This window comes from Budorcas taxicolor, chromosome 2 (genome assembly GCF_023091745.1).
Source record: "Budorcas taxicolor isolate Tak-1 chromosome 2, Takin1.1, whole genome shotgun sequence".
In the NCBI taxonomy this organism is placed as follows: Eukaryota; Metazoa; Chordata; class Mammalia; order Artiodactyla; family Bovidae; genus Budorcas; species Budorcas taxicolor.
The window spans coordinates 166,260,131-166,325,296 of NC_068911.1; the positions used below are offsets into that span (position 1 = coordinate 166,260,131).

General features: G+C 46.3%; 1 protein-coding gene across 1 annotated transcript; it reads left to right on the top strand.

The window, feature by feature from the left end:
• Positions 1 to 27,040: 27,040 nt before the first annotated feature.
• On the top strand, positions 27,041 to 59,103 carry SPOCD1 (SPOC domain containing 1). Its single transcript, XM_052635678.1, has 15 exons — positions 27,041 to 28,210; positions 47,953 to 47,994; positions 48,969 to 49,145; positions 49,586 to 49,627; positions 49,792 to 49,852; positions 50,157 to 50,247; positions 51,028 to 51,187; positions 51,327 to 51,443; positions 53,003 to 53,128; positions 55,529 to 55,640; positions 55,856 to 56,006; positions 56,322 to 56,457; positions 56,977 to 57,066; positions 57,357 to 57,543; positions 58,436 to 59,103. The coding sequence occupies exons 1-15, from the start codon at positions 27,041 to 27,043 to the stop codon at positions 59,101 to 59,103; spliced, it is 3,330 nt and encodes a 1,109-aa protein (XP_052491638.1).
• The last annotated feature ends 6,063 nt before the right edge of the window (positions 59,104 to 65,166 follow it).

The window sequence follows — 65,166 nt, forward strand, 5'->3', positions numbered from 1 at the left end:
GGTGCTCAGAGTTTCTGTGCTGGGTGCAGCTCATTTCCTCCTCACAGACATGGGCTCTGTGAACGTTCAAGTTCAAACATGTCACTTTCCTGTTTAAGATCAGCCCAGCAGCCCTGGGGCACCTCCTGAGATGGTGAAAAGAGGCTGGAGGATGGGCTGCTGCTCAGCTGCCTGGGTCAGGCACCTGGAACTGTGGGGTTGACAGGGGTATTGAGGGCTTGGTGGGGTTATAGCGGGGCTGAGCCCCTCCATAGGTCCAGGCAGGTGCTTTGTCTCTGGTCCCTGGCCTGGATCCTGTTAAGACCCTGCCCCTGTTCTGGTCGCCATCTCTCATCTCTCAGGCTCTCTCAGCCTCACTCTTCCCCAGCTCTCCATCTGTCGCTGTCTCTTCCTTGCTTTCCCACCCCAATGCCTGGGTCCCGACCACAGGTCCCATTTCTGCCTCTGTCAGGCCTTGGGCCTCCACCTGGAACTCTCCATGGCTCTGTGTCCTTCCTCCTCCTTCAGGATAGTTTTCTGCTTTTCAAAGAGGAGCCACTTTAAAAAAAAAAAAACTCTTATAAAAATTTTAGATTGTAAACATACCGTAAAGATATTAAAAGTTAGAGAGAGGAAAAAATTAACAATCCCTTCATCTGACTCAACAGCTGTGGTCAATTTGGTTATTTCCTTTCAGTCTTTAAAAAATGAGTTTTTAAGCATATCTTCCTATTTTGTTGTTGTTGTTGTTTAGTCACTTCATTGTGTCTGACTCCCTTGCTACCCCACAGACTCTAGTCCGCCAGGCTCCTCTGTCCATGCGATTTTCCAGGCAAGAATATCGGAGTGGGTTGCCATTTCCTTCTCCAGGAGGATCTTCCCGATCCAGGAATCAACCCGCATCTCCTGCACTGGCAGGTGGATTCTTTAACCACTGAACCACCATGGAAGCCCCATATCATCCTATACTTTTAATGTAATATGTTGCTTTTTTATCTTAATAATAAATCTCTCCAGTGGTTTCCAATGTCACAGCAAAACCCACAATGCCTTTAAGATGGTCTATGAGGGGAACCCTGAAGGTTCCCACCTCCTGGACTCTGTCCCTCTTCTCCAAGCACAATGACAGTCTTGCTTTCCTGAACGTGCTAGGTGTGCTCCAGCCTCAGATCTTCACATTGGTTAACCCCACTGCCTGAAATGTTTTTTTTCCCCAAAAGTCTGCATGGATCAGTTCTCACCTCCTTTAAGGGTTTACTCAAGTGTCACTTTCTTGGCCAAACCTGCTGTGACCAACCCATCTAAACAGTGACAGCTGCCCTCCCAATTTGCTACCCAATTTTTCACTCTAACAACGATGTTGCAGAACAGCTCTACTGCACACATTTTATCGATGATTTTCTCAACCATCCTCTAGAGGAACATTTTGATTGAAGTGGAATTCCTGGATTTAAAGGTATACACATTTAAAATTTCTATGGAATTGCCAGATTATCCTTTACTAAACTTCGCCAGTGAATACCTCCATCAAGGGCACATGACTGTGCTCTGTCTCCTTATCTGACTTTTTAATTTTTGCCAATTTGCTAAGGAAAATGTATGTTAGTGCTGTTTTAATTTGCATTTCCCTAATTAGAACTGATACTGAACATCTTTTCATGTATCAATACTTATTGGATGTTTGTATTTCTCTGTGAATCTTATTTTTCATATCCATTGCCTGTTTTTCTATTGGATTACTAGTCTATTTTTTATTGGTTTATAGGAGATCTTTGTATATTGTGGATCTATTTAGCCAGGGTATTTCTTACCATTATTTGGTTCTAGTCACATATAGGTTGCAGGGAGTCTTCATTTTCCTACTACCACCTTTTCTATATGAATAGCAAGGAGAAATAAGAAAGCCTTACTCAGTGATCAATGCAAAGAAATAGAGGAAAACAATAGAATGGGAAATACTAGAGATCTCTTCAAGAAAGTTAGAGATACCAAGGGAACATTTCATGCAAAGATGGGCACACTAAAAGACAGAAATTATATGGACCTAACAGAAGCAGAAGATATTAAGAAGAGGTGGCAAGAATACACAGAACTATACAAAAACAGATCTTCATGACCCAGATAATCACGATGGTGTGATCACTCTCCTAGAGCCTGGAATGTGAAGTCAAGTGGGCCTTAGGAAGCATCACTATAAACAAAGCTAGTGGAGGTGATGGAATTCCAGTTGAGCTATTTCAAATCCTGAAAGATGATGCTGTGAAAGTGCTGTACTCAATATGCCAGCAAATTTGGAAAACTCAGCAGTGGCCACAGGACTGGAAAAGGTCAGTTTTCATTCCAATCCCAAAGAAAGGCAATGCCAAAGAATGCTCAAACTACCACACAATTGCACTCATCTCACATGCTAGTAAAGTAATGCTCAAAATTCTCCAAGGCAGGCTTCAGCAATATGTGAACCATGAACTTCCAGATGTTCAAGCTGGATTTAGAAAAGGCAGAGGAACCAGAGATCAAATTGCCAACATCCAATGAATCATTGAAAAGGCAGGAGAATTCCGGAATAACATCTACTTCTGTTTTATTGACTATGTCAAAGCCTTTGACTGTGTGGGTCACAACAAAGTCTGGAAGATTCTGAAAGAGATGGGAACACCAGACCACCTGACCTACCTCTTGAGAAATCTGTATGCAGGTCAAGAACCAACAGTTAGAACTGGACACAGACCAACAGACTAATTCCAAATAGGGAAAGGAGTACGTCAAGGTTGTATATTGTAATCCTGCTTATTTAACTTATATGCAGAGTACATCATGCGAAATCCCGGGCTGGGTGAAGCACAAGCTGGAACCAAGATTGCCAGGAGAAATATCAATAACCTCAGATATGCAGATGACACCACCCTTATGGCAGAAAGCGAAGAAGAGCTAAAGAGCCTCTTGATGAAAGTGAAAGAGGAGCATGAAAAAGTTGGCTTAAAACTCAACATTCAGAAAGCTAAGATCATGGCATCTGGTCCCATCACTTCATGGCAAATAGATGGGGAAACAGTGGAAAAAGTGACAGACTTTATTCCTTTGAGCTCCAAACTCACTGCAGATGGTGACTGCAGCCATGAATTAAAAGATGTTTGCTCCTTGGAAGAAAAGCTATGACCAACCTAGATAGCATATTAAAAAAGAGAGACATTATTTTGCCAACAAAAGTCCATCTAGTCAAAGTTATGGTTTTTCCAGTGGTCATGTATGGATGTGAGAGTTGGACCATAAAGAAGGCTGAATGCTGAAGAATTGATGCTTTTGAACTGCAATGTTGGAGAAAACTTTTGAGAGTCCCATGGACTGCAAGGGGATCCAACTAGTCCATCCTAAAGGAAATCAATCCTGAATGTTCATTGGAAGGACTGATGTTGAAGCTGAAACTCCAATACTTTGGCCACCTGATGCGAACAACTGACTCATCTGAAAAGACCCTGATGCTGGGAAAGATTGAAGGTGGGAGGAGAAGGGGATGACAGCAGATGAGATGGTTGGATGGCATCACTGACTCGATGGACATGAGTTTGAGTAAACTCCAGGAGTTGGTGATGCACAGGGAGGCCTGGAACGCTGCAGTCCATGGGGTCACAAAGAGTTGGACACGACTGAGCGATTGAACTGAACTGAACTGACTGACCTCTTCTATGCGAGCTGAAGATCCCATCCCCTGATTTGGGAGCCTGGTGAATGTCCTGAACTGTTTGAAAAAGGAATGCATTAATAAGGGTAAGTGTAGACGGGGCTGCTCAGCAAAGTTGAGCAGGACAAGGGTGCTACTCAGGACAAGGGTAGCCATCACTCCCGCTGAGCACTCCACACAGTGGCCAATGAAGGCCCAGGTTGGTCAGTGAAGAGTCAATGGCTAATGTGGCCCTTCGGCCAAGGTGGCCTCCGGTGCCCACTTAAGTGGCCACAGAAGATCTGCTGGTGATGGTCCAGTGCCCAGAAAGCCCCCTGGTAGTGGTGATGGAGAGGGCTTAGCAGTCTCTGGGCACTGACTCCCTTCCCCTCCTTGTGGTCCCACACGTCAAGTTCCCTCATCCCAGGCCCCTACCCACCGACCTCTTCCAAGGTCATGCCTCCTCCCGCTCCTTACCCCTCTCCCAGCTCAGTGACCCCATTTACTTCCCCAGATGGCACGTGATCTGGGTTGTCTCTGTTCTCTTTTCCATCTATAGTTAACGCATAAACTCTGCCTCCAGCTTCCTTCAGGACCTTCCCTTTCGATTTTCAAGAACATTTTCTTCTCTCGGCAAAAGCAGTCTCTTGCAAATCAAAGGCTCTGCCTTTCAAAAGTGTGGTTTCTGATGTGAGCTTCAGCAGACTATCTGGGAAGTTAAAAAACAATGACATCTGAACGTTGGCTGTTTCCTTCTCTTTGTATTCCTGCTATGAAAGCACTCATTCTCCTGGAGGTAAAGTGGGACCTCTGATTGACGTGAGGAAGTGGGGAAAATAAAAGAATAGTTATTTCGAGATGTGCTTGTGTTGCCTTCCTGCATGTCAATGACAGGTTTGTTTTCCAGGCTGTTACATGTCTTTTCACTTTGCTCCCATAGTCTTCTGTCATTCAGAAGTGAACTGTTTCTGTGTAGTCAACTCTATCCACCTTTTCTACTTTTCTTCCAGTGGTTTATGAGGTTTGTGTTTTACATGTAGTTCTTTAAATCAAAGGTACTTTGTACATGTGTCTGGTGTGAGGTGGAGTTCAAATTTTGTGTTTTTCAAATTGGACAGTCATTTGTCCTCATGCCATTGATTAAATAGTCTGAATTTCCCCTATGGATTTGAAATGTTACACTCGTGATAGATAGATAGGATTTCCCTTGTTTTATAAGTATTTTGATTTCTGGACTGGCAGTTGTCCCTTAGTTTTATTCATTAAATTTTTTTCTTGTGGGAGAAGGGAAGAGATGGGGAGTTATTGTTTAGTAGGTACAGAGTCTCAATTTGGGATGATAGAATAATTCCAGAGATGGATGGTGGTGATGGCTGTATAACAATGTGACTGTACTTAATGCCACTAAACTATACACTTAAAAATGATTAAAATGATAAGTTTTATGTTATGTATATGTTACCACAGTAAAAATTCTAAAATTGTTTTTTATTTGTGTGTATTTTCTATATATCTTTTCTTCCAGTTTAACCTAAGAATTAGCTTGTCAAATTCCATTTAAAAAAAACTTCGATATTTTGATTAAAATTAGATTAAATTTATAGGTGACTTAGGGGAGAAGTGACATCTTTATGATACCGAGTCTTTCCATCCAGGGACACGATGTGTCTCTCCACTTATTCAGATCTCCTTTTATGTCCTTCAGTAAAGTTTTATAATTTCATTCACAGCAGCTTTGTCCCAGATATATAGTGGCTTTAGTTCCCATTGTGAATGGAATCACGAGTGTAGCACAGGGCTGTCACTTAGCTCTATCCCCAGCCTAGCCCCTCAGATGAATGACGGGGTCCAAAAGACACATGAGGCAGGAAGTAAAAATTACACGATTCATTTCACCGAAAGCCTCTGCAATAGGCAACAGGCGAATTCAAGCGAGCTGAGCTGAAGAGATGGCAAGGGCAAGAGGATGGTCGACCTTCAGGATCAGAGAGACCCGAGTTTGTCATCAAAAGGCCAGGAAGAGGGAGAAATGCAGAGGCTGGAGGTCGGCACTGATGCTCATCATTAATGCTGATATAGCTAAAATGCCTCTTTCACTTTGCAGAGCAGACTGTGACTTTGAAACCAGGAGACCTGAGTTTGAACCCTGACTGCTCCTCACTAACTGAGTGGCCTTGGGCCAGTTGCTTAGCTTCTCAGAAGCCTAGAGTCTTCATGAGCAAAATAAGTGTGAATGCTTCCCTGATGGCTCAGGTGGTAAAAAGTCCACTTACAATGCAGGACACCCAGGTTTGATCCCTGGGTCGGGAAGATCCCCTGGAGAAAGGAACGGTCATCCACTGCAGTATTCTTAACTGGAGAATCCCATGGACAGAGAAGCCTGGCAGGCTACAGTCCATGGGGTCACAACAAGTCGGACACGACTGAGCGACTAGCACTTTCACTTTACTAATTATATATTCAGCTGTTTAATTATTTGTCTGTCTCCCACTGGACTGTAATTCCACATGGGTAGGCTCCATCTCGAACTGCACATTCATAAATGTGCAGGGTTGCTGCTAGCCCATCCAGTCCTCTCCAGGGAATTTGAAAAAGGCATCCTTTTGATGCCTGTGAGCTCACAGCTCTGTGAGCCCCTATCTTCGTGGCTGGGTGTATGTTGCATCTTGATCCCAACTTGTCCTTGTCCTGAGTGCTCTTGTGCAGTGAGTCACCCTCCCTGTGTGTCACAGGTCTGGAACGTGGGATGCTCTCAAGAAATTTATTAAATAAGTTGAAGATTAGATGTGGGGTTTAGAGAAGGAGATGAGGAAGCCCCTGAGGGGTTCTTGTTTGTGTTCAAAAGAAGTTCTCTGCTTGCAGGTGCCCAATAACAAGGAATTGGCGAAGTGCTTTATTTCCTGTTGCAAGGGCTCAGGATGGCATCTTCCAGCACCCAGCCTGGGACCTCTACAGGAATGGGCCAATCTGATGACCTGGTGAGAGAGACCACCCAGGGCTTCTTTGCGTGAGGCCTAGGGAGGCTTCTAGAGGCAGCCTCCCCAGGGAGGAGGGAGCCTGACTTGGTAACAAAACCGTGAGCAACCCAGGGAAATCGAGATGAAAAGTAAGCGGGGAAGCTCTCTGTGGAGGGGAACAAAGTGGTGCCCTGAAGGCTGAGGAGGAGCCAGACACATGAAGAGCAGGGGAAAGCATTCTAGACACAAGGACAGTGTGTGCAGAAGTTCTGAGGCTGGGGAGAGGTTGCTTGGCCCCTTTGGGGAACTGAATGTTGGCCAGGGTGGCTGGCCCTCCATCTGTCTTTTCTTTTTAAAAAATTTTAATTTATTTATGGCTGTGCTGGGTCTTCCTTGCTGTGCGCAGGCTTTCTCTAGTTGCGGTGAGTAGGCTTCTCGTTGCAGTGGTCTCTCTTGTTGTGGAGTAAGAGCTCTAGGTGAGTGGGCTTCAGTAGTTGCAGAGTGTTGGCTCGGTAGTTGTGGCACATGGGCTTATATGTGGGATCTTCCTGGATCAGGGATTGAACCTGTGTCCCCTGCATTGGCAGGAGCATTCTTTACCACTGAGCCACCAGGGAAGCTTTCCATCCATCTTTTCATAGAATCTTCACCAATCAGGTGCCTTTTGGAATGTCCTGCAACCATCCTCCTCTTTGTGAACTCTGTAAAGTTCAAATAACGGAGTCATACCCTGACTACACCACTGTCTCCCCAGCATGTCTTTTATCCCTGAGTACAGCCAGCCTAGGAGTTGATAGAGTCGTCCCACTAAGCTAGAGAGGAACCCTAGCTCCACTGTGTATCGACTGGACTTTGTCAACCCTTCCTTCTCTATCTCAAAAATGGGGATAAGAAGACCAATCTTACCTAGTTGTTGGGAAAATTCTTAATAATAAGGGCAAGAACAAAGGAAAGATATTTTAAAACTCCAGGGAAAAGATAAAGATGCAAAATAAGGAAATATACAAGCACATTCCTTGTGCTTGAACAGTATTCAGATGTTTACAGTAATCCTTAAGTTTTTATTTTTCTTCTTTCTGTGCTGGCCAGAACTTCCAATGCAACACGGAACAAAAGCAGTAATAGTGGGCAGTGTTGTCTTGTTCCTGACTTTAGAAGAGATAGTTAGAATGTGCTCCATCCAGTATGAACACTAGCTTAAGAAACTGTGGGAATGGTGAAATCTGAGTCCTCACAAAACTGATCTCTTTCTTCTTGCAACTAAACAATGGTTTTCATGTTTCAACCACCCCAGCACTCCACATTGCCTAAGGCAGTAAAGTTTTTTTTTTTCTCCCAAAAAAAGACCAGTGTTAAAGGCCTCTTACCCTTTCCCAATCTCAAATCTTCAGAGTTCACACATTCATTCTAAATGCCTGAACATCCTAGAACACCCCCTTGAAGGCATCTTGAATTATAACTTAGACTGTTTTTTCTGTGCCTTTATGCCTGCCTGCCTTTGCATAATGATCTTCCCTCTGTCTGGGACAGCCTCCCTTTCATGTACTCCCACTCATCTTTCCAAGGCCAGCTCACTTCTCCAAGGAGGCTCTCCTCCCACCCTCTCTAGCACTGAACATCAGACTCTTTTATGCACAAGGCTTACATGCATAAGACTCTGAGGCACAGGCCCCAACACATGCAAGAATCTTTAAGTATCTGTTGCACAAACACACGCGTGCTGAGTCACCTCAGTCGCATCCAACTCTTTGTGACCTGACCCCTGTGGACTGTAGCCCACCAGCCTCCTCTGTCCATGGAAGATTCTCCAGGCAAGAGTACTGGAGTGGGCTGCCTCCAGAGGATCTTCCCAACCCAGGGATCGAACCAGCGTCTCTTATGTCTCCTGCATGGGCAGGCAGGTTCTTTACCACTAGCGCCACCTGGGAAGCCTGTACAAACACATAAATGAACCCTAAGATTCTGGATCACCAAAAGGAAAAAAAAGTCCCCTTCTTCCAACAAATCTAGACGGCTTTGCTTCAGCCTCCAAACTCCCACATGTGTTCAAAAATGTTGTCTTCTGCCTTTATGCTGGCTCAACACTTCAGCTGAAAATAAAAGTCTTGAGTCACACTTTCTCTCCTTGCTGACATTGTAGGTGGTGCTCTATTGAATTCCAACACTGGATTCTGCCACCGAGTCAGAGGCCAGCCTTATTTCCCCACCCTGTAAGTGATTTGTTCCCTTTCATGGAGTTGCCCAAAGGATTCTTTCTGAACTTTGGAAATCCCACTGCTTTCTTAGAATATATTTGGTATGGATCATTTTGAGTCAGTTTTCATGGGTCTCATTAACTTTTCAATGTCTCTTTTCCCCCTAAAATATGTTCTTGAACTGTATCTTGCAATAATATTGTTTGATGCCATTATTTTGGTTTACTTCTTCTGTTATGTACATATGGCTTCTCTTTGTCATTTTATTTCATCAGTCAAACTTAAAAAACAAAAACAAAATCTTTTCATTTCAGGTTTCTCACTTTATAATTTCTCCTCCCTCTGTCCCTTACCATGTTTCAGCAAAGCCTGTTCTCTTTCGTGTTACTTTCAGCTTGACTTCCATTTCTGTGACATTGTATGGGGTTGGCCAAAAAGTTATTCATAAGCTATTATGAAAAAATTCGGATGAACTTTTTGGGCAATCCAATAGTTTCCCTGAACCCTGACAGCTTATTTCCTTTTGTTACCATCTCACTCTGAAAAATGAATTCTCTACTTCCCCCTGAAGCTCTGTTCCGAGCTTCCTTGCTTTTATCTGCTTCCATTTCTGATTTCTCCTGGTTTCCTCAAAGATGGCCTTTGCCTCATTTTTCTCCTTCTTGTTGCTTTATGGCAGGAGAAGTGGGGAAGGACTAACTTTTTCAAATAGGACATTCCAACTGCATCGTGAATAACCTCACTTCTCTCCTCTACAGTGATTGGCTGCTGAGCCTACAGGATTCACGGGATGAGCCTTTGTTAACCTCTCTGGCCTCATTTCCAATGTGCTCCACTCTGTCCACAGTGAACTCTTTGGTTTCATTTCCTTGAAAGCCCAGCATCTTTCCTTCTTCAAGACTTTGAATCATCTTTCTTTGCCTTTCCTCTGCCCTATCAAGTCTCCAGTGCTCAGCACATTTCCTCCTGGTGCTCGGAGTCAGGACACGCCGTTATCTTCCCCCATGTTGCCCTAATACCGTTCAAGCAGTGACACGGGACACTTCAGTAGCCCACGAGGCTTTGTTCAGGGTGAAAGCACAATTCCCATTTGGCCTTTTGAAATTCTGACATTAGTAATGGGATCCCCATTGCAGGGGTAGCCAGAGTTCCTGGGATACCTTGGGTGGGAAGGAAGGTCTTAGTGAGGAAAGGCCAGGTGCCTCCCAGGGGTTTTTAATCCAGTGAAGAGGGACAGAAGAGTCAGCAAGGTTTTTTTCCTGATATTGTTTGGGCAAAACCATGGGCATCAGCCAGTGGCAGGGTGGGGCACTGGTCCACAGAACTCTCGGAGGGACCAGGGCTAAGCTGCCTGAGACAGCTTCGGTTGTTCTTTTAATTGTGTTTTGATCGCACACATGACATTTAAACAGCACTAAAGGCAATGTTTAAAAAGAAAGAGAAGCCACTGGACCCCATCCATCTTACACATCTGATGTGCTGGAAAGAGGCCTGGGCTTGGAGTCCAGCACACCAGGCTTGGCAGCCTGCCGATTCCTGGCTGTGCCACCTTGGGCAGGATATTGGCCCTCTCTCTGCATTAGCTGCCTAAACTGTAAAGGGGAACAACACCTTCCTCATGGGGATTATTTGAGGACAATTGGGGAAGTAAGTGAGATCAGGTTTGTGGGATTCCTTAGGCATAGTGTCTGGGGTCTGGTGGATACTCACTAAATTTTTTTTTTTTCCTATGAAGGCAATGGTTTTCATTTTCTTTAAATTTTCAGAAAGCTTCTGCCAAGCTTTCATCAAGTCCATATGAACATTTTGCACTTGTGATCATGTTTGAAATTTAATTTTGCACTCTGCTTGTAAACTTACTGTTTCCTAAGCACTTGTTTCAACATGATCATGATTATTTCATGGTGGATGTGCCATTGAATCAATGTGTCATTATTTACGTAACCATTTTCCCACTTTTTTCAGTGGACATTTTTCAGTGTCTAAATAATTCCACCTCGAATTCTATATTCTGTATTATTGTTGCTTTCATTGGTATCTCATTTTTATTTCTCCTGCAGAAGGTTGACTATTCCTCCATGTTTACTTACTCCTCTATTTCCTCACCTGAATTGCCTGCTCGTGACCTTTGTCCAGATCTGTCTTAGCTACTCTGATATTTTTTATCGCTGTGTACGAAATCTTTACATAATGAAGGCACTAACTATTTGCCATTTTCCCTGCTCTCTGGGTTCATTTCATTTTAGTTGTTTTCTAATAGAAAAACTTAGTGTTTCATCTATCAGTTTTTGTGTTTTTTAAAAGATCTTTGTTTATTTTATTTCTGGCTGCACTGGGCCCTATTGCCGCTCCCAGGCTTCCTCTAGTTGTGGAGAATGGGGGCTACTCTCTAATTGCGGTGCTTGGGTTCTCATTCGATGGCTTCTCTCCTAGAGCATGGGCTCTGGGCGCCCTGGCTGCAGAGTCGGTGGCATACGGGCTCAGTAGTTGTGGCGCACGGACTTAGCTGCCCTGTGGCATGTGGGATCTTCTGGGACCAGGGATCAAATTGGCATCCCCTGCATTTCAAGGTGGATTCTTAACTACTGGATCACCAGGAAAGCCTCCTTTGTGCTTGTGATTTCTTTGGTTGAGTTCATCAGTTACCCAACAAACACCACATGGTAGATGAACCGCATGGAAAGGTATGGGGCAAGGGAGGAAAAGTTACCCCAGTTCTTGATTTCCAGAAGGTCTCAGTTAAGTTGATGTTACAGGCATGAACACAATCATGATGCTGCCTTATCATGAACAGAAGGGTTGCACTAGCTCCAGCATCAGCAGTGGTCTGAGTTGTTTCTCTGCAACAGGCCCTGTTCTGAGAATTTGCTTTTACTCTCTCACTGAAGCAGCACAACTCTGAGACTTAAAAACTATTATTACCCCTTTTTATAGATGAGGAAAATGATCCTCAGAATGATTACAAGACTTACCCGAGCTCCAGCAGCTAGAAAGAGCTGAAGCCAGTTTTTGAAATCAGCCACCTTGCCAGTTTTTGTACTGGCATTTCCAGTACTCTTGCCTGGAAAATCCCATGGACGGAGGAGCCTGGTGGGCTGTGGTCCACGGGTTCGCTAAGAGTCGGACACGACTGAGCGACTTCACTCTCACTTTTCACTTTCATGCACTGGAGAAGGAAATGGCAACCCACTCCAGTATTCTTGCCTGGAGAATCCCAGGGACGGGGGAGCCTGGTGGGCTGCCATCTATGGGGTCGCACAGAGTCGGACACGACTGAAGTGATATAGCAGCAGCAGCCAGGCTGTAAAGCTTGCCTTCTTAACCACTACCCCAGGGCATCCCCAGGGTGGTGACAGTGGTGATAATGGCAGTGGTAAGGGATGGGGCTGTAAATCAAAGAAGGCCTCCAGGAGGAGGTGAGATAAGACTGAGAAATGAGAGATGAAGACACCTTCACCATCAGGTAAGGGGCTGGGGAGGAATGCTGCTAAGCTGCTATGGAGAAGGCAATGGCAATCCACTCCAGTACTCTAGCCTGGAGAATCCCATGGATGGGAGGAACGGGTATTCCACAAAGAAGGAGCAGCTCTGGGGCTTCCCTGGTGGCTCAGCGGTGAAGAATCTGTCTGGAGGCCGCAACTACTGAAGCCTGCGCACCCTAGAGCCCATGCTTCACAACAAGAGAAGCCACAGCAATGAGAAACCTTTGCACTGTAACTAGAGAAAAACCTGTGCAGCAACGAAGACATGGCACAGTCAAAATTTAAATTATTTTTTAAAAAAGAAAAGGAGTAGCTTTCCCAAAAGCATGAAGCTGTACCCCTCCCCAACCAGAGACTGTAATTTGGCCAGTAGCCTCAAAGTACAGGTGTTCTTTCATTGCCCATACTTTATTTAATCTGTGTATTCTTCACAGGCTCCATGTTAGGTGTTAGAGATACAGAGGTGAATAAGACATTCAAGGAACTCAAACTGGGGCTCGGTAACAACCCAGAGGGAGGGGAGGTGGAAGGGATGTTCGAGTGAGAGGGGACATGGGTAAACGTATGGCTGATTCATGTTGATGTTTGCTAGAAATCAATGCAATACTGCAAAGCAATTATCCTTCAATTAAAAATAAATACATTAAATAATAAAAAAAGCAAGATGTTCAAGATAATACCTGCTTCACGGAGCTTTTGTTCAAGGTAGGGGGAAGCAGATAAAACGGATATACTGAAAGTTTATCATTCATTACTGACTAACAGTTAAAAACAATTCCTTTCTACATATTGACTAGCCTTTATATCTTAAGTTTCTCCTTCCCAAAGCAGAAGTCATCTCCCCTTGTAGGGTATAGGCATGTGATCTACTTTCCTCCAATCACACTCATCCTCCTGAGATATCAACCAGAAGATAGGCTGTGTGGGAGCAGCTGTGTGTGGGGCACACCTTTTGCTGGCCTGGATGGTGGCCAAGGCAGGACTGGTCTCGGGGTTTGCGATGGCAACAACAGTTCCCCCATCAGCTCAGTTCTGCTGTGTGCTTCTTGGAGATGCTCTTGAGCTGGATCTAGAGCTGAGTTCTCCATCGTCCAATGAGCCTAACATCCCTAATTAAATTCCCTTTCTACTTAAATTGGCCAGAGTGTACCCCATTGTCTGCAGGCAAGAGTTCTGTGAATATGCAGACAAACAAATAATACACACACTAGGAAAACCAAGGGGTTTGCCCAGAGTTCCCCAGTGGTGGAGCTGAGATCTGAACCCAGGAGATGAGGATTCAGAGGCAGCATCTCATCCTAGAAGCCGCTGGGTCAGTGCCCCTGCCTCGTGGTACCAGTCCTCCAGGTTTTCTGGCCTGAGAAGGCCATCTAGTCTTCCCTCTTTTGTGCCGAAGAACACGATTTCCTTTCCTTTCAGGTGCACAGATTGCAGGTGGCTGGGAGGAAAACCTTTGCTTGTGGTGCCCTGGCACCGGGCTCTTGATCTCTTGCAGCAATCTCTGCACTATCCTCCTGCCCCAAGGACTGCTAGGTGATGGGATTGTGTATTTTTGTTAATGTTATCGTAATTCAATTCTGTATCTATCCCAAGGTCATAAATAAGGGAGGGGTTACAGCCTGACTGGACTGTCCCAGAAAGGGAAGAAGGGGAGAAACAACCCAGGGTGTATGGCCTGGGGGTTGTGGGCCATCCAAGTCCCGTATGTCCGTGTCTTTGTGAAGAAGGGGGGCTCACGCACGCCACAACTAAAGAAAGCCTGTGAGCAAAAACGAAGACCTAGCACAGCCAAAAATAATAAATCAATCAATCAAAGAAGGCAGGCTCAGTGCCCCTGGAAGCCGGAGGCATGTCCTTGACCTCACTACTAAGAGGACCACTGCAGGGACTTCCCTGGTGGTCCAGCGGCTAAGATTCTGCTCTCCCAATGCAGGGGTCCCAGGTTAGAACCTTGGTCAGGGCACTAGATCCCACATGTCACAACGAAGGAGCCTGTATGCCGAAATGAAGATTGAAGATGCTGTGTGCCTCAATGAAGACTTGGCGCAGCCAAAAAAAAAAAAAACGAATAAACAAAACAATACCAAAACAAGACTACTACTACAGAAGGGAAAATGGGGGCTCCTGTCTGCAGTGCAGGATCTGCTTTTGTTAAGTCAGCATCTTGTTCTGGGACACAAGACAACTCACCCGGAGCATAAACTGACAGCAGGGGAAGTCGATCACACACAAGTGGTCCCTTCACTGGCAGGACTTGCCTGTTAGCAGCAAAAGACAGGTGTTTTTCTGTTGGATGCATTTCTTTACATTTTCCAAGGCTGGTGGATCAATAGCTACAAATAGCTCAAATAAATTTCTGTCTCAGCTCCTTGCAACTCTCAGGTGGGAAAATGCACCATTGGATAACTCAGGTTCCCATCAGGTGCCGCTGCTGTCAGCGGCTGCTGTCCCTGGCTTCTCTAGACCCACATGACAAGCCTTGTAGGGTCAAAACTACTGTGCCTATCTCAGAGATATGGAAACTGAGTCTCAGACAGGGGAGTCATTACCCAAAGTCCTAGAGCTGGCAGTCATTGGCTTCAAGGCCTCTGTGTGTGGTAAGCTGTGTTTTTACAGACCCCATGGACTGTAGCCTGCCAGGCTCCTCTCCAGGCAAGAATACTAGAGTGGGTTGCCATGCCCTCCTCCACTGATCTTCCCAAACCAGGGATTGAACCCAGGTCTCCCACATTGCAGGCAGATTCTTTACCATGTGAGCCCCCAGGGAAGCCCATTTGTTTTTACGAACTAGGTTATTACCATTGTCAGTTTCCCAGGCTAGCACTAACAATGATTCTCAGAGACAGCAAGTTGTCATCCCAAGGTCACAGAGCCAGTAAATGGCAAGGCAGGAATTAGAAGCCAGCTTGTGGGACCGCAGAGCTCGCTACTAGGAGAGCTTGTCAGCCTGGGCTGGTCCAGCCTCCACAGGCCTGCCCTGGAAATCATGGAGAAAGGCCGGAGGCACTAAGATTTGTGTTTCTCTGAGCAGCCCCCAGAGGGAAAGGCAAGCTCCTTCTCCATCCGTGGTATCAAGGGCATCAATTCCCAGTTCTGGAAGGACCTACTCCCCAAGGCTGCAGTTCTATTTTTAGCCTTGAATCCATCAATAAGCAGAGCAGGCAACTCCTGGCTGCCTGATTTTAGTTAGAGAGAGACAGGGAGCATTTATTAAGCATTTTCTGTGTGCTGGCCATTATGCGAAATGCCTCATGTAGATCATCTACTGAAATCTTTACAACGTTCCTATGAAATGACTATATTATTATCATCATTTTATGAGTAAGGAAAATGAGACTCAAGGAGGTTAGAGAATTTGCTCGAGGCTACACGGCTGATAAGCTGCAGAGCCAGGGTCCAAATGAAGATCACACGCAGTTCTGTGGGACTCTAAGTCCACACTCTTTCCAACCTGGCAGTCTCCAGATAAGACAGCCTGGAAGAGCATTTTGGGCAGACGGAACAACACAGGCAAAGGCAAGGACATTCGAAGTGCAAGGCCTGTTTGGGGAACAGTCAAGAGTCTGGTGGGATTTAGGTTGACAAGGAAGATGAGGCCAGGTCCTTAAGCAACGCAGATTCTGTAAGACTGTCAATCCCAGGATGCGGAGTGGTTCTGGAATTCTGGTTTCTGGAAAGATTGTGAGCGGAAGAGTGATACTACCATGTCTGAGCTGTAGAGTAGACGATGGATTTGAAGGAGAGACTGTGGAGAGGAAGACAAAGGAAGATTCCCACTAGTAACAGTAGTAATAGCTTCCATTTATTGAGCACCTACTATGTATGTTAGGAGTATTAAATGCATTTAGTAAGTTACCACCTAATTCATGGATCAGGGGCTCATTCAGTGGTAGCTATTTGGAGGCTATTATTATCTGTCTTTTACAAATGAGAATACTGAGGCATTGAGAGGTCAAGTGACTGCCCAGGGCCACTTGGATTGAAATCCGAGTCTGGTTGATTCCAAAGACCTTGATGGCTACCGTGACCAGATGGGAGGGCAGGTCATAAAAACAGTTTCCAGCGAAAGAACATTTATCTGACATTCAGGAATGAAGACGATAAGGTAGGTTGCAAAGATCATAGGGAAGCAGAATTTTTATTTTGTTTTGTTCTTTAAATATGTTTATTCACGCACACTGAGGAAAGCAATTACGTCACTATGGTCACCAAGCTTTTCTGGGGCCGAAACTGGCAGACAGACTCAGCCAGGGGAAAGGGCATTGTTTCTGCAGGGCAATGACTGGGGAGGCAGGAAAGGGCAGGGTCCCAAGTTCAGTTTGTCCAGCTACTCCGAGGTCTCTCATAGTCAGAGGCGTAGTAGCAAGTGGCTGGGGCGAGTGAAAAAGCGGGGTGAGATCATTCTGAGTCTCAGCCGCATCTGATAACTGACATCAAAAGTCTCCAAGGAGGTAGAAAATATACCTGCCCCCTGACACACACACACACACACACACACACACACACACACAATAATGGGGGTGTGTCAAATGTCAAAGGGACACGGGAGCCAATTGAAAGAGCTCCCAGTGACCAAAACTGGAACAGTTTGAGCAACAAAAGAAAATAAAGTAGCATTGGATTACAACCCATAGCACACAATAAATACCCATGAGTTCTTACTGATTACAAATACATGATTGAATAAATGATATAAATAAATGATTAAGGAGAGAAAAACCTCCCATGCAGAATTCCAAATAATTTATGTAGACATTCTGCCCTCAAGGAGTAGAGCATAACTCCCCACTGTTTACGTGTGGGTTGCACACAGTGGCTGCCTTCTTAAGAGTACTGGGGGTGGGAGGTGGGTAGGGGAGGTGCGGAGAAGCCTTGCCAGTGGAGAAACTTGACAAATGCGACCTCAGCCAGGTGACGAAGGTCGGCAATGATAAGCAGTCACGTTGATATGATGTGTGTGTGCATCAGCAGCCTTGGGCAAGGTGCCAGTAGCTTTGCATAAACACAAGCATGTCCACCTGCAGCGGCCATGGCCCTGGTTTATCGTTGGCTGTGTCTGTCCACGACCCTGCAGGCTGAGGATCAGGAGCCTTGGAGCGTCTGACCAGCGATTGCCTCTGTTGCTAGGAGCTCAGAGGCACAGGAAATCCAGAACCTTCGGCCTCAGCCCGGAACTTAGAGGGGCAGCCAGGTTCAGGAACATCTTAGGAGGGCTCAGTCAGAGGTCCAGCAGTGCCCAGCAACCTTGGCCAGGATTGCAGAGTTCACAGTGTACAGGGCATGACCTTGAGTCAGAGAGGAGGTCCCAGGGGCTGGGGTCCCAGCAGCTGGCAGCCTCAGCAAAGTCCCATGGTGCCTGTCCTCAAATGAGTCCGTGCCTTGGGACACAGAGCTGACGCCTTGTGTTCCAGAGTCTCTTGCCTGGGGCCCAGAGGGTTTGCTTCTGGTTTCCAGTTCTTAACTCAACAACTTGTCCTTCAGCAAATCGAGGAAGCTGGGAGGAGGTAGTGCGATGGTGAGCCAGAGGCCTGTGCAGGCCAGGTTCAATGGAGGGGGACGGCACGGTGACCTCTGAGCGAGCCGCCCCACTGACTTCTGCTGCTGCTGGCTGGTGGAAGCCAGCCTGGGACTGACTGTGCAGGGGGTGCCTCTGGGGAAGGTTAGTTCCCAGGGACATCTGTTCTGCCGTCACGAGTTTACCTCCCTTCTTTCCCTGGGTCCCACAGATTGAGAAGCCAGAATTGAAGAAAATGCACAAAGGTATCCATGGAAAAGAAACTTTGTCCTCTCTGCCCCTCCCCAGCAGCTGGAGAAGCTGACTGACAAAAATCAGCCCATCTCAGGGAGTCAAGACTGAGACCTTCCCGCTAGTTGAATTTGTAATAGCCTCTGGTGTGGTGGCCAGAGGGGTATGGGACAGTCAAAGCCCAGCCTGTCGAGTAATTGACTGGAGGGAATCCTGCCAGCGGAGAGCTGCCTGGTGCCTGGGGAAGGTCCCCAGCCCTGGAACTGCTAGGAGAAGCAGAGGGAGAGGTGGGGCTGGTAGACCTTATGGCTGATGAGAGGTAGGGTTGACTTCTAGGTTTCTGCCTGGGAGGACTTGGTGGATGGACCTCAGGACACGGAGATGGAGATGCAGGAGGAGGGGCAGGTGGGGCAGGAAGCCAGCTTGGGCCACGCCAGCTGGCTGCAGGCTGGGAGCAGAGATGGCACCTCTTGGGCCAGGAAGACAAAGCCCTTTGTGTTGGGGTTCCACATCCACTCACTCGGCTGGTGCCCAGCCAGGAAGGCCCAGCCCCCAAGCCCTCAATCAGCGGCAGTTTCCCTGCCAAACATACAGCACCAAGGTCTCCCCCATCAGCACGCTGCCTCTCCCTGGTTCTCAGGAGCCCCTTTGCTTCTCCCCGGCTGGGCTCCCGGCCTTAGCTCTCCCCATCCCTCTTCCTTCCTCGGAGGCAGGAAATTTCTGCCCTTGCAGCCCACTTGGCCCAGGGTCATCTCCCAGCTTCCAAACCTAGTCTGGGCCTCAGACATTTGGGGAGAAGGAAGGGAGGGAGCGAACCACTGAGCATTGAGTGGCTACTGGTCTAGGTGCTCCGTGACTCTCACACCTCTCTGATAAGTGTGTTGTCACCCTTTCAAATGGCAGCCCTGGGATTTGAACCTATGTCTGTTCAGCTCTAAAGTGAGTGCTCTTTGCACAAAAGGAGAGAGCTGTAACGCCCATATGCTCCCAACACTGAGCTAGCTCTTGCTCCTGTGTCTCCATCATCCCCTCTTCCCTGGCTCCTTCTCATCTGGCCATAAACTCAATGCTCCTTTTCCTGGAAGTCCTCTCCCCTTGACCTTGCAGTCCTCCCCTTCCTTTTGCTAGCAAACCTCCTGCTTCATTCCCTTCTGTCATTCCCATGCTAGAGTCACCAGTGCCCCTGGGCTCCATGTTAGGCTCTTTCTTGTTCTTTTTCATTATGGCTTTTTACAGGAAGTCGAATATATTTCCCTGCGCTATACAGCAGTGCGTTGTTGTCTCTTTATTTTACGTATAGTAGTTCGTATCTGCTAATCCCAAACTAATTTATCCCCACCACCCTCTTCCCCTTTGATAACCAAAAGTTTGTTTTCTCTCTGTGTGTGAGAGTCTGTTTCATAAATAAGTTCATTCGTGTCATACTTCAGATTCCACATGTGTAACACGATGGGCCCTTCCTTATTTAGTCTTTGTATTTCCATGTTTGGACTTCCCTGGTGGTCCAGTGGTTAAGACTGTGATCCCAATGCAGGGGGCATGGGTTCAATCAATAGTTGGGACTAAGATCCTACATGTAAGTTGGTCGAAAAAAGAAAAAATATATATATATATATTTCCAGGCCCTTCTGTAGCAAATGACACTCTCAACAAACAACTCCTTGAAAATACGAAAGATTTGTTTTTCCTTAAAAATGGAAAAGAAATATATGCCCCAAACACATATTTATTGCAGGAAAGAAAGAAGAAGAAGAAGGGGAGAGAGAAAGTGAGTGAGAGGCAGGGTACTAAGAATTAGAAAGTGGTCAAAAATGCAAGAACCTATCTATGAAACAGAAACAGACTCACAGACATAGAGAGCAGACTTGTGGTTGCCAAGAGGAGAGTGGAGGAGGGATGCATTGGGAGCTTGGATTAGCAGAAGCAAGCTATTATATGTAGAACGAACAAAAAGCAAGGTTCTACTGTATAGCACAGGGAACTATACTCCATGTCCTTTGATAAACTCTAATGGAAAAGAATATTAAAAAAGAATGTATTATATATATATCTATGTATAACTGAGTCACTTTGCTGTACAGCAGAAATAAACACAACTATACTCCAATAAAATAAATTAAAATAAAATTTAAAAGAAAGTGGTCATTAAGAAGTGAAAAAATAGCACCTATTAGGATGCAGAGTCTTTAGGGGGTTTCTCCTAATGACTGGTGGGAGTGTAAGTTGGCACAAACACTTGGGAGCACAGATGGGCTTCAGTGATGAACATCAACATTCACCTGTTCTGAAGATTCTGATTTAAAGCCCGCTGGCAGATGCAAACGTACAATTAAAATGCACAGTGCGGCATGACCACCTCAACTTTACTTCTGATCATCAGGCATTAGATTTTGATACAGGAACGGACAACCTAGATCCCTAACATGGATAATAGCCAGGACATTGAAGCAACTTAGGTGTCCATCGACAGATGAATGGATAAAGAAGTTGTGGTACACATATACAATGGAATATCACCCTGCCATAAAAGGTACGGATTTGAGTCAGTTCTACTAAGGTGGATGAACCTAGAGTCTGTTATACAGAGTGAAGTTATACAGAAAGAGAAAAACAAACATCATATACTAACGAATATATATGGAATCTAGAAAAATGGTGCTGATGAAACTATTTGCAGAGCAACAATAGAGACACAGACAGAGAGAACAAACTTGTGGACTCAGTGAGGGAAGGAGAGGGTGGACTGGATTGAGAGAGTAGCACTGAAACATATGACCTTATGTGAAATAGAGAGCCAGGGGGAATCTGTCCTGTGACACGGGGAGCTCAGCCTGGTGCTATGTGACCACCTGGAGGGGCGGGATGGAGTGGGGCTTAGGGAGAGGTTCAAGAGGGAGGGGACATGTGTATACCTATGGCTGACTCATGTTGATGTAATGACAGAAACTAACAACATTTTAAAGCAATTATCCTCCAATTACAAATAAATAATTTATTTAAAAAGAAAAAAGACTGAAGTTTCAGGTTAAGAAGGAATTAAAAGGAGACTTCCCTGGTGGTCCAGTGGCTAAGACTCCATGCTCCCAGTGTAGAGGGTCTGGGTTTAATCCTTGGTCAGGGAACAAGATCTCACACACTGCAAACAAAAGATCCTACGTGCCAAAACTAAGACTTGGTGCAGCCAAATAAACAAATATTTTTTTTAAAGTTATAAAAAGAGAAGGAATTAAAAGAACAATAGTAAACCAAAAGAAGCAGAAGAAATTACATAATGAGAGAAAGAGCAGAAGGTAATGAAATAGAAAATATAATGGCAAAAACAAAACAAAAGCCCAGAGAAAATAAACAAAAATCTAATTCTTAAACAAAACAAAACATAGAAAGACTGATCAGGAGAGAGAAAGAGAAAGAGAAAAAGCACAAATAAACAGTATTAGGAATGAAAAGTGGATTATAACTCTGATACAACAGAGATTTTTTTTTGACTCATGGGAATACTACGAACAACTTTGTGCCATACTATGAACAACTTTGAAAACCTACGCTATCAAAAAGTCTACAAACAATAAATGCTGGAAAGGGTGCAGAGAAAAAGGAACCCTCTTACACTGTTGGTGGGAATGCAAACTAGTACAGCCACTATGCAGAACAGTGTGGAGATTCCTTGAAAAACTGGAAATAGAACTGCCATACGACCCAGCAATCCCACTACTGGGCATACACACCGAGGAAACCAGAACTGAAAGAGACACATGTACCCCAATGCTCATCACAGCACTGTTTACAATAGCTAGGACATGGAAGCAACCTAGATGTTCACTGGCAGACAAATGGATAAGAAAGCAGTGGTACATATACACAATGGAATATTACTCAGCCATTAAAAAGAATTCATTTGAATCAGTTCTAATGAGGTGGATGAAACTGGAGCCTATTATACAGAGTGAAGTGAGTCAGAAAGAAAAACACCAATACAGTATATTAATGCATATATATGGAATTTAGAAATATGGGAACGATGACCCTATATGTGAGACAGCAAAAGAGACACAGATGTAAAGAACAGTCTTTTGGACTCTGTGGGAGAAGGCGAGGGTGGGATGATTTGAGAGGGTAGTGTTGAAACGTGTATATTATAATATGTGAAGCGAATTGCTGGTCCAGGTTTGATGCATGAGACGCGGTGCTCAGGGATGGCGCACTGGGATGGCCCAGAGGGATGGGATGGGAGGGAGGTGGGAGGGGGTTTCTGGATGGTGAGCACATATAAAAATAAATAAATAAATTTGAAAACCTAGATAAGATAGACATAAAACATAAACTACTAAAATTGGTTCAAAAAGAAAAAGAACTGAATAGACCAAGAGTCATTTAATAAATCAAGCTAGTAGTAAAATGTCTCATGGGCCAGTGGCACCATATAATTTTCCAGTGAATTTCACCAAATGTTATAAGGAGTAGAAAATCTTCACACAATGCTATAAAAGATGCTATAAAAAAATTACCTGATTCATATTATAAGACTAGTACAAACTGGACACTAAAGCCAGAGAAGGCAGAATAAGGAAATAAATCTTTACCCTATCTTTCTTCTAAACATAGATGCAAAAACCCTACTACACTGTATTAAATCAAATGTGGTGGTGTTTATTTTTTTTTTTAAATCATACTTAGCTAAGGACTGTATTAGTAATGCAAAGATGGTTCAACATTAGAAAATGCTATCAATGCATTTTATTGCATTGTTTTAGGTAGAAAGGTATCAAAAGATGTGGAGCAAACATACAATAAAATTTGCCTCATTAGTGAAAAAAGTATTTAGTGATAATAACAGAAGGGAATTTCCTTAATGTAATATATATTATCTACCAAAAGTCTTCCCTGGTGGCTCAGAAGGTAAAGCATCTGTTTGCAATGCAGGAGACTTGTGTTTGATCCCTGGGTCGGGAAGATCCCCTGGAAAAGGAAATGGCAACCCACTCCAGTACTCTTGCCTGGAAAATCCCATGGACAGAGAAGCCTGGTAGGCTATAGTCCATGGGGTCACAAAGAGTTGGACATGACTGAACGACTTCACTTCACTTCACTTCACCAAAAGTCTACAGCAAATATTGTGAAACTTTAGAAATTTACATTTAAGTAAAAAAAAAAAAATTCCCATGCATCTATTCAAAATGGCACTACAAGTGCTACGCAATGCAAGAAGATTAGAAAAAGAAATATGACATATAATGAAAATGCAGGCTAAATAAAAGATATCAAATAAAAAAGGGAACTATAACTAATGCAATGCAAGATGAAATTGTTATTATTTTCAGACCTAATGATCACATAGTTACATATAATTACAAGAAACCAACAGAAAAATTATTAACAATTAATGAGAGAGTTCAGCAAAATTTCTGGATACACAGTTCACAAAATATAACTGTCTTCTTTTTCACTGGTAATAAACAAGTGGAAAAGTAAGAAGAAAAAAGTAACAAAGATTACAGAGCACAAAATAACTTAATAAAAATGCACAATGTTTTGGTGGAGAAAAATCACAAAATTGAATTGAAAGTATGGAGAGAAATAAATCAAATTTATAGGTTAGAAGATTCAGTATTATACACATTCAGTTATACCCCCAATCTGTACATTAAATGAAATTTTAGTATAATTCCAAACAGAATTCTTCAGGGAACTTGAAAAAATGGTTCTACCATTCATATGAAAGAATAAAGGTATGTAGACAGCTAAGACAGTTATGAAAAATAGGAACCAAGTTGGGGATAGGACTTGCCCCCGAGGTATCAAGATGTTATCACAAGACCATAGTATTAAAATAATGGCATATTAGTTAGGAATAGACAACTTGATCACTAGAACAGAACAAAGAATCCAGAAACAAACCCAGGCGTTACTGGGAACAAGGTATACGTCAGAGACGTCATGAATCAGTAGAGGAATCAGCACACAATTCAGTAAAGGGCATTGGGCCAAAACCTGGCAAAACTTTACCTTGATCACTTTGTATGACAAGACATTTAGAATATCAGGAGACAGTGAGACCTGCTGGGTTTTTAAACCAATTTACTAAAAGTAAATTAAAAGAGGTAAACATAGGATTAATATAGGTTAAGGATATAGACCACATACCCAGCCCTCAGTTTCCCTCATTAACATATGTTTGCTTTTTAAATTCAACATCATGTCTTTGAGATATTGGATAGGCTAAAAAGTTCATTCGGGTTTTTCTGTAACAACGTATGGAAACCTTGGCTTGAAGTAGCACTACTTGTTATCAGTCACCATTGCCCTTTTATCCTCTATGCCATGTGATACCTCTGCTTCTCCTTTCCTTGTCCAACTGTGGGAGACTTTCATTATCTAAATGGGCCAGAAAAATAGTCTACTTGGTCTTAATGGCCCTGGTCCATGTCTCTGCCATCATGACCAGGATATTCCACAGGGTGAAGTCATCTTCAAAAATTTTTCTTTAGAGCAGTAATTGTGGTCATTGGTAACATCCAATCTCACCTCTTAACCTCATTTGTGACCTTGACGGCCATATAATTAGAATTTTCAATATAGATCACACTACAGCCTCCTTTTTTTCCCCTTAGATTTTATTTTCTAGAAGAGTTTTAGATTTGGAGGGGAAAAAATGAAGATTGGTACGGAGAGTTTCCATATACCCAGCACTCAATTTCCTTCATTAACATTTTCTTGCTTTCTAAATTCAACATCATGTCTTTAACATCCAACATCTTTATTGGATTGGCTAAAAACTTTGTTCGGGTTTCTTCATAACATCGTATGGAAACCTGTATGAACTTTTTGGTCAAGCCAGTATTTAAATGTATTAATTCTAACTGAATGTAGTAATCCCATTGACTGGAAGCTTCTTGTGGTCTCACATGGCACAAGTTTCATGCTGGGGAATTTCATCTACCTCTCAGTCAAATCTCTAGTTCTACAGTGAAAGTATTTACATAGTCATAATGTTATAAATGGGGCTTCCCTGGTGGCTCAGTGGTAAAGAATCCACCTGCCAAAGCAGGAGACACGGGTTCTATCCCTGGGTGGGGAAGATCCCCTGGAGGAGGGAATGGTAACCCACTCCAGTGTTCTTGCCTGAAGAATCCCATGGACAGAGGAGCCTGGCAGGCTACAGTCAATGGTTTTGCAAAGAGTTGGACATGACTGAGCAACTAACACACGACAACTAGAGAAAGCCTGCGCAATCAAGACCCAGAGCAGCCAGGAATAAATTAATTATTTTAAAAAGTCAGCAACGTTTCTTTTAAAAAAGATATATACATTTATTTGGCTGCACTGATCTTAGTTGTGGCATGCATGATCTTTAGTTGCAGCCTGTGAACTCTTAGTTATTGCATGTGGGATCTAGTTCCCTGACTAGGGATCAAACCCAGGCCCCCTGCATTGGGAGTGTGGAATCTTAGCCACTGGACCACCAGGGTAGTTCCAGATGGAAATTTTTTTTTTTTTTAATTTCAAGAAAGACTCCAAAAGCAAAATTTGGATTTCTTAAGCACATGCAAGATAGTCATACAGCATTTACAGTGTACAAGGAATTATACAAGTCTAGAGATGACAAGTATTTGGGAGGATGTACAAAGATTACATACAATGGCTATGCCATTTGGTATAAGGGACTTAAGCATTCCAGAATTCTGGTGTGCCTGAGAATTGGAGAACTGAATTCCTCAAGCAAAGGGACGACTGTAATAGCAACTAGTCGATAAACAAAAAATATATATAAATATAAAAGACAAAAACTGGGAGGAGCAAACAGGAAGGATCGGTAATGAAATCACACAGCAGTTAGTCAATAAATAGCCTGGCGAGCTGCAGTCCATGGGGTGGCGAAGAGAGGAACACAACTGAGCGACTGAACAACAAAGACATTAATAAACCAAGGAATATAAGTATAAGTCTATTATTCATAGTCACATGAATAAAAAAAGAAAGTTGTTCTCAAGAGCTGGGCAAGTGAGAGGACACTTTTAGGTTTTAATTTCTAACCTTTCTGTTGGGGTTGGGTGTTGCGTGTTCATCTGCATAAATCATATTTGAGACAACAATAATTAAAATAAATAATTGAGGAAAAAATGTAGATCTGATTCTGATACTCCTCTAGAGGTTCAGGTACTTTCAGCAACGCCCCATTGCCGTAGGATCAAGATGAAACTCTCACGCAGGCATTCAAGGCCCTTCCTCGCCAGGCACTTCCTCCCGGAAGCCCTTGGGTGGAAGAGGGCGCCCTCTGCCGGAGCAGCGACGCCAGCACGCCCGAGGTCCCGCCCTTGGCGTATCAACAGACTCCGCCCCCATCCCTCGGGGGCTCTCCGCATCATGTGATCTCAGCCCCTTTACACCTGGGTGTCGAACCCCGAGAAGGGGAGCCCAGAGACCCCAGACCCCAGGTGAGAGCGAGTGGGTCGGTGGGTTCTGGGTTCCCTGAGCGGTGGGAGACTGCCTGGTTAGGCTGGGAACGTAATTGGGAATGTCTGTCAGGCGCAGCCCGATGTGAGGGTGATGGACAATTAACCTGAGTGATTTAGAGCTGGTCTTTTTTTCGGGGGCCGAATCCCTTGTCTTCCACTTTTTATCTGCGCGTGGCCTTGGGCGAGCCACTGGGTATCAGTTTCCTCGCCTGTGGCTGCCAGCATGAAATGAAATAATGCACAGAAGTATATTATTCATAAATGATAACTTGTTTTTAAAGCTCATACAAGCAAATATGTGAACTCTCAGAAGAGGGGAAGACCTCATAAAACGTGGCTGTAGCTCAACCCTGTTTGGAGACAGGCCTCCCCTCCCTCATCTAGGGCACTGTGTCCTGCTGGGGTGCTTATGTCAGTGGTTCCTGGGTGCCCTGGAGGTGCCACCTATAAGGGAGGCTGCCTCTGAGGTTCCCATTGGCTTGGTGTCCTGAGTGGGCCGGCAGGTCAGACCCCCCTCTTATCTCCTCACAGGGCCTGCCTTCTGCACTGGGCCCGTGGAGGCAAACAGACATGTCTCAGGAGGCGGCTCCAGTGGGCCCCAGCATGGAGGACCCCGTTCTCAGTCCCCTCAACAGCCTTGGACTTTTCCAGGAGGACATGGAAGAAACCAGCTCCATGTCAGGCCTGGCACCAGACCTGTCAGGAGAGAGCTTGGGGGACCCCGTTTGTGCTGGCAGTGGGAAGAGGGTCCTCAGGGAAGAGTCTTGTCAAGGTGCCAGCTCCCAGGCAGTGGGTGCTCCTGGGGGTAGCCCAGAGGCCACGGCCCATCCTGTGGTCCTGGGGCTGCAAGCTGTGGGACAGAGCTGGAATTTGGTGCCCGGCCCCAGGCTCTGCTGTCGCCTACCCACAGAGCCTGCCCAGGGGAGGGCTCAGGCCTTCAAGAGGGTCCAGATTATTCTGCACGACATCTTAGCAGGAAGTTGTCCCAGGAATCTTTGTAGTGGGTGTGTGGGGGCAAGAAAGAAAAGCAGGAAGTCTGAGACCCCCTCAGAGGGTCAGGAAGGTAGCTTCTTACAGCTTGGTCAGAGCCCTAGTGGGAACAAGCCCCAGGCTGTGGGAGACCCCCTGCGAGGTGCTGACATGGCGTCCTTGGGAGGCCCGTGCAGTCCTCTCTCTTGCAAGGAGACTGGGTCTGGGCCTGGACACCCAGGTGGAGGTTGGGTGGACTGTGACTCAGGGATTGAGAAGTTTGAATGTTTGCCCACTGTAAGGGGTGGGATCCCGCCAGGCAGCCCCTGGGACCCTGTGAGCTCCCCTGTGCCCACTGGAGGACTGTCACTTCAGCTAGCTGCCCGGGATCCTCTCCAGAGCCCTGAGCTGTGCCCAGGAGGGTCTGGAAAGGCTTCCACAGCACAGCAAGAAGCTGAGCACATCATGAGGCCTGGCAATGGTGATGGCCATGGTGCTTCACACAACCAGGAGGAGCTGGAGGTCATGGCTCGACCAGTGTCTTGGGGGAGGCCAGGGCAGGGACTTGGCGACACCCCCTCCAGCTTCCTGGAGCCTGTAGCCAGCAAGGCTAGCTCAGGCCCATCCACGAGGCAGAGAAATTCCAAGTGTGCTAAACAGTTGAAAATGGACCCAGTGCCTGGTGCCCAGGATCAGGTCACTAACAGATGGCCAGACAGCTCCAACCAGGACCAAACAGAAGAATCCAGCCCAGGAGGCGGCCCCAGGCTGGTAAGCTGACTCTGAGAGGTTGGGATGGGAAGAGCATCGTTATCTTTTGGTGTCAGTGAGTCGTGTCTTCAAATCCTATCTCTGCCCACTTCCTAGTTGAGTGGCCCTGGAATATTTTTTAAGCTGTTTCCTCATGTGTGAAAAGGGAATACTAGTTCCACTTTAGTGGGGTTGTTTTGAGGAATAAATGAGATGATGGTGTGAAATAACGTACTTAGCACAGCATAAGGCACAAGGTAAATCTATTTATGTTAAATGTGCTTTTCCTTGAGTGTTACAATAGTCCTGTGAGATAGGCATTAGCCCTATATTCCCAGGGCAAGCTGAGGCTCAGAGAAGTTAACTTCCCCAAGCTCACACAGCAAGGGAGTCAGTGCCTAGCCATGTTCCCTGTATTCACTGCTTCCCTTTCCATTGTTCTTTTATTGATGATAATAATTGTCATTTTATTAATATTAATAATCATGGTTAATATGTTTATATGCCGAGGGCAGAAAATGGCATTGCTCTGTTTGATGTATATTTCTGACATAGTTGAATTTTTTAAAAATTGATGCATCATGTTAGTTTCAGATGTACAGCATAGCGATTCAATTATATATATGTAAGAGTTGGACACGACTGAGCGACTGAACTGAACTGAATATATATGTATATATACCAACCTAGATAGCATATTTCAAAGCAGAGACATTACTTTGCCAACAAAGGTCCGTCTAGTCAAGGCTATGGTTTTTCCAGTGGTCATGTATGGATGTGAGAGTTGGACTGTGAAGAAAGCTGAGCACTGAAGAATTGATGCTTTTGAACTGTGGTGTTGGAGAAGACTCTTGGGAGTCCCTTGGACTGCAAGGAGATCCAACCAGTCCATCCTAAAGGAGATCAGTCCTGGGATTTCTTTGGAGGGAATGATGCTAAAGCTGAAGCTCTAGTACTTTGGCCACCTCATGCGAAGAGTTGACTCATTGGAAAAGACTGTGATGCTGGGAGGGATTGGGGGCAGGAGGAAAAGGGGGCGACAGAGGGTGAGATGGCTGGATGGCATCACTGACTCGATGGCCGTGAGTCTGAGTGAACTCCGGGAGTTGGTGATGGACAGGCAGGCCTGGCGTGCTGCGATTCATGGGGTCGCAAAGCGTCGGACACGACTGAGCGACTGAACTGAACTGAATGTTCTTTTCAGATTCTTTTCCCTTATAGGTTATTACAAAATATTGAGTATAGTTTCCTGTTTTATGTAGTAGCTCCTTGTTGGTTACCTATTTTATATATCATAGTCACATAGTTGAATTTTTATCCCCTTGATAGAATATGTGTTATGTGCTGAGTGCTTTTGATTTAGTCTTCACATGAAGCCCAGAGAGGTGAGGTTACGGGCCCAAGGTCTCACAGCTGGCAAATGACAGAGGCAGCATGCAGACCCAGGCAGTCTGTCCGGAAAGCTTACTGCATTGCCTGCTTGCACACATTCCCCACCATCATTGCAGCAGTAAAGGCCCCTGGCATGCTTACTACATGCTGGGCACTATTCCCAAGCACTTATCTTCAGTCTTCCTAACACCCTTATAGAGAAGATGCTGTTGATATATACCCATTTTAATGATGCAGACACTGAGGCTCGGACGGGTAAAGTGAGTATGTCAAGGTCAAACAAGCAAATTAGTTGAACTAGGATAGGAACCAATCAGCTGCCTGTGGTGATTTATCACTATTTGGACTGTAATTACATTAGAGATACTATTACATTATCTGTGTAAATATCACTCAAAACATTAATTTTTAATAAAAAACGAATACATGTTTATCGTAGAAAATAAAGAAGAAATAAAAATCCCCATAATGCCAACAACATTCAGAGCTATCTCCTGTTGACATTTTGGTGTATATATCCTTCCTTCCATTTTTTTCATATACATATATATCTTTTCTTTGCCTAGAAATGGAACCACGCAGATCAAAATTTATAACTTGATTTTTTAGGTATTAAAAATTGGTTTTACAGTGAATTTGTTGACATAGAATGAGGAAATCCCTTTTAATGTCTCCTGACCCAGTTGCCCTTTGTTTGATGTTAATGGTTAGCATTCTTCCAGTTTCCTTTTTTATGAACTTCTATACATATATGAACATCTTATATTGATCATACCTTTTTATATATAAGTAGGCTCATGCTGTGCCTCATTGTTCTGGGACTTGTACTTTGATTTTCAGATGCTTTAGAGTTTGAAGACGTTTCCAAGTTGGCAAATCTATGCTTTCCCTGAACGCTGCATCATGTCTGTCTACAGGCACTGCTGGGACCAGAGGGTGGGCTGGGACTTGCTTTTCTCATTTCTGGTCACTGTCCTGTAGTTAAGAGCATGAAGCTCAGAGGCTGACAGATTGGCATTCAGGCCTGGCTTTGCTGCTATCTGAATGTGACCTAGGCAAGTGGCCTCACCTTTCCGAGCGTAATTTCCTCATCTGTAAAATAGAGGCAATAAATTACTTACCTCACTGGGCAGTGGTAAGGGGCAGGTGAGATGACATGTACCTATGTTCGGTATTTAGCACAGTGCCTGGTACAAGAAAAATACTCAGAAATGTTACCTGTTGTTGACTATACATTGTCCTCCTCCAAGGACTGCCGAGGTGAACCCCTGTGCATCTGGCTTCTCCCCATTTCAGATTATCTATGTGGGCCAGATGCCCAGAAGTGGGATTCCTGGGTCTGCAATGTTTTGAGGGGGTGTTTGAATTTGGTGGTGGAGCAACCCACGGCTGCTCTCCGCTTTAGTCCCATCCTTGACTCTGCGACACGGTCCCTTATCCCACAGCATCCCAAACAACCGGTTGCCATGGCAACTGGTGCCAGCTGCAGGAGAAGAATGGAGGTTGTACTGCAACAGGGATAGGCAGGTGGTTGAGGCCAAGGCTGAGTAGGGTGTGGGTAGGTGTGGGTGTAGTGCCCAGCTGATCTGGATCCCCTCTCAGGACTCTGGCACCTTCTCCTGGAGACCGCTCAGCTCATATCAGGAACAGATAAGATAGGTTCAAGGTCAGCCTCTGCTTCTTACACCTGAGTGACTTTAGAGACATCTCGTCTCTGAATCTTAGTTGCCTCCTCTGTGAAATGGTGCGGGGGATCAGCTGGGCCCCAGAACTACTGGGAATCTGGTGTGAGAGGCTGGCTGTGTTGTGTTCTTTTGGTTTGATATAGAGATTCTTGGAGGAGGGTGGAGAAGTTGGTTTGATCCCCAGGGTGGTTAGTGAGATCTGGAGCCACTCTGTGGCTGGGATAGCAGGAGGCGTGGGATGAGCAGCTCTGCCAGGGGCCCCTGCTCTGCCTTTCCCAGTGCAGGAGGTACACAGCTCCTCTGGCCCCACTAGGCTCTCAGCTCAGGTACCCTGTCTGCAGCTACAAAGTATCAGGCTGTGTGTGAGGGAGGCACATGTCTCCAGCAGATGGACAGCCCAAAAATAGCTCTTTTAAGTGCTTACTCCCTACTAGGAGCTTCACATAGGTCATCACCTCATGTTTAATCCTCATAGTAGCATGAAAATTCAGTGTTAATATGCTTATTTTGCTGATTAACAAAACTGGGATTCAGAAAAGTTAAGTGACTGACTGACGGTCACACAGCAAGTAAGGGATGGAGTCAGCGTTTGAATCCCGGCCTGTCCGGTTCCACTGTGTACCCTGAGCCCAGCTGCCAAAGGCCTAGCTACGAGATTTAGACTTTTGTCCCTCCTGAGGGAGAATGCAGTTTATTTATTCTTTTAAATTAATTTTTATTGGAGTATAATTGCTTCTCAGTGTTGTGTTTCTACTGTACAAAGTGAATCAGGTATACGTATATGTACTCTCTCTTTTAGATTTCCTTCCCACTTAGGTCACCACAGAGCACTGAGGAGAGTTTCCTGCGCTCTGCAGTCGGTTCTCATAGTTCTTTCCTTTTTTCATAGTAGTGTGTGTATGGCAGACCCAGTCTCCCAGTTCATCCCATCAGTGCTTCCCTCTTGGTATCCATAACTTTAATCTCTACTTTTGTGTCTCTATTTCTGCTTTACAAATAAGTTCATCTGTATCATTTTTCTAGATTCCATATATTATATGATACCTGTTTTTTTGTTTCTGACTTACTTCACTCTGTGTGACTATCTCTAGGTCTGTCCAGAGGATTTAGGTTTTTATGGGACTTTATTTGTTCAGCACACAGGGGTGCTCCTCCAGGATCTCAAAGTCCAGGGGAGAGGAGACAAAGTAACCAGAATTGAAATGCAGATAGAAGCCTGGCATGTTCTGGATCCCCAGAGGACAATTGAGTCTTCCCTGGGGAGGGGTGAGAGGGAAGGCTTGGAGGTAGGGTGGAGCAGAAGGAGGGGCTGTTGGAGCTGGGTTTGAGCAAAGAAAGTGGGTGTGCAGCAGGCCAAGACATAGGAAGAACATCCCAGGAAGGACAGAGGACATGCAGAAGCACAGAGGAGGCAGCCTGGAGCACTGCAGGAGAAGAGCAGTAGGGGGGACAGGGTCAGAGGGGAGGAAGGAGGTGGGAAAGATCAGTGAGCATAACATTGCTCCATTTTGGGGGGCTCCAAAATCACTGCAGATGGTGACTGTAGCCATGAAATTAAAAGACACTTGCTCCTTGGAAGAAAAGTTATGACCAACCTCGACATTAAAAACCTAGATATTAAACCTAGATATTAAAAAGCAGAGACATTACTTCAGCAAAAAAGGTCTGTCTAGTCAAAGCTATGGTTTTTCCAGTAGTCATGTATGGATGTGAGAGTTGGTCTATAAAGAAAACTGAGCACCAAAGAATTGATGCTTTTGAACTGTGGTGTTGGAGAAGACTCTTGAGAGTCCCTTGGACTGCAGGGAGATCAAACCAGTCCATCCTAAAGGAAATCAGTCCTGAATATTTATTGGAAGGACTGATGTTGAAGCCGAAACTCCAATACTTTGGCCACCTGATGTGAGGAGCTGACTCATTGGAAGAGACCCTGATGCTGGGAACGATTGAAGGTGGGAGGCGAAGGGGACGACAGAGGATGAAATGGTTGGATGGCATCACTGACTTAATGGACATGAGTTTGAGTAAACTCCGGGAGTTGGCAATAGACAGGGAAGCCTGGCTGCTGCAGTCCATGGGGTCGCAAAGAGTCGGACCCGACTGAGCAACTGAACTGAACATTGTTTAAAGGGAATTGGAGAGACTGAAGTGTGGTCAGGTACCAGGAGGGAATCTCTCAAGGACAGGAACCAAGGATTCTTTAACAACATCAAAGTTTACAGAGAGAGCTTTCTGTCTTCCAGGCACTGTTCTCAGAGCCTTGAATAATGATAATAATCCTTGCATTGACACTAGGAAGTTGATAACTGGTATGATCCTCATTTTACTAACGAGAAAACTGAGGCACAGAGAGGTTAAGTAACTTTCCCAAGATCACACAGATCCTAGGTATTGGCAGCAAGTATCCTATTGCATGAATATGGCACAGTTTATTTATTCCTTGACTCCATGTGGGCATTTGGGTTGTTTGCAGGTTTTTGCTTTTACGTCTGGTGCTGCTGTGATGAACAGTTTTGTATGTTTCTTGGTACATAGAATGCCTCCATGGAATATTCCTGGGAGTGGAATTGCTAGGTTATAGAGTGTACATGTCTTCAACTTAGGGCCAGATGTGTCTAAAATGGTTGAAAATAGTCTGTACTCCCATCAGCAGTGCCAAATTCTAGTAGCCCCGTATCTTTACCAACACCTGATATTATCAAACTTCAGTTTTTGCCAGAGTGAGGATATGCTATGGTGTCTCAGTGTTTTAATTTTCATTTCCCTATTACTGAGGAGACTCTTGGCATAAATTCTGGTATTTTCTGTTCAGTCTTTTACCAAAACATTTTGGTTGTTTTAACTTTTTCTTATTGATCTGTAGGAGTTTTTTAAATAAGTATATATTTTAGATACTATTCCATTGCCTGTTATATGTTTTGCAGATATATTTTCCCAAAGTTCATATTTTGATTTCTTTATGGTATCTGTTGATAGGTAGAAATTCTTTTTTTTGTTGTTGGTGTTGTTGTCTGGCCACATCGCACAGCATGTGGGATCTTAATTCCCCAACAGGGATCAAAACTGTACCTCCTGCAGTGGAAACTCGAAGTCTTAACCACTGGACTGCTAGAGAAGTCCCAGAAAATTTTAATTATTAAAAATTGTCTTACTGTGATAAAACATATGTAATGTAAAAATTCCCTTTTAAAACCGTGTTTAAGTGTACAGTTAAGCATGAAGTGCATTCACGTTGTTGTACAACCATTACTGCTATCCATCTCCAGAACTTTTTCATCTTCGCAGGCTGAAATTCTGTACCCATTAAATAATAATTCCCCAATCTCCTCTTGCCCTTCATAACCTCTGTTCTACTTTCTGTCTTTTTGAATTTGACTATTTTGGTACCTCACATAACTAAAGTTGTACAATAGTGGTCCTTAATGTGTCTGGCTTATTTCACTTACCATGATGTCTTTAGGGTTCATGTTGTAGCATGTGTCAGAATTTCATTCCCATTTTAAGGCTGAATTAACATTTCATGGTATGTATTTACCACAGTTTGTTTATCCATTCATCTGTTGATGGAAATTTAGGTTATTTTCACCATTGTAAGTATGCTGCTGTGAATGTGCACGCAGGCTAAGCTGCTTCAGCCATGTCCAACTCTTTGCGACCCCATGGACTGTAGCCATATCCAAATTTCCAATAGTCTCATAAAGATGATCATTTATTTTTATACTTTTTTTTTAAGTTAAGGTCTAAATAGGATCTGTATGTTAGAATTGGTTGATATGCTTTTTAAGCCTCTCTTAACCTATAGATGGGAGTCCCAGGTGGCTCAGTAGTAAAGAATCTGCCTGCCAGTTCAGGACACGCAGAAGATGCACGTTCAATCCCTGGGTCAGGAAGATCCCCTGGAGGAGGAAATGGCAATCCACTCCAGTTTTCTGGCCTGGGAAATCCCATGGACAGAGAATCCTGGGGGGTTACTGTCCATGGAGTCGCAGAGTCAGAGACAATTGAACATGCACACACAACCCATAGATCTGTTTCCAATCTTGTTTTTTCTGAACTTTAAAAAGTTTTTTAAATTAAAATATTTTTATGTTATATAGAAGTATAGCTGATTAACAATATTGTGATAGTTTCAGGTGTATAGCAGAGCAACTCCACTATACATATATACAGATATGTATCCCTCAAACTCTCCTCCCATCCAGGCTGCCACATAACATTGAGCAGAATTCCCTGTGGTATACAGTAGGACCTTCTTGGTTATCCATTTTATTTTTTATTTTTATTATTTTTTAAAATTTATTTATTTTAATTGGAGGCTAATTACTTTACAGTATTGTATGGTTTTGCCATACATCAACATGAAGCCACCACGGGTGTACACGTGCTCCACATCCTGAACCCCCCTCCCACCTCCTTCCCCGTACCATCCCTCTGGGTCATCCCAGTGCACCGGTTATCCATTTTAAATATGGCAGTGTGTACATGTTAATCCCGAACTCCCTAAACTATCCCTTCCCTTTGTTCTTCCCCCCTTGGCAACTGCAGGTTTGTTCTCTAAGTCTCCTGAAGTCTGTTTTTGAAGAAACTAAGTTGTTTATTTACTAAGTTGTAGCTTATTGCATCTCTGTGGAATAGTGAGACCTGATCTTCTGTTTTCTGTGTTTTCTGTGAAGTGGTGGTTGAATCTGGAGCTTTAATTAGGTGTAGATTCAAAGTTCTGGGCTGACTAATTTGTTTTTAGTGGGGTTTTTTTTTTTTTTGGTCTTTTTAAAATTATCTTTCTTTTTTATTAGTATTTTTATTTTTTGGGGAAGCAGACTAATTTGAAAGCATATGTCTCATTTTATTTCTTTGTATTTTTGATGTACTATAAAATGGTAGTTTTTAAAACTGCAGTTTCTAGCTATTGATGGTATATAAAATGCAATAGATTTTGCAGAAATCTTTTATTTATATAATTTATCTATTAGGATTTTGTTTGTTTTGTATGTAGACAGTCATGAAACATGCAAATAATGGCAATCTTGTTATTTCCTTTCCAATTCTTACATCTCCCCGACTCCATTTCCTTACTGTGCTAGCTGAGGCCTTTATAGTATTGTGTAGACCTGCATAACATTGAATATAAGTGGTGATAGCAGGGACCCTTATCTTGTTCTGGATTTTAAAGGGAATGTGGTCACCATTTCACCAGTATATTTGCTATATTTGTATTTATATATATCATTATAATATATATTATATAATATATACTATTATATAATATAAAATATAATAATATATTATAATTATTAATAATATAATTGTTAATAATATATTAATAATATAAATTATTATAATATAATATTATATAATATAACTAATATATAATATAATATATAATATAATAATATATTATATGTAGTATATATTTGTAAGGGAACTCCCTTCTACTCCTGATTTGTTTGTTATGAAGGGAAAGTACATTTTAAGAAACATGTTTTCTACAGGTTTTGAAATAATATGATTTTTATTCTCTTACTAATATTAGTAAATTTAAAGAGTTGGATTTTTTAAATGTTAAGTCAATCTTTCATTTCCAGGATAAACCCCAGTTGATCATGTTGTATCTTGTTTATCTTTTCTGAAAACATAAACATGTGTTGTGTTTGTTTCCAGAACATAATGATGTGTTTTATGTTTCTTATGTCTTCTTGTTGATAGTATTTGGTTTGGAAATTTTGTGTTTCTGTTGATGAGTTAGTTAACTGGCCTGAAATGATTTGTTCCCATACTGCCCTTGTGAGGTTTCGGTATTCAGTTTTGCAGCTTCAAAGAATGAATTGTAGACTGTGTTCTCTTTTCCCATTTGCTGCAGCAGTTTGTATAAAATTGGAATTACTTGTTCTTTGAACATTTCAGTAGAATCACTGGTTAAAGAAAAATCTGGACGGATGTTTTCTTAGGGAAGATAATTCCTCCCCTACTGAGTCAATTAATTCTATGCTTATGTGTTTATTCAGTTTTGTAAAAAATTTTCATTGAGTCAATTTTGGTAAGTTATGAGATGGCTGGATGGCATCACTGACTCGATGGATGCGAGTCTGAGTGAACTCCGGGAGTTGGTGATGGACAGGGAGGCCTGGCGTGCTGCGATTCATGGGCTCGCAAAGAGTTGGACACGACTGAACAACTGAACTGAACTGAACTGAACAGCCTTCTAGAAATGCATCCACTTAATCTGAGTCTTCAAATTTACTTGCATGTTGGCATAAAGTATTTTACAAATCCTCTAATTTTTTTAAATACATGATTACTCATTGCAAATATTGTCTTGTTGTACCTTCCCTCTTTTCCTTATTGTTGCCAGAGAGTTGTCTGCTTTTTGAGTCTTTTCACAGACCCGATTTTTGGTTTTGTTGACCCTGTCTGTTGTATATTTGTTTTTAGTGTCACACTTCTTTCCATTTATTCTCTTATTTTTATAATATTTTGAGAATAATGCTTGGTTCATTAATTTTCTCTATTTCGTTTCTAATAAAGTCATTTAAAGTTACAAAGGAACCTCTGATGATCATGTTAGCTGCATCCACATAGTCTCGTATATAACTTTTCTTATTATAATTCAGTTCTCAGTATTTCATAATTTTTACTACTCATTTTATTTGGCCTGTGTACTATTTATAAGCGTATTTCTTAATTTCCATTCGTATGAGTTTCTTTCTTTACTTTCCTTCTCTCTCTCTTTTTTTGTTATCCTTTTTTAAATTAATTTATTTGATTGTTCTGGGTCTTCACTGCTGTGTGGACTTTTCTCTAGTTGCCGCACGCGGGGGCTACTGTCCAGTTGCCGTGCTTGGGCTCCTCATTGCAGTGGTTTCCCTTGTTGCAGAGCACAGGCCCTAGGATGCAAGAGCTGCAGTAGTTGTGGCACGTGGGCTCAGCAGTTGAGGTTCCCAGGCTCGAGTGCACAGGCTCAACAGCTGTGGGGCACGGGCTTAGTTGCTCTGTGACGTGTGGGATCTTCCTGGACCAGGGATTGAACCTGTGTCTCCTACATTGGCAGGTGGATTCCTTACCACTGAGCCACCAGAGAAACCTTTATTATTGCTTTTCAACTAATACATATTGTGGCCTGAGAAAATGATCTTTATCTGAGTCATCTGATGTGGTAGCCCCTAGCCACTTGTCTCTGCTGAGCACTTGAAAGTTGGCCAGTCCAAATTGAGATGTTCAGTTCAGTTCAGTCGCTCAGTCATGTCCAACTCTTTGCGACCCCATGAACCGCAGCACGCCAGGCCTCCCTGTCCATCACCAACTCCCGGAGTCCACCCAAACCCATGTCCATTGAGTTGGTGATGCCATCCAACCATCGCATCCTCTGTCGTCCCCTTCTTCTCCTGCCCTCAATCTTTCCCAGCATCAGAGTCTTTTCAAATGAGTCAGCTCTTTGCATCAGGTGGCCAAAGTACTGGAGTTTCAGCTTCAATATCAGTCCTTCCAATGAACACTTAGGACTGATTTCCTTTAGGATGGACTGGTTGGATCTCCTTGCAGTCCAAGGGACTCTCAAGAGTCTTCTCCAACAGCACAGTTCAAAAGCATCAATTCTTTGGCGCTCAGCTTTCTTTATAGTCCAACTCTCACATCCATACATGACCACTGGAAAAACAGCCTTGACTAGATGGATCTTTGTTGAGATGTACTATGACTATAAATACAGTACTGGATTTCAGTGACTTAGTCACTGAAAAAAAGAAATTAAAATTTCATTAATAATGTTTTAGAGGGATTATTAGGCATGTCATATCGGCATGCGTTTTAAAAAACATCAAAATTGGTGAATTCTTGTGTTCAGTTCAGTTGCTCAGTCATGTCCGACTCTTTGCGACCCCATGGACTGCAGCACGCCAGGCTTCCCTGTCCATCACCAACTCCCAGAGCTTGCTCAAATTCATGTCCATCGAGTCAGTGATGCCATCCAACCATCTCATCCTCTGTCATCCCCTTCAGTCTTTCTCTGCATCAGAGTCTTTTCCAATGAGTCAGTTCTTCGTATCAGGTGGCCAAAGTATTGGAGTTTCAGCTTCAGCATCAGTCCTTTCAATGAATATTCAGGACTGATTTCCTTTAGGATGGACTGGTTGGATCTCCCTGCAGTCCAAGGGACTCTTAAGAAGCTTCTCCAACACCACAGTTCAAAAGCATCAATTCTTTGGTGCTCAGCTTTCTTTATAGACCAACTCTCACATCCATACATGACTACTGGAAAAACCATAGCTTTAACTAGATGGACTTTTGTCGGCAAAGTAATGTCTCTGCTTTTTAATATTCTGTCTAGGTTGGTCATAGCTTTCCTTCCAAGGAGCAAGCATCTTTTAATTTCATGGCTACAGTCACCATCTGCAGTGATTTTGGAGCCCAAGAAAATAAAGTCTGTCACTGTTTCCACTGTTTCTCCATCTGTTTGGCATGGAGTGATGGGACTGGATGCCATGACCTTAGTTTTCTGAATATTGAATTTTAAGCCAGCTTTTTCACTTCCCTCATTCACTTTCATCAAGAGGCTCTTTAGTTTCTCTTCACTTTCTGTCATAAGGGTGGTGTCATTTGTGTATCTGAGGTTATTGGTATTTCTCCCTGCAGTCTTGAATTTTTGTGTAGCTATTTTTTTTTCACTTTGTTTTCTTTTTTTTTAATTTTTATTTTTACTTTATTTTACTTTACAATAGTAGCTATTTTAATATTAAAGATAAAGATAAAAAGAAACATTTTCAGAATACTATGCTTTATTATTTCGAGAAAGGTAAAAACAACTGAAATGCAAAAAAAGATTTGTGCAGTGTGTGGAGAAGGTGCTGTGAGTGATTAAACATTTCAGAAGTGGTTTTTGAAGTTTCATGCTGGAGATTGCTTGCTGGATGATGCTCTACGGTTGGGTGGTGCTGATGGTGGTTTAGTCGCTAGGTTGTGTCCGACTCTTGCAACCCCATGAATGTAGCCCCTGTCCATGGGATTTCCCAGGCTAGACTACTGGAGTTGGTTGCCATATCCTTCTCTGGGAGATCTTTCCATTGAAGTTGAAAGGGATCAAATCGAGGCATTAATTGAGAACAATTAAAATTAATGTTATACCCAGCTTCCCAGGTGGCTCAGTTGTAAAGAATCTGCCTGCCAGTGCAAGAGATACATGAGATGTGGGTTTGATCCCTGGATTGGGAAGATCCCTTGGAGGAGGAAATGGCAACCCACTCCAGTGTTCTTGCCTGGAGAATCCTGTGGACGCAGGAGCCTGGCAGGCTGCAGTCCATGGGGCCTCAAAGAGTTGGACACCACTGAGTGAGCACAGATGCAGTGTTACACCACATGGGAGGTGGCCGACACACTAGAATATCCAAATCAAGCGCTGAAAGTCATTTGCACCCGCTTGGTCATGTTAATTGCTTCGATGTTTGGATTCCAGCTAAGTTAAGCAAAAAAAACCCTTCTTGACTATCTCTGCATGCGATTCTCTACTTAAACATAATGAAAACGTTCCATTTTTAAAACAAACTGTAACAGACAATGAAAAGTGAACACTGTACAATAATGTGGAATGGAAGAGATCTTGGGGCAAGTGAAATGAACCACCACCAACCATACCAAAGGCCAGTTCCCAGCCAAAAAAGGTGATGTTGTATATATGGTGGGATTGGAAGGGAGTCCTCTATTATGAGCTCCTTCTGGAAAACCAGACAATTAATTCCAACAAGTATTGCTCCCAGTTAGACCAACTGAGGGCAGCACTTGATGAAAAGCATCCAGAATTAGTCAACAGACTACGTATATCAGGATAACACAACATCACATGTTTCTTTGATGACCAGGCAAAAACGGTTAACAGCTTGGCTGGAAAATTCTGATTCATCTGCATGTTCCCCAGACACTGCACCTTCAGATGTCTTTTTAGTTCGTCCTTATAAAACTCTCCTAGTGGAAAAAAATTCAGTTTCCTGGAAGACTATAAAAGGCACCTGGAACAATTCTTTGCTCAAAAAGATAAAAAGTTTTATGGAGATGGAATTATGAAGTTGCTTGAAAAATAGCAGAAGGCAGCGGAACAGCCAGTGCATAGACTGCCCAGTGAAGTTTTTGGTGAAAATGAAAAATGTGTCTTTTGTTTTTAATTTTAAAACCGAGGGAACTTTTTGGCCAACTCAGTGCATGTTGAAATGATAATGTTTTGGATGTGTTAAGTAAAATGTAAAATGAATTTCACTTGTTTCTTTTTACTCTTCTTTAATGTGGCTACTGGAATACTTAAAAATACACCTATGGCTCACATTCATATTTAATTGGGCAGTGTTGGTCTAAAAAATACTCATTTTTTGAAACTTGCTGAGATTTGCTTTATGGTTTAGGCTGTGTTTAATTTTCATATATGTTGCATGTATACTTGAAAAGATATGTGGACTCTAGTTGTTAAGAACAGTGTTCTATATATGTACACAGGTTAAGCTGCTTCATTGTTTTCATTGAATCTTTTTTCTCCTGACTGATTTTTTTCAGCTAGATTTAACAATAATTAAGAGAAATACATAAAAATTTCTTGCTACAATGTGGATTTGTCATTTTCTTCATGCTTTGCCAGTTTTTACTTTCTGTTTTTGGAGGTTCTGTTACTAGATGCGTATACATTTAGAATTGTTGCAGCTTCTTGGTGAAACTGCTAGTCATTATGTAATAAGGTCTTTACCTCATTATTTTTTGCCTTAAAATCTGTTTTATCTGATATTAGTGTAGCTATAAAACTTTATTTTGGTTAGTATTTACCCATTCACATATTACTCCATTTTTTCCTCTTAACCTTTTTGCATCACTGTGTTTTAGAAATAGGTTTTACAAATCCTTTTTTTCCCTTTTAAAAATTTTGGTTTTAAAATTTAATTTTATATTGGAATATATTAACACATATGTTCCACGTGTACAGCAAGGTGATTCTGTTATACACATATCTACTCTCATTCAAATTCCTTCATAAATATCTTATAATTGGATTTTCTTTTTTAAAGATCTGATAATTTTTATATTTATTCGAAGTGTTAGTCCATTTACATTTGTTGTAGTTACCAATTTATTTGAACCTATTCCTACTGCCTTATTTTATGCTTTGAATATACCCTGCATTTTCTATACACTTTCTCCCTTTTATTGCCTCCTTTTATTTGTTTATATTTTTTTAAAAAATAATTGATTAATATTGGATCACAAAATATAGGGAAGACACAAGGGCAATGCCTGTGACCCCTTGGCTGTACTTCCCTTCCATAAATACCTTTTAGAACCCCAGATTCTTCCTGCCCAACCATTGTCTCACATCCTAGCCGCTGCAGAGTATATATCCGACCATGTGGGAAGCTTAAGCAGACTCCTTGTACTCAGTGTGGTGTCCCTTCCAACTAAGTCTTCCAGCCCATATTGCAATAGCACTGCAACCGTCTATGTCCCAAAACTCTCACGAAGGAATAGGTCTCAGGCACGTTATGCCTGCACAGCCCTTAGACCATGTAGACAACACAGCCCTGTCTACACTTTTAAAAAGGCCCTTCTTACACAGCCATGGCAGAGGCCCCTCCTCGGCACCCAGTGTTCTAACCCCAGGCTGCCTGTGGCAGCTGGATGGCAGCCCCTGGGGGTCCCCTGCAGCCTAGTGTGGTGATGGAGGAAGGCCAGGCCAGGCCAAGCAGGAAGAGTAAACCATTTTATTGGCCTCAGACTAGAAATCCACGGGTCTTGAGGACCTCTGTGAATTTTTCAGTTTTCTTCTGTGTTCTTTTCGGCCTACTTCCGTCGCCTCTTTAGCTACTACTGTCTCCGAGAATGGGCTTCCCTGGTGGTGCAGAGGTTAAAGCGTCATACGGTACTTGGCCTTCTCTTTTCTCTTCTCCTTCTGGGTGGCTTTTACTGCCTGGTACGTCCAGCCAACCTCATGAGCCAGGTGCCCCAGGTAGGCAGACTTCTGCCTGGGCTTCAGACACACAAGCTCGAGGGAGGCAGGAACCACCATCTGCTTTTTCTGGCCGTAGGGTGGTGGGACCCCTTCAGACACCTTGAGGTGGTCCAGAGCGGCCTGGCCTCGCTTGGTCTTGCAGAGCAGTGTGCCTCAGGCCTTCGGGGGTTCAGCAATGGTGGGGCTGCAGAAAGCGGCTGGTGTTTATCCGTTTGTGGAGGAAGGCTGGGTAATTCAGTTTATTTCTGTAGAAATTGCCAGAGATGCTGATGCCCTCACAGCACATGACCACAACCTTCTGGCCCAGAAGCCACCTGCTCGGCCATGATGGCTCCCGGCGCTGAGCACGATGAATTGCCCTTTCGCCAAGTGGGGCTTATCACCTGCTTTTAGATTGACTGCTTTTTCTTATTCCTTTTTATCTCTCTAGTAGTTTGGAAGTCTTCTGTGTCCTATTTATATTCTTTTGATGTCTGTTAGAAATGTCAACAGAAATACCTAGGCTATCAAAGTATAAAGGTAGTTACTATCTTCCTCTGAAATAACAGGATTTTGGAATGCTTTAATTCCAGGCATGCACCTTCCCAATTTATGTGATGTTGTTATCTAGGAAGTTAGTCCTCAGTTATTTTTCCAGTCCCACAAATTACCCAAGTATTATAGTTTCATAGAACCTGTGTTTGTTTAGGTTTAACCACATACTTATCATTTTCTGTGGTCAGAATTCCTCTTTGCATCTCAGCTTTTCTGTCTGGATCATGTTTTCTTCCTTTTGCCTCAAGTACACTTTTAACGTTTATTAAGAAAGATAAAATTATATTAAAAAAAAACTCTCTAGGTTTTTATCTATGATATCTTTATTTTTAAATTTTTAAAACTTTTTAAATTGAAGTATAATTAATTCACAGTGTTATGTTAGGTTCAGGTATACAGCAAAGTGATTTGATTCACTGAATCTGTTCTTTTTCAGATTCTTTTCATTATAGCACAGGGAACTATATTCAATATATTTTAAGATATTGAATATAGTTCCCTGTGCTCAGGGAACTATATTCAGTATATTCTAAGGTATTGAATATAGTTCCCTGTGCTAAGGGAACTATATTCAATGTATTCTAAGGTATTGAATATAGTTCCCTGTGCTGTACAGTAGGTCCTTGTTGTTTATCTGTTTTATGTGTAGTAGTGTGTGTATGTTAATCCCATACTCCTAATTTATACCCCACCTTGCTATCCTCTTTGGTAACTGTAAGTTTGTTTTCTATGTCTGTTAAGTCTGTTTCTGTTTTGTAAGTTATGGTATCTTTATCTTCGTTCTCAAAAAATATTTTTTCTGGGTGTACAATTGATAATTATTTTCTTTAAACACATTGAAAAATATTATTCTGCTATGTTTTGCCATCCATATTACTATTGAAAAGTTAGCTGTTAGTTTAACTGCCATTTCTTTGTAAGTAAAATATCTTTTGGTGAGAGGCATTATAGCGTTGGGCTTCCCCCCATGGTACAGTGGTAAAGAATTCACCCGCCAAGACGCAAGAGACACTGGTTAGATCCCTGGGTCGGGAAGATCCCCTGGAGTAGGAAATGGCAGCCACTCCAGTATTCTTGCCTGGAAAATTCCATGGACAGAGGAGCCTGGCGGGTTACAGTCCACGGGGGTCACAAAAACTTGGACATGACTGAGCGCACACATGTATTGTAGCATCAGTGGTTAAAGATGTGGCCTCTGGAATCAGCCTGTGCTGCGTGCTCAGTCGTGTCTGACTCTTTGTGACCCCAGGGACAGTAGCCCACCGGGCTCCTCTGTCCATGGGGTTCTTCAGGCAAGAATACTGGAGTGAGTTGCCATGCCCTCCTCCAGGGGGGTCTTCCCAACCCAGGGATTGAGCCAAGGTCTCTTGCATTGCAGGAAAATTCTCTACCATGTGAACCACCACAGAAGCCTAAGAACACTGGACTGGGTAGCCTAACCCCTCTGCCCCGGATCTTCCTGACCCAGGAATCAAACTGGGGTCTTCTGCATCGCAGGCACGTTCTTTACCAGCTGAGCTACCAGGGAAAACCCCTGAAATCAGACTGCCAGGATGTAAATCTCAGATCTCTGGTTTACTAATTGTGTGACACTGAGGAAACTGACTAGGCTTTCTGCACCTCTGTGTGCCTCAGTTTCCACTTCTGTAAAACAAGGGCAATAATAGTACCAATATCTGACTCACAGGGTTTTGTTGCAGATTAAGGAAACTAACATGGAGAGTATTCAGAACAGTGATAGCACATTGTCAGTGCTAGATGGCTAGCGAAGTGTTAGATGGTTATTTTTGCTCTTGTTGCTTTTAGGATGTCCTTATTGCTGTGGCGCAGTTTCACTATGATGTGTCTAGGTGTGAATCTACTTTTACTTAAACTTTTTGAAATTCACCAAGCTTTTGGAATCTGTAAATTGTTGTCTTTTATCAATTCTGGAAAATTCTTAGTCATCTGTCTTCAAATACTCCCTCTGCTCAGTTCTCTCTTTCTGGAACTTTGGTTTGAGTGAAATCAGTGCTTTTCACTCTGACTTTTTTGTTTCTTTGATTGTGTTTCACGGTCTCTGTGCTGTGAATAATTTGGATAATTTCTTTAAACTTATCTTCTAGTTCACTAGCTTATTTCAGCTGTCTGATACTGTTAGGCCTATATATTGACTTTTTAAGTTTTCATACTTATTATCATATTTTTCATTTCCAGAAGTTGTGTTTGGTTCCCAACCAAATATGCTTGGTCTTTTATATGTATTTTTGCCCTTCATCATATATTTGGACTATAAAGAAAGCTGAGCACCAAAGAATTCATGCTTTTGAACTGTGGTTTTGGAGAAGACTCTTGAGAGACCCTTGAACTGCAAGGAGATCAAACCAGTCCATCCTAAAGGAAATCAGTCCTGAATATTCATTGGAAGGACTGATGCTGAAGCTGAAGCTCCAATACTTTGGCCACCCGATGCAAAGAACTGACTCATTTGAAAAGACCCAGATGCTGGGAAAGATTAAAGGCAGGAGGAGAAGGGGATGACAGAGGATGAGATGGTTGGATGGCATCACCGACTCGATGGACAGGAGTTTGAGCAAGCTCTGGGAGTTGGTGATGGACAGGGAAGCCTGGCATGCTGCAGTTCATGGGGTTGCAAAGAGCCAGACACGACTGAGCCACTGAACTGACTGATATGTTTGACCTCGCCTTTTCTTTTTTTTCTTTCTTTTTTGGCTGCACTGGGTCTTCATTGTGGCATGCAAACTTTCTCTAGTTGCAGTGTGCTGGTGTAGTTGCCCTGAGGCATGTGGGATCTTACTTCCCTGACCAGGGATCAAACCCATGTCCCTGCATTGGAAGGCAGATTCTTAACCACTGGACGATGAGGAAGGTCCCCTCACCTTTTATTTATTTAAGCATATTATAATACATACGTTGTATTCTTGTCTGATAAGTCCAGTATCTGAAGTCTGCCGATCTGATTCTGCTGCCTGTTGTTTGGAGCCTCATAACACTGGTATGTGGACTCCTGAGAAGAGGGGCCAGCCTAAAGGTTTTAAACTGGGAAAGACCATTCTTAATCTCTTGCCTGCTTTCCTTCCCAGATATCCTGTTTTCTTATCTCCTCCCCTTTTTTTTTCTTCTCAATTTACTTTTTTGAAAGGCTGATTCATTCCCATGGTTTAAAAAAAAAGTGAAAAACCTCCTTCCCAGCTCTCAGTTCCTTTCCCACTGGAAGCCTCTGTTACCAGGTTCTTGTGGATACTTCCAGAGGTATTTTATGCAGATGCAAGCAAATACAAATTAAAAATTCTGTCTCTTTTTAAAGCAAATGGTAGCACCCTACACACATTGTTCTGAACTTTCTAATTTTAAAAATAGTGTGTAATTGTAAAAGAAACACATGCTCATTTTGAATGACATAAATACCCAGGTGTCTATGAGTAGAAAGTGAAAGTCCCCCTGGAATTTCATTCCCCGGAGATAACCTGTCTTATGCGTCTATAAATATATATTTACATAAATCGGCTTATGCAACATGTACTGCTCCATAACCTATTTTTTCCTTTTTCTCCAAACTATGCAGCTTGACATCTTTCCATGAATCTTACCACATCTGGCAGTGCTCCCCACATAGCCCAGCAGTTAAATGCCTGGACTTTGGAGTCAGACAGAACTAGATTCTAATTCTAGCTCTGCCGCTTAGTAGCTACGGGACTTTTCAGAGCCTCTCTGAGCCTCAGTTTCATCATCTGTAAAATGAGGGTAGAAATAGTACATAGTCCATGGTGGTGTTCAGAGATCTTAGTAAGATCATGTATGACGTGCTCCCTCCACAGCCAGCTGCTTTATGAGCCCTCAGCAAACGGTGGTTTTTACGATGACTCACTCTTTTTAATGGCCACTTAGTATTGTGGCCTGGAGAATTTCATGGCCTTTATAGTCCATGGGGTCTCAAAGAGTCAGACACGACTGAGCAGCTTTCACTTTTAGAATCCATAGTATGATATGTTGCTATTTACTAACCATTCTCCTTTTGATGGACATTGGATTGTACCCCATGTTTTAGTTACAAATGTCAACCCGGTGAACACTGAATATACATCTTTCACCTTTGTGTGGGTGTCTTCTTATGAATTCACTGCCGTGGGGGGTGGTCACTGGGTCCTCTGAATTCTAATCTTTCTATCCTCTTTCTCTCCAAGGAGGCGATGAGAATGGCCCATGGAGTGAAGCTTGTGTGTTACGTAGGTTTTTGCTTTTTATTACTGCTCTTCTTTCTCCCACTTTTGAGGTCTGTTGGGGGTGGGAGGGGTCCTCCCCAGAGACAATCCCAGCCCCTTGCCCCTGCCTGCCCTCTTCCAGAGCATCCTCACTGCCTATGATGTGAATCTCAGACTTCCATTTTCCCCCAAACCTTGGAACCTGACCATTCATGATCATTCACTCAAGGATTAGTTTTCAGACCCATCTACTTTCAAAACAACTCCTGGTGACTTGTAATAAATTGGAAGAATCAAAATACACTGACATGGGATAAAAGTCTAAAGAAAGCAAGAAAAGGGCAAGGGGAAGGGGAAATCTTGTTACTAACAACCCCTTACTCTACCAGTCCTGGAAAGGTACAACCACTAGGTTTAAAGTTAAAACTGAGCTTCCTGGCAGCCAAAGCAGAAAGGGGAGCAGAATAGGTTCTATAGGTCATCAGAAGACCCCGAACTACTCTGCACCTTGAATGGGTCATGAAGGGCTTTCTCTCTGGGTAACAGAGGGATGATCAGTAGGCTTTCAGAGGGGTGATGGATATGTTCACCATGTGTCTGCTTCAGGGGGAAAAGGCAAGTCACTGACCCCAAAAAAGGGGCCTGACAGAGATTTTGAGAGAGGGTGGACTCAGAACAGGATATGAGCACCTCTGGTCATAAGGGCGAGAAGGGTCTCGGTACAGGGTCCAGGTAACTGTGAACGTGGCTGGGAGGAAGGGTGAAGCCGAGAGGATGAAAATGAAGCCAGGGTCCTTTCCTGGGATGGAGACCAGGCAGTCAGCAAACATTTAGTGAACCCTACTGTGTGCCGGGCCTTTTCCAGGCATTGGGAGTACAGTGGGGGCCAAGACACACATGCTCTCTGTCCTCATGGAGCTTACAGTTCAGTGGGGAAGAGAAAGGACCGTAAATTGCAGGTGAGGTTAGCGGTCTGAAAGGCACTTCTCCCCTGGCAGGTTGGTTCCGAACCAGTGATCTACCTCCTGGGGGCCGTGAGCTACAGCCAGGCAGGGGGGCAGCTACCTCCAAGACTGGAGGTTCTGGAGGACATGATGGAGGCCTACTCAGCCTCATCTGTCCAGAGGCCCAGAAAGAAGAAAAGGTGCAGGGCCCGGGGCCGCATGAGGCGCCAGGTACAGAACAGGGTCTTTACACTGACGTCACTTAATCCTGCTGGGAGAGACACATGGGCATGTGGTTCACAGAGACGTTGCTGCAGCCCAGAGTGATGCTGTGACTTGCCCACGGTCACACAGAATGTGACAGCCAGGGGTGCATTAGACTGTCATCTAACCTGGTGTCTGTGTGCTCCTTCCTCTGCGCCGCTGAGTTCAGGAGCTTGGCTGCAGCAAGGGAGGGAGGGAGGGGCCGTGGCCTTCATGCATCTGGGGAGAGTGGTCATGGACCTTCCTTCCTGGCCAACTGGCATGTCCCGCCATTCCAAGATCCTCTAGCCACCTCCCTCGGGGAGGGGGATCCTGGTGGTCTCTCTGACCCCTTTCACCATCCCCAGGAGTCACTCCCTGCACCCCAGGGACTCCCCCTTCTTCTCTGCGTCCTCGTTCTGTTGCAGGTGAGGGTTCGTGTTCAGAAGCCCAGTGCTGAGGCTCTAGGGGTGAGTGCTTCTGCTCTGGCCACGTGGTCTCCCTCCCTGGGCACAGGTCAGGGCGAATGTGGGGGTGCACAGGTGACTGGAGAGACAGTGCCCCTGCCCCCGACCCTGGGGCTTGGAGGCTGTACCCAGGGACGAGGCCTCAGTTCCTCACCCCTCCCCAACAGTGCAGCCCAGTGGAGGCTGAAGAGGAGGAACCTGGAGAACAAGCAGGGGGCGAGGACTTAGGTGAGGGGCTGTGGAGGGTGCCCTTCAGCAGCCGCCTGTCTTCCAGGAATTTCTGAGGACACACGGGGCTCATGCCCAGCTCCTGGCCTGCTGGGACTCCTCTTCTCCCCCCACCATCTGCCTGCAGTCCTTCCCCAAAGGGGTGGGGCTGCTGGCTGCCTGGGCTCAGCAGACAGACATCCTAGACACCTTGGGTCCCTGAGGTGGGACCCCTTCCTTACCTCCCGAAGCCCCTCAGCCTTGAGTTGCCCCACACCCTTGCCCTGAGCATCCCCTGGGAGCCTGTGACTCTCTCTCCCCACAGCTCAGCTTCAGCCCCAACAGGAGAAGCCACCCCTGGATACTGGGGTACGGGACACCGTGGTCCGCACCATGCAGGAGGCGCTGTGGAGTCGGTAAGGCCTTACTCCACCTGCTCTGACACCTGGAACATCCTGAAGGGCTGCCCTCACATGTCCCACCTCCTGGGGCTGTGCCGTGTTCTGAGGGCTTGTGTGTGTACCATTAACCCCCTTTTGTCCTGTGAGGCCATTTGCCCACCCAGCAAGCCAGTGGAGAGCCGGATTTGAACCTGGGTCTCTCTGGCTTCAAGGTGGCGCTTTTCCTTTAAGCCACTGCAGCTCTGAGTGTCTGCTTGGTCCTTGTGGATATCACCCACAGAAAATGCTTTCAGACACGGGGCAACTCTGTGCTGGGACCATCTCAGAGATCTGAGCTCAGAGCGCTCATTTTACTAACGGTGAGACCAAGGCCCAGAGAGGGCAGGATTTTGCAAAGGCCACACAGCAAGTCAGTGGCTGATGATTCAGGGTTATTTCCAGGACCAGGTCTCCATCCTCTGCCCTGACCAGTGCCTCACCCTCCCACCCCCTGGCTTCTGCCCCTCCATCCATACCCTGGTTCCCTGGTCAGGGAGAGCAGGGGCTGAGCAATCGGACCTTGCTTTTCCACTCATCATGTGGCCTTGGCAAGCTCCTTATCTTCTCTGAGCAGCAGTCACCCATCTGTAAGTGGGGAATGATAATACCTGTTCCTCACAGAGTGAGGAGAGAGGGGTTCACTTAGAAAAATGTTCAGAGTAGAAACCAGAGTTGGCCCAAACCCTGCTCCCCACCCCTGCCCGCTCTCAGGCTCAGTGCCCTGGCCCTGCCCTTGTTCCCCTCCCCACCCCACAGCCTTCGGAAGCACCCAGACCTGGTGCTTAGTGAGAAGGTTGTGGAGGGCATCGCTGCTGGCATCGAGGCAGCCCTCTTCAACCTGACACAAGCCACCAACGGCCGCTACAAGACCAAGTACCGCAGCCTGCTGTTCAACCTGCGGGACCCCAGGAACCCGGTGAGCGGGCCTCCGGGCTGGGCTGGGGCCCGTTCTGAGGTGGGAAGCCCTGGAGTATCTGGGAGCCTGACCTGGGAGTGCCAGGCAGGGTTGGGGTGGGGGTTCTCCAAGCGGCGTTATGTAGCTCCTACCCCTGTAGGAGCTGTTTCTCAAAGTGGTTCATGGAGACATCACCCCCCACGGCCTGGTGCGGATGAGTTCAGTCCAACTGGCCCCCCAAGAACTGGCCCGCTGGCGGGACCGGGAGGAGAAGAGGGTGAGTTGTCGGATCAGGTCAGGACCTGGCGGAGGGACTTGGGGGAGGCCCGAGGATGGAGCTGGAGAGACAGAACGAGGAAGAAGGTGGTGAGATGGGAGCACAGGATAGACAGAAGCAGAAATGAGGAAACAGAGCAGGCAGACAGGGAGAGAGTCAGAAAGACTCTTCTCACGGGGGGGATAAAACGGGAGAAGAGGCAGAAATGAAGGGGGTTGAGGATGGAGAGCCTGGTAGAAGTGACGTCCCTGGAGGTGTGGTCGTCTCCTGGCTTTTCTGTGGAGCTGGACTTGGGGTGTGTGTGTGGGATGATGGCCCAGACTCTCGAGTCCAGGAATATCATCCGCCATCCATGGTGGGTAGACCCAGTGCGAGGCCTCCGCTCCAGTCCCAGCCCCAGAAGTTCCAGAAAAGGCTGAATGTCTTCCTGGTGCCCCAGGCCCGGTGAGGAAGCCCACAGCCTCCCACACTTGACAGTTACACCCCCACACACTCTGTGTCTGTGGGTCTCTCCCTCCCTGGGAATGGCTCTGAGACGGGAAGTGTGGTGGGCACTGAGCCAGCTTTGGGAGATGTTTGTGTAATGGTTGTTGGTGGCTCAGTGAGAAAGAGGGGGACTGACCGAGGGAGTGGGGCCCACGGATGGACTGGGGGCACTAAGCCCTTGTTCTGACAGATACTAGGCTGGTTAGAATTAATGCGTGGAATCCATTAGGTGCGTCTGCCCACTGCAGTCTGAGCTTCTGTCGGGGCATTGTCGGGGTCAGGGAGTAGGGTCATCTGTGTAAACTGTGGGGCCCCTGCAGAATGAAAACGCGAGCACTTTGTTGAATGATTAAGAATTTCAAGACGACAGCAGCATGAAGCATGGGGCCCTTTTAGAACAGGGCCCTGGGCTACTGCGTGGAGCCCATGCCCACAAATCCAGCCCTACAGGGAGGACTGGGCTTCTGTTCTCCAGGGGTTGTTAGAAAGGGACAGGCAGGCTTTCCAGAAACATTTCAGATAGGATGACATTGATCAACAATAAGGATCACAAGGAGCAAATACTATGAACTAGACTCTAGGCTAAGCACTCTATATAAGCTGTTTAATATGACAATCTTAATTTCATTTCTAAAGAACAGATCAACTGAAGCTTAGAGCCACGAAGGGCTTGCCCAAGGCCACACCACGTTGTGGGATTTTATTAGTGGCAGCTGGTGGGCCTGCGGCTCTGCTTTCTCGACAACACCACACACTCTTTTCCAGGACAGAGAGTGGATGGGATACCGTCTGGGGCGGATTTGACTTGTGGGAGGAGCAAAGTTCAGGAAGGCTTCCTGGGGGAGGCAGGGTTTGAGTTGGAGGGTGAATGAGTGGACTGTGGAAAGGTAGGGCAGCTGGTGGAGGTCTGCCTGGGTTAGGGAACTGCAGAAGCGGAGGTGTGGAGGAAGGGAACCGGCTGGCATGGCAGGGGAGCGACAGTGGAGGGACCTTGGAGGAGGAGATGGAGCACATGGGCTCCTGGTGGCCAGAGCCCCCAACCCCAGCTGAGCAGGGGCTGCCCCCTCTACCAGGGCCTGGAGATCATTGAGCAGCTGCAGAAGGAGCCACGTAGCCTCCCGGCCTCCAAGCTGACCCATAAGGGGGAAGTCGAGATCCTGCGGGACATGGACCAGACGCTGACCTTAGAGGACCTGGTGGTAAGTGGGAGCCTGACCTGGTGGTTGCCAGGCAGGGCCTGTGCCAACGGGCCCAGCCCTCACCTCCCCAGCCGCGTGGCCATGGGCAAGGCACCTGACTGCGCTGAGGCCCAGGGTTGTCGCTGGAAACCGGAGTTGGTTGCTGCACAGGGTCTGGGAGAGCATGGGGCGAGACAGCCGCCGGCACCGGGCCTGCCGACACCTTCTCAGTGCTGCTCCCCCCGCCTTTTGGCCTAACCCCACGTGTGGAGTAGTGAGTCCCGTCTCTGCAGTTCCCTCCAACCTCAGGCACTCCGACCACATCCCAGGTTGGGAAGCAGGAGGGCCACGCTGTTTGAGGCAGTGACTTTAGGAATGTTAAGGAGCAGAGGCTTACTCTGTTCCGCAAAAGGACCAAGGATGCTCCAGCAGGGAGCTGCGTGGAGTCCTGGCCATCTGTGCAGCGTGTCCTTTTATCCCCTGGGGTCTGCCCCATCCTCGTGCCCATCCTGCTCCTTCACCCCCTCGGCTCCTCCATCTTGCACTTGGCCCAGCAGGCTGGAGCAGCCCTCCAATCAATGAATCCATCCAATCCATCCAATCCATTGTCAGCCTCCTGCAGCCAATTGGAGCGCCTCCTTGGCTCACTTCAACCACTCCCAGGAGAAGGCTGCTTTGGCTTTGGTTGGGTGTTCCATGGATTGGATGTTCACCCTGGCCTAATCAGTTGTGTGTCCAGGATAGGGGAGTGTTGGGCAGGTCCCTTGAGCCATGTTTCCTGGGGAAACGGCCGTGACCATGACCCACAGAAATCCCTACTCTTCTGCACCAGTATCCAAGCCAACAACCAACATTGAAGCGGTGCAGAGAAGAGCCCTGAGGGGGTGTGGCTGCTCCCCAACCCAAACCAATCTGCATTCCCTGAGAAAGGTGAATGCAAATGTAGGGGGAGGAGCCAGAGACAGATGGGTAGAGAGAGTGGTTAGAGAGTAGGGGAGGGGAAGATGACACAGAATAGCAGTCCCTCCGGTTGAACACCTACTATGCACCCCTTTTACAAGCAGTGCCTCGTTCAGACCTCACAATGAGTGAGATGGGTGAGGCACCTCAAATCCAAGGTCGCTTAGTTGGCAGTGGGGGAGCCTGGCACCCAGGCTGTCTGACTCCAAAGCTTGAGCCTTGTCCACTGCTCTAGAGGTGGTTTTAAGGCAAAAGTAAGTTTCAAGATCTTTTCAAATCTTCCTAAAGAAATGTTTGCTCTGTGTTTAAAGCTGGTTCTATTGTAAGGTAAAAGGCTGATTTAGCAATGGGCATTAGGACTTTAAAAATGTTCATTCTCCCCGATTCTGTCATCTGCTTATGAGAACTCATCCTAAGGAGGTAAATTGAAAGTTTAGGAAAATACTTTCTGCTCAAAGATGTCCTCAGTGTTATCTGTACTAGTGAAAGCGTGGGCATGACCCAGTTGTCATTCAACAGTGCAACAGCGGTGATGCACACACTCCAGTCCACCCCATGAGTGCGGTGTCTGTAGGGACCATGTAACATGGTAGATGCCTCTGCTGGGGTTCACGGACAAAATGAAAAGACAAGCTTGCATGTATAATCCCAGCTCCTTTTTTTTTTTTTAAGTTATTTATTGACGTATTTGGCTGTGTCAGGTCTTAGCTGCGGCCCTAGGGATCTTCATTACAGTCTGCCGGCTTCTCTGGTTGTGGTGTGCGGGCTTAGTTGCCCCGTGTCATGTAGGATATTAGTTCCCCTACTAGGGATCAAACCCACATCCCCTGTACTGCAAGGCAGATTGTTAACCATTGGACCACCAGGGAAATCCCCCAGCTCTTTTAGCAAAAGGATTCCCAAAACTCTGGGTATAGATAAGCTATTATAAAGGAATACGCAAAATATCAGCAGTTGCTTCTGAGTGGTGAGACAAGGAATGATTTTTTTTTTTTTTTCAAATTCTCTATGTTTTCTAAATTTTTTGTAACAAGTTCGTGGTACTTTTGTTATTAAAGAATGTATTACGCTGACGCTGTCTGGGACTTTCTGGCCAGCATCCGCCCAGCTGAGGCCAAGGTAACCGCCTAGCCGTGAGAACCACCTCTCCTCCTAGCACTGTTCCCCCAGCCCTGAGCTCTCTTCTGCTCCAGCTCTGGAGCAGAGGCCTGGTTTACAGTATCCGGGTCCAGTTCCCCCTGTGACTGCAGAGCTACTGTGTGACCCTAGGCAAGTCCCTCTGTTCCCACCTCTGGAAAATGGGGACACTCTTCCTTACACGGCTCTCAGAGATTCAGATGAGACCAGGCGTGTTTATTTAGAAACATAAAACCACATTGCTGAGGCCCCCATATAACAGGAGGCCTCCTGATTCCCCGGCCACCTGCCCAGCCCACCCCTCTCTCCTCTTGTGCCTCCCAGGGACCCATGGTGCCCATAGATGGCGGCCCCCCGGCCCTGCCCACCACATCGAGGGAGAGCACGGAGCAGCACGAGCACCACTTCCTAGACCCCCGCTGCCGCATCTGCACAGGTCGGGGGAGATGCGGGAGGGGCGCAGGGGCGGCGGGCAGGCCCGGACTGGCATGGGCTTCAGCAGCAACATGGATTCATGACTTGGGGCGATGGTGGCAGGGTGCCCTAGGTCACCTCGAAAAGGACTTGGTTCAAACCCAGTTTGTAATGCCCTGGGCTGGCTGCAGCCTAGCTGCTGGCTTCCATTTCAGCTCCTGCCTCTGCTCTTTGCAGACTGGAAGCCCTCGCGTGAGCAGCCAGGCTCCCTCAAAGCTGCAGGGAGGATGCGGGATGATGCTTTCCAGAGAGCCCCAAGCCAAGTTCCTGTGTCCTTTTCAGATATGCCCCAAAACAAGGAGAAGCCTCTAGCAGCGCACAAGGACAGGTGTGGGGAAGTGGGCAAGGAGGTGGGCAACCCAGCAGGGTGGGTAGGCGAGGCACCCACTGGGGCAGCAGACAAAGCCTGGGCTTTTCCATACGGCCTTAGGCAAATCTTGCCTCTTGTGTGGGCCTCAGTTTGCCCATCTGTGCAATGGAACTAATCACCCCCACCTACTGGTCTCCGCCTTGTAAGGCCTTACTTGGACCAGTGTTCCAGCACCCACTGGAGTCACAGGACCTTCTCTGAAAACTAAGGAGCTGCTGGGGAAGCCCTGATGACCTGTTCTGCCTGGCCCTGTCTCTCTGTCCCTCCTTCTAGGCTCCAGATGCCTGCTGGGCCCACAAAGGCCCTGCCCAGCCAGGTGCCCTGGGAGGGGTCTTTGGACATGTTCTGCATCAAGCGATTCCGGGTCAGGGCCCAGCTGGTCTCGGGACACAGCTGTCGCCTCATCCAGGTACTCCTGCCCTGGTCTCTGGGGACTCCCTCGCACACTAACCAGCCCCCTCAGCTACACACACCACCATTCATTCATTGACACACTCATCATTCTGAAACAAATCATTGGCACCCTCTCTGTGCTTGGCCCCATGCTAGGCATAGGGGTAAATGAGATGCCAGCTGCACTTCACACATGGGCAAAGGACTCCCTGTAACCCAAAGCATAAAGCAGGAAGGACCCAGGACAAGGTCTGGTGTTTCCTGGTTCAGAGGAAACCAGGAATGAGCGAGTGATCAGCTAAAACATTGGATGAGGGATTTAAGGAGGGAGTTAGGGGTTTCTGAGAAGTTGCAGATTGGCCAGGACAGGCTGTAGGCCTCCAGGAGTAATTAGGGCCCCAACAACCAGGGGGGCTCTGATCGACTGCCTGCCCGTCCTCTTGGCCACAGGCTGTGACTTCGGGTAGCTGGTCCTGAGTCTGCCCTAAGTGGGTGGGAAGCTGGGACGCTGACTGGCAGTCTTACCTGCCTGCAGGCCCTGCCCCAGGTGATCCGCTCTGCAAGCTGCATCGCCCCTGATGCTGTCTGGGACTTTCTGGCCAGCATCTGCCCAGCTGAGGCCAAGGTAACCACCCCGCCACGAGAACCACCTCTCCTCCTAGCACTTTCCTCCAGCCCTGAGCTTTCTTTTGCTCCAACTCTGGAGCAGAGACCTGGTTTAAGATATCTGGGTCCAGTTCCCCCCCAGTGACTCAAGACCTCCTGTATGACCCTGGGCAAGTCCCTCTCTTCCCACCTCTGAAAAATGGGGACACTCTTCCTCACACGGCTCTCAGAGGTTCACATGAGACCAGGCGTGTTCATAGGAGTAAAGCATGACTGTTGCTAAATCTGCTGTCCTTCCTGCGACCACAGGACGTTTGTGTGGTCAGACTGTGCCCACGGAGCTCTCGGGACGCCCAGAGCTGCCACCTGCTGTACTCCTACCTCAATATCAAGCAGCGCCACGCCTTGACAGCCGTGGGGCAGGTGAAGCTGGTCCTGCTGCCCCTGCCTGCCTTCCAACCCCTGCCCTCCAGGCTGCGGTCTCTTGGAGGTCCAGGTGAGTGCCCGACGCCTGTCCCACACCCTGCCTCCCCTCACTTGGTGGCCAGACAGGCACTGCTGACATAGTCACCCCATTTCTGTGGAGGCAGGCACATGTCAGCAGGGAACTCCTGAGACAGGCACATGTGAGAACAGACTGGTACACTGCCTAGTATGTGCCGGACAGCGTTCATATTAAGTCAGTCAGTCCTCAGCATTACTCTGTCAGAGTGGTACTATTAGTTTCTTCATTTCATAGATGAGGAAACTGAGGTAGGGAGAAAGCAAGTGACTTGTCTAGAGTCACAGAGTCAGTCAGTAGCAGAAACTGGGCTCCTAGCCACCACTTAGACAGCCTCTCCAATAAGGCTGATAAGAAACTCACTGGCCAGTCACGGTGGACTCAAACACGGCAGAGCAGAGGCAGGAACCAGAAATAATCGGCTGAAAGCCAGGCCTAAATAAAAGAGAAAGGAGAGATGTTCTTACCACAGCTGTCCTGGGCCAGGCTTGGCTTTTGTGCATGGGTAGCTTCCAGGGCGTGACTCCAGGAAAGCATGGTTGGGGGTTGGGGGTGGGGTGGAATCAAGGAGTGGGATGTGCCTATTCCTGAGCAGAGGGTTTGATGTTCCTGGGCTGCCTGATCTGGGGACTGTATGGTAGAGTCACAGTCTGGAGATCAAACTATCCATGCCTTATTCTCAGCCAGTGAACCCGTTCTCTCACCATGAGAGCATCTTAAACCCTTCTACTTACTTTTCTCAGCCCCTCATGGGCCCCATCTTACTGCTGGAAAGCTCTCTTGGGGTCTAAGCTGTAGACCTCTTGGCCACAGACAGAATGCAGTTTCTGGGGGCTGTGAGTTCTCTCTGTCCAGGCCTTTGGTCTCTTCCTCCATCTTTCTCCAGGCCTGGAAGCCACTCACTCAAGCCTGTTGCTGGCTGTGCTGCTCCCACAAACAGGGCATCCGGCCATGGCAGGATCTGGTGCCTTGAGGGGGAAGGTTCACAAAATGGTCTCCTTCAACAGAAAAGTGGAGATGAGATACTACCAGCCAGAGGACAAGGGACCACATGTGTCCCTGAAGGGCTCCGCTCCCCCAGGGGGTGCCGTGCAGCAGAGCCAGGGCAAAGACAGCCTGGCTCCAAGGGGAATTTGTGCTTGGCAAAGACCACCCAGAGGCAGGGGGAGTCTGTGGGGAGAGCCTGAGACCTGGCAGGGTCCTGGGCGAGGGCCATGGCCTCCAAAACCAGGCTGGTGCCAGTCCTGGCATCCCTATTCAGCATCACCAGTTGGCCATGACCAGCACCGCCACAGGGCTTCCTGTCCCAACCAAGCCCTGCTCCAGCATCTCGAATCCCTGGTGGCCATGACCCAGCAGCTCCAAGCCTCACTGATGTCCCCAGGACAGGAGGAACTTTCCCAACCCCCTGCTCAGCCTCCCACAGTCCCTGGGACTCTTGGCCTTCTCTGCCAGCCCCCTGCAGCTCCAGAGCCCCCTGGCCCAGCCCTGGCCTCCTCTTTGGGCCCTACAGATGGAGCTGGCACTGATAGTCCCCTTCCTGGAGAGACCTGACCCTCATCACTCATAGAAGAGGGGTTTTAATTCCCTCATCAGTGCTGAACTCTTAAGTGTTCCAGGGAGAGCAACAGGGATATAGGAAGGAGAGGGTTAGCTGTTTACGTTTGCTGTTCTGCTATTTGCTTGGTGTTGAATTTTGGTTTAATAAAGAATTTGGCAAAGTTGAGACTGCATCTGCTGGCTGGACAGGAGGGACCCTGGGACTGGCCCTGTGTGGGTTGGGGTGGGTGTATCTGGAAGACTGTGTGCACAGGTATGGCAGAGCTAAAGTGCTAGGGATGGAGGGGCGGGGCAGCTTTGAGTATCTGAGGTCCAGGGCCATCCCTGTGCGCCAGGGTTCACCTGTTGCCATGGTGGGCTCTGGAAACATTTTAATAAGTATTTTGAACTGGATGGAAGAAGTAGTGATGGGAGAGAGGGCAGCTCTAGGTTGGGGAGAGAGAAAGAAATGAGGGGTTTTGAAAGGGCATAGACACTTAAAGATTGTTAGGGAGAGAAGGAGAACAAGTTGCAGGGGTTTCTTAATTTTTCAGTTACCAAGGTTTTCCCCTTTGGGTAGCTGAAGGTCACCACCATAATCCCCATGTCTCTGTTTCTGTGCGTATCTGAGGGTCTCTGTGTGTCTAGTGCTGTGGGCATGTGTGTGCGTTTGATTCTGTGTCTGTCTGTGGGTCTCTGATGTCTCTTCTTTGTTCCTCTTGCCAGCCCCCAGGGACTGATACTGGAGACAAACCAAGGGTCTTGGCTTGGGATGTGGACTCTCAGGGTGGGTTTGGAGGCTGTTGTTAGGGCGGGATGGTGCTGCTTTGTTTGGGGGCTAGGGTGAGCTCCTAACAGCAGCTGCAATTGTAAGGTATCTGAGTGTGTGTGCACCTCCAGAGAGCTGCATAGGAACTAACTGCCTCCTGACTGCCTAACTCAGGGTCCGGAAGCAGGGCTAGCATTGGAGGAGAGAACTTGCGGCAGGACGCCAGCCTTACCCCCGCCGCTTCGGCTTGAAGGGTTGTACCACTTCCCACCGGTTGTCTACCTCCGTCGCCCTGGGCTGGAAACACTGGCACAGTAGTTGGGGGTGTACCACCTCTCTGCCCCACGAGCTCTGCTGCTGCCCTACTCGCGATCGACAGCAGAGGGGGCCCTAGACCTTGGGATGGAGGTCGGGGCTGGCAGGACTGGAGGCCCAGCTGGGGGAGGGACAAAGTGTGGGAATTTAGCGGCAGGGATTGGAAGCACGTGCGGGGGTGGGGTGGGACAGGGGGAACTGGATTGATGAACGGGGGAGGGGGCAGGGTTCCGAGGGCCTTGTCTGGGCCTCCGTCTTGTATGCAAATTACGCAAATTACCATGCAACCTGCGGCTGGATGCTGACTCGGCAGCAACTTGGGTCATTATTTTAATACAAGGCAGTAAGGGGACGGCTGTGCGCCCCCTCTCAAGGCCCAGGGCTTCCTCTCAGGAAGACAGGAGAGCGTTTGCTGCTTTCCCAAGCACTCAAGGAAGAAGCAGCTCCGTACTCTGGACTGAAACTTCCTTTCGGAGCGTCAGTTTTCCCTTCTGAAAATGGGAGTGATAATGAGGCCCTCTGGCACCTTGCGCCGCGGAGAGGACTATAGGTGATCCCGTAAATACTCAGGCTGCCTCGAGGTCTGGACAGCAAAATCTTCACCCACCTTTTGGCCGAAGTCCACAGCCCCTTGCCTTTTCTTTGGCAGAGATGGCCAGAAGCGCGGATAAGACGAGCTGTTACTAGGGGGCGTGGCCGGAGGTTGCTGGGCTCGGAGTTGCCAAGCAACGCGGGGCGGGGCTCACGTTGCTAGGCCGGAGTAGGAGTCGCCGCCGCGGACCTGAAGAAGACCCTAGCTCCCCTCGGTTTTAGTAGAGGGCGGCCGAAGGCCGTGCTCTCCCGAGATTTTCTCTGGGCTTCTGCTTCCCCCAGGCAGAACGCCTTCTCTGAGGGTCCTTCCGGTCACACCCTCTGAGACTCCGCGAACCTCTGGGCCCTGGAGCGAGGAACCCCGGGTCTTTGTGCACGTGTCTATGCGTTTGCTTGTACAGTAGAGGGAACGGGGGTGGGGATGGGGGGGTCGCTTTTGGGTTTCTATAGCAACCGCTCCAGTGTCACCCCAATGCTCCCGAAGATTTGAGCGGTTGCTTGTGCAAATTTATATGTATCTGCATGTTATTAACATAGAGGCGGAGTCGGAACTTGTTTGGGCAACAATCCCTGGACAGTTACGTTTGCTCTTCCTTCATCCCGCCTCATGGGCACGTGGGCTGCGCATGCGTGAGTGTTTCGCTTATTAACGTTCCCAGATTTGGGGTAGGGGGGTGAACTGTAATAGTGACCACCGCTTCCTGGGTCCCTCAGTCACCTCATGGAGCTGTCTGAGTGAATCTGTCCAAGTACCCTTGACCAGAGACCCAGTCCCACCAGGCAATGCCAGGCCTGGTTGGAATCCCAGTTCTGCCATTTCCTGTCTGTGTGGCCTTGGGCAAGTTTAGTTGCCCTCTCTGTGGCTCAGTGTCCTTCTCTGTGAATGGGAATACGAATCCCTAACTCAACAGGTTATGTGAGGGTTCAATGAGATATCACTTTTAGGTACACTTCCTGCTGCTTCTGGCATACAGTAGGCCCTCCATGATAGCTCTCTCCTGCCCTGCATGGAGCCCAGCTCCTCTCAGGCCCCAACCACAGCAAACTGACTTCTTTGGAGCTCATGTCGTGACAACAAAACACCAGGAAGAACTTCCAGATGTCAAAGCAGCCTGGATTTGAGGCACAGGGTGAGGACTGTTAGTGGGCCTTTTTGTCCTTCTTGGAGGTTGGAGGCCAGATTGATAAAACATGGATGCCCTGCCCATCACCGCCATCACCGCACCTTAGTGGCCAACCGTTTCAAGAAACCTTGCACTTCTGTCTCAAAGCAGCAGCAGTGAAGTTGAGAGTTTTGAGAGCCAAATGAGGTTTTAAGGGGACCCAGCGAGTATTCTCCAGGACTGTGACGTCTGGGATGGAGCAGGATCTAGCAGGAGGCTGCAGCCAGAAACTTTGCTTGAAGAGCCATGTAGCTGAGCCTTACCAGAGAGGACTGGGGGACCCTGGGGCCACTCCTTTGCCTTTTATGTCCTTAGTGTCCCCATTTGGGGACGACTATGAAGAACTGGGACTCCTCTGCTGTGGCTTGGGGCAAAGGGAGGCAGAAGTCAGCTCAGTATGGAGAACCCTCTCATTGCTGCAGCTGTGTAGCAGTGCCAGGCAGGAAGTGAGTTCCCGGTTGGGGCTGTGAAAGCAGAAGCTGAGAGGGATCCTTGGAGTGTGGCTGGGATAGAGCAACAGATCTGGAAGTTCTCATTCTAACTTGGACTCTGTTCTAGTTGTTCATTTGTCCAGTCGTGTCCGACTCTTTGTGACCCCATAGACTGCAGCACACCAAGCTTCCCTGCCTTTCACAATCTCCCAGAGCTTGCTCAAACTCATGTCCATTGAGTCAATGATGCCATCCAACCATCTCATCCTCTGTCGTCCCCTTCTTCTCTTGCCCTCAATCTTTCCCAGCATCAGCGTCTTTTATAATGAGTCGGCTCTTTGCATCAAGTGGCCAAAGTATTGGAGCTTCAGCATCAGTCCTTCCAATGAATATTCAGAGTTGGTTTCCTTTAGGTTGACTGGTTGGATCTCCTTGCAGTCCAAGGGACTCTCAAGAGGTTTCTCCAACACCACAGTTCAAAAGCATCGTTGCAGATGGGAGAAAAACTGGAATTCTGTCATTGTTTCCATTTTGCCCCATCTATAATTGTTCCAGAGAGCCTCTTAAAAAACTGGGAAGTCCTCCTGAGTCCAGTGTCACCTTTCTGCTCTGGCAGAAGCTCCCTCTTGTCCTCCTCTCTCTCTATGTAACCTTAACAGCCAGGGTGAGAGAGGTGACAGAGCACATGTTAGAGGAGGAGAGGCAGTTCTACTCTGTGTTGATCTCTTAGTTCTTGGTTAAGTTCAGGTAATTAAAATAAATGAGGTTGGCTCCCATCCTAGGTGGCGGATGGTTGTTGGTGATAAAGAGGGAGTGTAGAAGCTGGATTCTGCTTGGTTGGTTGGCTTCCTGGAGGAGGTGGGATTATGTTGGAGCCATACCCTGCAGTTGTCAGTCTGCTGTATGCCGGACTGCTGTCTGCCAGTGGATGGCAGTGGGCCAACTCCTTCCCTAGAAGCCACCTGTGCTCCACAGGTAAGGGTTCTAGGGACAGGCTGAGAGCCTGGCAGTGCCCAGTTGGCCTGCTTGTGTCCCACTCTGGGGGCCAATTAAGTCTCCATCCCTAGCTGTGCCGATGAACAGTTAATAAGGCGGCAAACACCTGCAGCTATGGAGGCGAATTAAGAGCAACAGTCGGCATAATACACAACCCGATAAGTGAGCAATTAACAACTGGAGAAAGATTAATAGAAGCAATTACGTCTTACTCGGAGCTCTGTAAATACGACTGTCAATGGCTGAGGGATTCAGTCCAGTCTCTCCCAGCCCCACCCCAGGCTGCAGCGTTTGCTGGAAGGGGAGCCAGCCCAGCCAGCCTGTGGATTCTGGACCACATAGTCATATGTAGTCATGGAAAGTGCGCATATATGCAGACGTGCACATAGACATACATATACAAATATGCTCACAGAGACAGTCTGTAAAATGCACACAGACACACACATTCCTTACTGTCACCCACACTCACATTCACATAAATGGGTACATGGAACTATACGTTCGTCCTGCCAGAAATACACACACACAGGAAAATACCCACAGTGTCGCAAACAGACACTTCCCTGGTTTAGACAGAGCTAGAGCCACACAGGGGCTTCCCTGGTGGCTCAGACAGTAAAGAGTCTGCCTGCAGTGCAGGAGACCTGGGTTTGATCCTCTGGAGGAGGGCACGGCAGCCCACTCCAGTATTCTTGCCTGGAGAATCCCCATGGACAGAGGAGCCTGGTGGGCTACTGTCCATGAGGTCACAGAGAGTCAGACACGACTGAGCAACTTGAGCAGCACAGAGCGGCACAGACTGCCAGACACACAGTGACACTCACGTGTGCAATTTGGGCATGTAGACACACAGCTCAGTACTCTCAGGATCTCAGGATCCCAGATGCATGTGGCATCTGCCTCCTCTGATGTCCACCTTGCAAAGGGCCTTGCATAGTGAGAGAGAGCTATGGCTGGGCATTGGTCTGAGAGTGAGGGTAGTGAGGGACCGTGGTGAAGGTAGGAAGGGACAGAACATATGTGCACACATATGTAAGCATGTCTGTGTGCGTGTACCTCTAAGCATGTATATCCTCGCAAGAGTGTGTTTTACCAGTGTATGTTTCTGTGTGTAAGCGTACACGTGTCTGTACATCTAAGTGCCTGTCTGGGTGTTGGCCTGTCGTGGTGTGTGCGCAGGTGCTTGTGTCCAGCGGATCTGGCTGCACGCGTGGGCTTCCAGTTCCTGTGTGGCGCTGTGCCGGCGCCCAGGTCTGGGTAACTGTGTGGCTCTTCCTCTGTGTCCTGTCTCTGTGCTGAGGTGGATGAAATTGTCTCTAGGATGCTTCCTGGGGAGCCTGCAAATTCTGATGATCCTGGGGTCTGCCTCCAGGGGTTTGGGTTCAAGGACAGTCCAGCATCCTCTAAAACTCCTTGGTTTCCCCCCTGAGGGACTTTCAGCCCCTGGAGTGGGACTCAGCACTGTCAGGCCTCACCCAGATAGGAGGAGAGGAATGAGAACAGTTCCTGAAGAAATAGACTTGAAGGGTAATTTCTCCTGGTTGAAAGTTGAGCCAGGGTTTCCTGAAACGTTCCTCTCAAGGCCACAGCTCCAGTTCCCAAGGGGCTCTTCCCACTCCTGCCTCCACCTCGGAGCTTCTCAAGGAAAGCCCCCAGACCCAGGACTCACACACTTAGCCTGAGGTCTGGGGCATACTCCATCATGCACAAGAGCTCCCAGACTACAAAGATACGGTCATGAATATAAACATGTAAAATCCTATTCACGGTCACTCCCAGACCTAGCTGCCCACTCACCGTCTCCTGGCAC

Bases quoted from the DNA above. Each gene is read 5' to 3' on its own strand.
- SPOCD1 (XM_052635678.1), top strand. From the start codon at position 27,041: ATGTCTCAGGAGGCGGCTCCAGTGGGCCCCAGCATGGAGGACCCCGTT. The intron at 49,853-50,156 runs GTGAGGGGCTGT...CTCTCCCCACAG, and splicing joins AGCAGGGGGCGAGGACTTAG to CTCAGCTTCAGCCCCAACAG. The intron at 50,248-51,027 runs GTAAGGCCTTAC...CCCACCCCACAG, and splicing joins CAGGAGGCGCTGTGGAGTCG to CCTTCGGAAGCACCCAGACC.